The 72,089-nt window shown below is 38.7% G+C and overlaps 1 protein-coding gene and 1 pseudogene across 1 annotated transcript; both read right to left on the reverse strand.

Moving 5' to 3' along the window:
* Positions 1-10,901: 10,901 nt before the first annotated feature.
* LOC147005324 (vomeronasal type-2 receptor 116-like) lies at positions 10,902-31,559 on the reverse strand. The gene is given in 8 exon segments (XM_085836314.1): positions 10,902-11,490; positions 11,607-11,925; positions 13,069-13,192; positions 14,293-14,517; positions 22,211-23,014; positions 23,597-23,839; positions 23,841-23,877; positions 31,357-31,559. Coding segments are annotated over 8 exon segments (2,544 nt in total).
* A 5,319-nt stretch (positions 31,560-36,878) lies between these two features.
* Positions 36,879-54,117, reverse strand: LOC110288256 (vomeronasal type-2 receptor 116-like; annotated as a pseudogene).
* Positions 54,118-72,089: the final 17,972 nt, after the last annotated feature.

Consider the following 72,089-nt stretch of genomic DNA (forward strand, 5'->3'; position numbering starts at 1 on the left):
TTTATTTCTTCCTTGACCAAAGTATCATTGAGTAGAGTGTTGTTCAGCTTCCAGGTGAATGTTGGCTTTCTATTATTTATATTTTTATTGAAGATCAGCCTTAGTCCATGGTGATCTGATAGGATGAATGGGATTTTTTCAATATTTTTGTATCTGTTGAGGCCTGTTTTGTGACCAATTATGTGGTTGATTTTGGAGAAGGTGCCAAGAGGTGCTGAGAAAAAGTTATAACCTTTTGTTTTAGGATAAAATGTTCTGAAGATATCTGTTAAATCCATTTGTTTCATAAATTCTGTTAGTTTCACTGTGTCTCTGTTTAGTTTCTGTTTCCAGGATCTGTCCATTGATGAGAGTAAGGTGTTAAAGTCTCCCACTATTATTGCATGAGATGCAATGTGTGCATTGAGCTTTAGCATAGTTTCTTTAATGAATGTGGCTGCCCTTACATTTGGAGCATAGATATTCAGAATTGATAGTTCTTCTTGGAAGGTTTAACTTTGATGAGTATGAAGTGCTCCACCTTGTCTTTTTTGTTAACTTTGTGTTGGAAGTCGATTGTATTCAATATTAGAATGGCTACTCCAGATTGTTTCTTTGGACCATTTGCTTGGAAAATTCCTTTTCAGCCTTTTACCCTGAGGTAGTGTCTGTCTTTTTCCCTGAGGTGGGTTTCCTGTAGGCAGCAAAACGTTGGGTCATGTTTATGTAACCAGTCTTTTATTCTATGTCTTTTTATTGGGTAATTGAATTCATTGATATTAAGAGATATTAAGGAAAAGTAATTGTTGCTTTCTGTTATTTTTGTTGTTAAAGTTGGGATTCTGTTCTTGAGGCTGTCTTCATTTAGGTTTGCTGAAGGATTACTTTTTTGCTTTTTCTATGGCATAGTTTCTGTCCTTGTGTTGGTATTTTCCCATTATTATCTTCTGAATAATAGAAAGATATTGTGTGAATTTGGTTTTGTCATGGAATACTTTGGTTTCTCCATCCATGGTAATTGAGAGTTTTGCTGAGTATCGTAGTTTGGGCTGGCATTTGTGTTCTCTTAGGGTGTGAATAACATCTGTCCATGATCTTCAGGCTTTCATAGTCTCTGGTGAGAAGTCTGGAGTAATTCTAACATGTCTGCCTTTATATGATACTTGACCTTTTCCTCTTACTGCTTTTAATATTCTATCTTTATTTAGTGCATTTGTTGTTCTGATTATTATGTGTTGGGAGGAATTTCTTTTCTGGTCCAATCTATTTGAGGTTCTGTATGCTTCTTGTACGTTCATGGTCATCTCTTTCTTTAGATTATGAAAGTTTTCTTCTATAATGTTGTTGAAGATATTTACTGGCCCTTTAGGTTAAAAATCTTCATTCTCATCTATATCTATTATCTGTAGGTTTGGTCTTCTCATTGTATCTTGGATTCCTGGATGTTTTGGGTTAAGATCTTGTTGCATTTTCTGTTTTCTTTGATTGTTGTGTCCATGTTCTCTATGCAATCTTCTGCACCTGAGTTTCTCTCTTCCATCTTCTGTATTCTGTTGCTGATGCTTGCATCTAATGTTCCTGATTTCTTTCCTAGTGTTTCTATCTCCAGAGTTGTCTCCCTTTGGGTTTTCACCATTGGTCCTACTTCCAATTTTTGATCTTGGATAGTTTTGTTCAATTCCATGACCGGTTTCATTGTGTTTTCCTATAATTCTTTAAGGGATTTTTTGTGTTTCCTCTTTAAGTTCTTCTACCTGTTTAGCAGTGTTTTCCTGTAATTCCTTAAGGGATTTTTGTGCTTCCTCTTTAAGAGCTTCTACCTCTTTAGCAGTGTTCTTCTGTATTTCTTTAAGTGAGTTATTAATGCCCTTCTTAAATTCCTCTAACAGTATCATGAGATATGATTTGAAATCCACATCTTGCTTTTCAGGTGTGTTGAGGTATCCAGGACTGTCTGAGGTGGGAGTGCTGGGTTCTAATGATGGTGAGCGGTCTTGGTTTCTGTTTGTAAGATTCTTTCATTTGCCTGTCACCATCTGGTAATTGCTGGTGTTATATGCTCTAGCTATCTCTGGCTGGAGTTTGTTCCTCCTTTTATTCTTCAGCCTCTCAGCACTCCTGGGAGACCAACTCTCTCCTGTGTCCCAGTGGTCAGAACACTCTCTGCAGGCAAGCTCTCCTCTTGCAGGAAAGGTGCACAGAAGTCAGGATCTCAGATCCACTCCTGATTCCTGGGGTCAGAGCCCTCCCTGGAGGCTATCTCTCCTCTGGCAGGGAAGGTGGCCAGGGGTCTGGGTCTCAGCTCTGTCTCCTGGCTGAGGATGAAGGCCTGAAGGGACTCTGTCCAATAAACTCTCTTGCTTCTGCTGCCCATATGCTCTCCTGTGTATACTGGTTTCAGTGATCCCAATATTCTGAGTGTGCTAGGGCCTGCCTTTGTTCTTTGATCCTGTTGCTGCTAGAACAAGACCCTCTGGGTTTTTTTGAACCGATGTTGTGTTCCACTCATCAGTGATCTCAAGATCCCGTGTGTCCTAGCGTGCCTGCAGCATGGAGAGCCTCTGGGGACCTTGGGGCCCTCCACTGAGATCATGCAGAAGATGGGGTGAGGCAGTGTGCTTCTTTCTTTCTCTCTTTTTTCTTTTCATTTTCTTTCTTTCTTTCTTTCTTTCTTTCTTTCTTTCTTTCTTTCTTTCTTTCTTTCTTTCTTAAATTGCCAAGAGTCATCATCTTTTTGCCCCAGATTATTCAAGAGAGAATTAAATTGCCATAAGCCTTCAGAACAGTGAGAGTTAAATTGTCAGAAGCCATCAGCTTCTCACCTCCAGAACAGTAAGAGAGAATTAAAGGCCAGAGGCCATCAGTCTTTGGCCTTTATTGGATGCTCTGTCCCACTTCAGTACCTGACATTGTTGGACCAGGATCCATGGCAAAAGAAATATAAACCAGGCATGGTAGTATACACTTTTAATCCTGTGGTCTCTCTATGTATCTTTGGCTTTCTTTGAATACACTATGTAGGCTAGACTGTCCTCCCAGAGTTCTGCCTACTTCTGCCTCCTGAGTGTTGGATCTTGCCTGTACCATCACATCTACAACTCTCACTTTTTAAAGTGATAGTTTAAAGGGGATAACATTTGAAAGCAAATGTAGAAAGTAAAAAGCAAAAAAAAAAGTGTATTTGGAAGTAATAAAGACAATTACAAATTGTAGAGCTAAGGTCTTATGTTCCTCTTAAAATGGTAAAGTAAGTCATACTAGGAGATATTAATAAGTAATAAAACTATATAATGAAAACCATTATAGATAAAGTGGAATAAAATATAAAACATCTAAACAAACCACAGGTAGATATGAAATGGAAACAAAAAGATAAAAAAGAACAGGAAAGTAATGAAGTGTCAGGCATAACTTCTGCTATTAATAAGTATATGGTATGTAATATAGTCTAAACAAGGATTAGACAAAGACTGTAGGAATGGAATTTAAATACCCAATTATAATGCAGTCTAGGAGAAAATAATCTTGAGCCTAATGTTCCTGGTAAGTTAAGAAGTAAAAGATAGGTCATTCTGGCATAAAGGCTTGACTAACACAGATAAAGTGGATAAAATCAACAAGGATATAGAAACACTGCAGCATCAACCGTTTCCTGACATGTGTGAACCACTGTGTGATACAACAGCAGAACACATTATTTTTCAAGTACATTGGGACATTGGTCAATTTAGTTAGTAGGTTCCTAAGGGCAACAAAGCACTTCTGCTGAGATAGTTGAAGGCTCCTGGAAAAAACAAACTCATTTATTGAATGAGGACAATAACTTTTCAAATACATTACCACTAGAAATTTATTGTGTTTTGCCATTCTCAGGAACTACTGGTTCTTGCTGCATCTTTCATGCTGAGGTTCTCCCAGGGCCTTGCTGTGTAAGAAAAAAGGGTTAACATTTTTTCTCCCACCAAATCCTGCCCCCTTGAGGCTTGCTGGGATGTTTAGAGTGCCACTGCTCTGTCAGTGGCCACAACTTATTTTTGTAGAACTTTAAAATTTTCATTTTAACAACAGCTCACATAAAACTGCTCTTGTCAGTATGTTTGCTTTTGTGCATGCATTTTAGTAACAAAATTTGCATTGATCTACGTCTTTGAGGCGCCATAGAGCAAGAGAAATTTTATTCCTCTTTTTGCCTAGAGACAATATAATAAGCCTAAAATACTGCTGAGCTACATGGTTGAGGTTCACTAAAGTGTACGCTAAATTCAGGATTTTGAGTTGACAAATGCCAGTGTGATCCTCATTTTAAAATCCCAGCATTACAATAATGTTGCATTACCAGAAGTGGAGGGCAATTTCTGCTTGCCTTTGTCCAGATTCCTCTATCCCTAACTACATGCCACTCCACTCCATGCCTCAGGCAAGCAGGAAAAAGAAGGGAGCTGTCATGCCCTGTGTGGCCAGCAGATGTCAGAAGGGAAGCATTGGGTATGGGCTGAGTAAATTTGGGAGAGGAGTCAGTCCAGACTGAGCAAACAACTCTTGGGACAGAGGTTTCCACACACTTTCACCTGTGGGACAAGGTGCTTTGCCACTATGCCCACAGCATGGCAAGAGCTTCTGTACACAGGAGTAAAAGAAACACTTTTCCATAGCTCTTACACTGTTTTTCTGATCTCAAATTCTTTTTGTGTTTGAGGGCTATTCTACTTTGGTAATACAGCCTCTCCTACTAATCTCTTCTTGCTTTTTCCATGGAATCCACTCCATATGTTACTAGTTTCAGATATTGTGCTTCCCAGTTTTGTATGCATATTTGTTTTTTAAAGTTTCCAATGGTCAAAAATTTTAATTATGTCCATGCATTTACCTATCTTATATTTTGAATATTGAATGTTCCTATGAACACAGGCATCAAAGGTTCTACATAGGGCCCTCTTTCAGTTCTCTGAGTTATAAAGTTAGAAGTGGAATTTCTGGTCAGTAGTTAACCCAAGTTCCTATGTTCCCCAAGATTTCAGGATGGGTGTCAGTGTTTCTGAATTTGTTTCTCAGTGTCTGCCCTTCTGTCTGGGAGCCTTTCCACAGCAAATCACTGATATTTGAATCCTTGAATCAGGCTCTGCTCCAGAGAGCTCCAAATCCAGGGCACTGCTGTGTGCAAAGAGATCTCCAGTAGAGTCTGGAATGAGGTCTGTCTTACTGGAGTTTTAGCAATATTTATTTAATATGCCATTTTCCTCTTGTTTCATGGTCTGTAATAAGACTTGTATTTAAAAGCCATGCTGTACTTAGGCAGAGGGATCAGATGCTTTCAGAACCCCTTTCAAAGGAAGGCAATACTCATGTGTTCTCCATGCCTTGCAGTATTTTTTCTTTAGTTGTCTGTTTTTATGAATGATCACTAGTCTTCCCAACAAGTCTTCTTGTTTCCCAGGGTTTCCTTGTTAAAGGGACTACCTGCCTCATTTTTAGTAAATGAAAGGAAGGATGAAAAGAAAAGTAGGCGAGAGAGAAGGCTCCGTGGATATGAGCTCTTGCCTTTTTAGAGTAATGGAGATTAGTGCCCAGCACCTACATCAAGAGGCTTACAACTGCCTGTAATTGCTGCTCCTCATGATCTGATACCTTCTTCTGGCCACAACAGGGAGCCACAGCCATGCATATATACTGCTCCCTCCAATATATACAGAGAAATGAAACAAAATCAAACGAACAAACAGACAAACAAACAAACAGAAAACCCTTTTTATTTTAAAGAGGAAAAAGAAATGAGACCTCCAAGAAACTCACCAGGCCAGAGGAATACCCTGGCCTCCCTATGTACCATTAAAGATGTTTTTAGTTTCTTTCTTCATAGAACTATTTTTAGTTCATTGTTAAGGAGCACTGTTAAATAAAACTAAGGGAGACACTTTGAATACACAGAATGTATCATAGGAGTTTCGAGGCAAGGCTTTCTTATGCTGAGCTTTCTGTAGTTCCTTTAGTTGTCAAGTCCTGTATTGTCCCTCTCTCCACTTCCAGCATGGGCCTGTGCTCCTCAAACATCTTTCCATTCCTTAAGGGATTAGAGCTGAAGGCATGCCTACTTGTCCATCCCACTTAGAGCAGGAACTCAGAAGCCATGTTTGTAACATTAGAGACAAAGTTCATGAGGTGGGAGCTAACCTTTACGAAACATCTGCAGCAAGTCAGGGGCATACCAGGTGCTTTCCTACCCAGGGACACTTTGTCCCCTGAAAACTGAAATGGCTCAGAGTCACCAGCTAATAGACAGTCGAAGTGACTTTAAAGTATTTTCTCTGTATGTAAAGTCGTAGATTTTGCAGTTCCTTTGTGGTCTGTGTTTAGCCTTAATGAGAAAAACATCTTTTGATGCCTGGCTCTGGGGTCATCTCCTGAACTTTCTGAATGGGTGCATTTCCATGAGACTATCAGTGTTAAGATATGGAAGGAGGCACAACACACAGCTCATATGTGCTCTTGCTGTATATCTGGGATATTGGGGCATAGTGGAAGGTTTTACAGATTCCAGGTCATCTTAGATGTCCATTTGCATTTTATGATTAACTTCAACATTAAGATTGAAGTATATATTTGATCATCACTTCTTTCCATGGTGTATTTGATATGGCCTTTGTGATCATGTAGACACTATGGAAAGCTGAGGAACTAAAGCAATGGAACTAAAGCCAGACTTGGTTTTGAACAGAATTTAAAGGAGCTCATAGCATTTCATAATGAAAAATTAGCATACAATAAAATCTTATCATTAAGGGGATTTTAAGAATAAGTGTTAAGAATTATAATCTATTACTTTTGTCTTTGCATGTGGGCTTCAGGTATAAGAATGCTCATCTGCCTGGCTCCTCCATGTCTCTCACAGTCTTTTCTCATCTTTCATTACTTTTTCTGTCGAGGTCTCCTCTACTTTGGTAACCCAGTCTCCTTCACTTACTTCTTCAATTCTGTTCAATACATTCTATGAGTTCTTAGTTTCAGATCTTTTAGTTTCTGATTGTTATGTGAACATTTGTGTATGTGTGCTTTTAAAAGATTCCCATAGTTAAACCCCCATTATTTTCATTTGTTTCTCTATTTTCTTTCAAAAATTAACATTTTTTAAGTCCCTTTCTGAATTATCTGTGGATGTCTTTCTATTGCATGTTTGTCTTTGGGGTTTTAATAATTTGATATTTTTTCAAAACATGCCACCTGACATATTTAAAAATTTCCTATATTGAAATTGAGTTTTAGAAACTGATCTTAGGTGCCTGTGGAGATGGCTCAGTGGTTAAGAGTACTGACTGCTCTTCCAGAGGTCCTGAGTTCAATTCCCACAAACCACAAGATGGCTCACAACCTCTGTAATGGGATCTGATGTTCTATTCAGGTGTGTCTGAAGACAGTGACAGTGTACTCACATATATAAAATAAATACATCTTAAAGAAAACACTATTAAGATATAGAAACTGAAGTTAGTCTGGATAGCTCTGTGGAGTGATCCTGCAGGCACCATAGTTGGGAAATGAGAGGTTTGAAGGTAATGGAGGTGAGTTCAGTTAGAGCTTGAGAAGAGCCTTGGGACCTCTCCTCATGCATCTGTAAAAGCACTGTGCAGTCAAACTGGTCCTCCTTCTTAAACAACTCCAGGGACCTAGTTTTTCAGCTCCATGCCACCAATACACAGATCACATGTCTCTCCTATTTCTCTATTGCTCCTTGACTTGTCAGTTTGAAAATTCAAGAGTTACCAGGAAAATCCTCATCTATACTATGATTTACCCAGGTATCCAGGTGCTCACTGAGTACACACTGAGCAGACACTGGTGTCTCATGTGTGCCAGGCACATATCTCATAATCCAAAGGAGTGTGTTTTGTTATATCATCTCCATTGTTTTCACAAGCACAGGTAGAGCTAGAAGGCTTGTGTGAGGTATCAGGGCTCAGGTCTTAATTCAGGATATTTTTCAATACTCCAGACTCCAAAACAACTTCCTCCCTTAGTGACTGACAGCATGGAAGGCTGCAGCACTACTCAGTTTCTTACTATTCTACATATAGATTCTATAATGGACCTTTCCATTTTGCTTGCTGTAAGCTCTGCCTTACATGCCAGTAGAATTTCTTTAAAAATTTGAAAACAGTTTATTTTTCTTGAAATTAGAACACTGAATAATGGTTCAAGATGATCTGAAATGATTCAATATTAATCAATGAAAGACATAATCAGAATTAGTGATGAATCATGTTACATTTAGATTCTAGTTTCTTATCTCATTAAAAATTACAAAATTTAATATTGATTCTTATTTACAAGTTAGAAAAATTGTAGGACTTTGAATATTATGGTGAATCTACTGAGTGCTTACATCTTTCTCAGAAGATGGGTGAAGCTCACATATTTAGCAATGTGTTTCTATCCTGGAGCATAAGGAAATTGATGTGGTGACAGTGTGGTGAGCATAGACAAGTTCTGTAGGTAGGACACCCTTATGGTCCTATCTCCCCACAATTTCATTGAGTTCAGGAATTTTGATGTATTTAGACTCAGGCTGTGTGTCCTGATTTATTAGAGTTGTCATAAATCCTCACACAGGCTCTGCCTAATTAATTTGCTAAGTGACCTCAGAGATTTTCTACTTGAGGAAATATGACAGCCCTAAACAAATCAAGGTTATATTCTGAGGTGTCAAACGTAGGCTCCCTGTTCTATAAATTATAAATTCCAACCTCAGGGAAAATTTCATGTGAGTTTTAATTAACATAAAGCATATCAGAGAAAAAGTTATTTAGCATTATAATCACTGCTGAATAGTGCAGACCTATTGAGATTCGCATTACAACATAAAACGACATTGTTCCTCAAAAATGTCAGTAGAAAAATCTGTCTTACCCACCTGTTATCAATGTGTCACTTGGAATGTCTTCAATTATACATTTCTCCTCTTACTCTCCAGCATGGAAATAAAAAGCAGCTGAAAGTGAATAGCTAAATCATAAAAGAATTGTCTGAATTTGCATCTCTACAGCATTAGTTATTCTGAGGTCCCTTCTTTGAAATGGAACAGTTAAAGGTGACTGTTTACTAGGTGTTTGCACTTCACTGAATTTTTCTAAAATTGATTTTTGTGAGAATTGACATTTGGTGCCTACACCCAGGCAGATAAGTGCAGCAAACTCCAATGAACCATATTAAACAAAACAAAACAAAACAAAACAAAACAAAACAAAACAAAACAAAACAAAACAAAAAGAAACCACTTAGATTTTGGAGTATTTCCTGAGATAATGAAGACTTCTTTTTGGTCTTGTTTTTAAAGATGTTGTGATAGAGTGATAGTTATTGCCCAGGCATTCAGTTGGAGGAAACAATTCAATGTATTCTCTTAGAAAATATTCCCTCATCCAAGGCTCAGGGAATAGAAAAGAAGGTGGTGGGAAAGATCTTGTGAGTCAAAGAATGAGGAAACTGGTTGTGAATATAAATATTCTAGAAAGAGCATAGGTAGACCATGAAGTTTTACCAAATATGACCCACAAAATATGATCTGAAGAAGGATTACTGTACTGTACATGGCAGCGTGGAAGGAAGAAAGCTTGCAAAGCTTCTAGCCTACACAATCATTTACAGGAGACTGTAAATCTCCTTTAAGTACTGGAGGAGGTTGTCATAGCAAGGGAAGGGAACAAATATAGGCCAGTTGGTACCAAATAATGAGCCATCAGAACATAAATACATGCAATTTTACATGGTCTCTACAGTTTACATTTCAAAATGTATATGTATATACAAATACATACATGCACTCAGTAAGCATTAATGAAATAAGATGCCATGCGCATTTTAGGAGTGTATGGAGGGGCTGCAAGTGGTGTTCTGGATATAGGAAATATAAAGAAAAAACAATTAAATTACACCATCAAAATAAACTACAAATTAACAGTTAAAAATAAAAGCAACAAACAATACTTTGAGAGAAAATGACACTGACTTTCAACAACTGATGTTCAGAAATTATAATGTGTATGTGTTTGTATGTGTGTCTCTCTGTGTGTAATATTAAAGCAAATAATCCTTAGTTACTCCTATATTCATAACATTTATGAGGTCGTTCATCTAGAGTGATTTATATATTCACAGACTCCCCTGACCTTACTGTGATAAAGGTCTCCTGTGTGACTTTTTTCCACTACCAATTTTTATTGCTGAATGAAACACAATCATTTCATAATGAAATGGTGTGTTTTCATATAAAGTTCAAGAGCCTTATAAAACAGGCACAGTTTGAATCCCATAATCCTTTTCATATACTGTACTCTTCTTAGTATGTTATCTGCTATTCTGAATATTTTCATAGTACATTATAAAGCTATTATGAAATCTAGGGCTTCTGTGATGGCCATCAACAAAATGCAACACTGTAACTATGCTCCACACTCTACTAACATTCAATCTTCTTTCTCTTTTCAAAACCGTGCCTTCTATTGCAATAGTAATCTGTGATATTCCAAATCCCAACCAAAGCAGTTTAATAGTTTGCTGATGTCTTAGATTCTGTTGCTGTATCAAAACACAATGGTCAAAAGAACCATGTGAGAAAAAAAATCTTATTTCTCTATGTATCATGGTCACAGTTAACTGAATGAAGTCAAGACAGGAACTTGGATGCAGACACTCAATGAGAGCACATGGAATAATGCTGATTATTGACTTCATGTCTGTGCTCTTTATAGTCTTCTTTCTTATAGCCCCCATAACAATTTACCTATATAATTGACATTATATTAGGCAATGCTGTGCTGCCCTACATTATAAGTACTAACATGGTATTTTACTTAAAATTTTTGTATGATTTAGTAGTAGTTTTGTTAAGACAAAGCAAAAGTATCATCTAACACTTTAAAATTACTGAAGATTCAAGAAGGCAATTTATCTTTGTACTTCTGCAGAAAATTAGAATCTAGTCTAACTAAGATAACACAACATTTTGGAAGAAAGATGCATCCTAGCAAGCCTGCACTAGAAGCCAAGATGGAGAAAACCTCCACAACCACCATAACCATTCCCCTGGTGCTGTGGTAGACAGGGAGGAAGGTGATCCAGACACTGCAGAACACCAGCATGCTGAATGTTAGGAATTTGGCTTCATTGAATCTGTCGGGAAGGTTCCTAGCTAAGAAAGCCACCGTGAAGCTCCCCAGAGCCAAGGAACCTAAGTATCCCAGAACAAAGTGAAAGGCAATGACTGAGCCTTTGTTGCAAATAATGATGGTCTTTCCATATTCAGATTGTGTATCTCTGTCAATAAAGGGAGGAGATGTTACCAACCAGATTCCACAGAGAAAAAGTTGGATTAAGGTACAAATGGGAATGACCAAGTTAGGTGCCCCTGATGCCAGCATCCCTCTCATCCTTCTCCCTGGAGTAGTGAGCTTGAAAGCCATGAGCACAGTTATTGTTTTAGCCAACACTGTAGAAATAGCCACTGTGAAAATTACTCCAAATGTGATGCCAGCATCCCTCTCATCCTTCTCCCTGGAGTAGTGAGCTTGAAAGCCATGAGCACAGTTATTGTTTTAGCCAACACTGTAGAAATAGCCACTGTGAAAAATACTCCAAATGTGGTCTGCTGCAGGATGCAGGTGGCCTGGTTGGGATGTCCAATGAAGAGCAATGAGCAGAGAAAACAGAAGACTAGCGAGATGAGCAGGATGTAGCTGAGAATGCGGTTATTGGCCTTCACAATGGGAGTATCCTTGTACTTCACAAAAGTGACTAGTACTAGAACCGTGAGGGCAGAGAGGAACAGGGCCATGCACCCTAGAGTCACCCCCAATGGATCTTCATAAGCCAGGAATGACACAGCTCTTTGAAGGCAGTGGGTTTTCTCTAAGTTGGCATACTTATCATCTGGACACCTCACACACTGTTCCATATCTGCTGGCAAAGAACAATAAACCCTTATAAGATATCCTAATTATGTAGTTAATAATTGTGTGTTTGTGTTATTCAGTGGTTATTTCCACAAATATTTTGGTGTAGACATCTATTCCATTCCTTTTTGCTGTAGGGACAACTAACTTAAGATTTCTCTCTATTAACCTATGCTTTGTGATGGAACAAAACACCATCATAGGGAATGGAACAGCAAAATTTATTTATTAAACAAAAATAATGAAAGATGATGAACATTAGTAAGTATAATCTCAGATTATTCAATTCCTCAAACCATAAATTCACTAATCATTGACAAGTGTAGTGTGGAGACATAATTTTGATGCCAGTTAATGAAATACATTATGTACTTTGTTTTTTTTGAAAGTTGTGTCCTTTGTCTGTATGTACACATATACACCAAAACATACAATCTCATGCAAATATTTACATAAAGGAATATTTTCATTCTTGAAGCTGTATGCCTCATAGGCCTATGCATGTCTCTCCTTTTGTGGGAAGATCTCTTTCTTCCCAAGTGCACATTCCAAACTGCATGGCATGAACGTTATGGATATTCACATTTATCCCCCTTTCCTTAGCTAGGCTTTGATAGATGATAAACACTCTGCCATCCCTTGTTGCAGTCTTGAAATCTTCACTCTTGTTCTAATTATTTGACAGGAAGTGCTTAATCTTTTAAGCCATCTAAGCTCTTAAAATATATTTCACTAAACAACTGTTATGTTGAGCATCGGTTCTTTGTCAGGGACTAATCTGGGTGATGGAAGGAAAGATTGTGGCCTGGTCATGTAGTACAGTTTCTGTGTACAAAGAATCCAAGAAGAATAAATAAATGCATAGATTATGCATAAAATTTTTATTTAAAATTAGTTACACATGTATGTCCTCCTAAACTTTTTCTGTATAATATAAAATCAGTAACTATATTATTGCGAAAGAAATGCAGTTTGTTGAAGATATTGCAAGTTATTTTCTGGTATAAAAGAAGTATTTAACTGATTAAGTTCTGAAACAGAAATTTTAGGAGTCTAGTTTTCATCTAGGTCATATCATATCATATCATATTTCTAGTACAGAAAGAGAAGGCAGTTGAACATCATTTTGCTTCTGCATGCAAGCATGTACCTGTTTCATTGGAAACTTCATTTTCTGGGCACTGATCACAATCAAAGCAACACTCTGCTGTTTCATTCCGATGAATTTTCCTGAATCCAGCAGTACATGTCACACTACACTTGGATGAGGGAACCTGAGCCAATACATAAATATTTTATCATATGTGTGTGTGTATGTGTGTGTGTGTATAGTTCATGTATACATTGTACTTATAATGACCCATAGATTGATATTGAGACCTTAACAGATATGGCTATAAATATTTCTCTGATGACCAGTAATACTTAACAAATTCTGGCACATTATTTCTTGTATTACCCTGCAATGTACTGAATGTCATACAATATTTACTACTTTATGTAATATTTTATATGTAACATTCAGGTTGTATCAATTTAAAATTTTTCCTTTTAAAACTAATCAATCCAAAAGTAATGTTTATGTGGCATCATTTTTTCTCTCATCATTTGTAAAAAAAGAAAAAAAAAAGAACACACAGTTGTATGGAGTGAGAAATTAGGGTAAATCAAGGAAGAGATGTTTAATGAATATGAACAAAATATGTTATATAAGATTCTCATAAAATTAATGAAGTTTTCATAACTTAAAAGAAAATCCGGAACCCCCTATCCCATCCCCATATTCCCCTGACTCGATGAGGGAGCTACCCCAATCACCTGCCCACTCCCCTATAGTACCCTAGCATTCCATTATGCTGGGCCATCAAGTCTCCACAGGAACAGGGTCTTCCCTCCCAGTGATGCCAGATAAGGCAACCCTCCACAGAGGAGTGTAAACTGGGAAGAAGGATAGCATTTGAAATGTAAGTAAGTAAAATAGCTAATAAAATATATAAATTTTAAAAAGATAACTTTGAATCTGGAGAAAAATTTCTGTTAATTAATACATGCTATACTTAATTAGGCTGTAAATATATTCACAACGAATCAGAAAATTTCACACACATACACATATACAGCTATATATTTAATAAATATATTCCTGTATTGTGGATGAATAGGCATGTGGGTGCAATTAAATATGGAATTCAGAGGCCTTTGATCTCTATAACAAAATTTACATGAAGTTGCGAGTCATCATATTTTGGTGCTTGTAACTGAGGATGGTCTTTTGCAAGAGTAGCAATTGGTCTTAACCACAGAGCTATTGCTTCAGTGCCTCATAATTTAAAATTAGATATTCTGAAAAAAATTAAAATTGTGGTATACCCACTGATGTTCCTCCTGTGGCCCAGTCCAAATCTTCAGATATATGAAATTGCTGGCTCCGTGGGAAACAATGTAAATAGCTTCCTATTTTCACTTTTAATCCAAGGCCTTGTGGAAAATTCCAAATGATGAAAATGTCATAATCTGCACACTGATTTTCCCTATGCTTCATGTTCACCAGTTCTCCAACAGGGTTAGTAAATATCCTGGATTTCAGCATGGAAGACACCTAATTGAGATGCTTCATTAGATGTTTACACATGCACATCAGTAAAGGGAATGACAAATTGAGAATTTTCCATACTTTCTTAATGAATTTCAGAAAGACAGCTCTAGTGATGTAATCCTTTGTAGCAAAATACAATATGCCTCATGAATAATTAAAAATTAATATACTTCATATTAACACTTAATGGTAAAATGTGCTAGAAAAATTATTACTAGATCACAAGTAACATATGTGTGTGTGTGTGTGTGTGTGTGTGTGTGTGTCTGTGCATGTTCATTTAAGTAGTCTTTTAAAAAAGAAGCCATGTATGTGCAAAGGAAGGGAAGTCTGAATGTCTGTAAGTTGTGAAAATAAAGGATGACTGTGGGTCTTTCATGTACATAGAGTATTCATATATGAGATATGCATAAACTGAATAAAATGTGCAGTCCTACTCATTTATGATTTCGTAAATATGTGTTAATTTAAATGAATAACTATTAACCACAGTCCATGTACCAATTCTTTTTTTTCCCTGAGGCAGGGTTTCTCTGCATAGCCCTTGTTGTTCTGCAACTCACTCTTTAGGCCATGCTGGCCTCAAACTCAGAAATTTGCCTTCAGCCTCCCAAGTGCTAGGATTAAAGGCATGTGCCACCACTGCCCAGTCCATGTACCAATTCGTGAGAAATTATTCTTAGAAAAATATTCTAGTCTAGTTAGCACTTAGGATTTTATGATAAAACTCTTCGCTCCCATTTTATTTATTTATTTTTTTGATTTTTAATATTTTTATTACATATTTTCCTTAATTACATTTCCAATGCTATCCCAAAAGTCCCCCATAGCGCCCCCCACTTCCCTACCCACCCATTCCCATTCTTTTGGCCCTGGCATTCCCCTATATTGGGGCATATAAAGTTTGCAAGTCCAATGGGCCTCTCTTTCCATTGATGGCCGACTAGACCATCTTTCAATACATATGCAGCTAGAGACAAGAGCTCCGGGGTTCTGGTTAGTACATCATGTTGTTCCAACAATAGGGTTGCAGATCCCTTTAGCTCCTTGGGTACTTTCTCTAGCTTCTCCATTGGGAGCCCTGTGATACATCCAATAGCTGACTGTGAACATCCACTACTGTGTTTGCTAGGCCCTGGCATCGTCTCACAAGAGACAGCTATATTTGGGTCCTTTCAGCAAAATCTTGCTAGTGTATGCAATGGTGTCAGCGTTTAGAAGCTGCTTATGGGATGGATCCCTGGATACGGCAGTCTCTAAATGGTCCATCCTTTCATCACAGCTCCAAACTTTGTCTCTGTAACTCCTTCCCTGGGTGTTCTGTTCCCAATTCTAAGAAGGTGCACAGTGTCCACACTTTGGTCTTCATTCTTCTTGAGTTTCATGCGTTTAGCAAATTGTATCTTATATCTTGGGTATCCTAAGTTTTGGGCTAATATCCACTTATCAGTGAATACATATTGTGTGAGTTCTTTTGTGATTGTGTTACTTCACTCAAGATGATGCCCTCCAGGTCCATCCATTTGGCTAGGAATTTCATAAATTCATTCTTTTTAATAGCTGAGTAGTACTCCATTGTGTAAATGTACCATAATTTCTGTATCCATTCCTCTGTTGAGGGACATCTGGGTTCTTTCCAACTTCTGGCTATTATAAATAGGGCTGCTATGAACATAGTGGAGCATGTGTCCTTTTTACCGGTTGGGACATCTTCTGGATATATGCCCAGGAGAGGTATTGCTGGATCCTCCGGTAGTACTATGTCCAATTTTCTGAGGAACCGCCAGACTGATTTCCAGAGTGGTTGTACAAGCTTGCAATCCCACCAACAATGGAGGAGTGTTCCTCTTTCTCCACATCCTCGCCAGCATCTGCTGTCACCTGAATTTTTGATCTTAGCCATTCTGACTGGTGTGAGGTGGAATCTCAGGGTTGTTTTGATTTGCATTTCCCTGATGATTAAGGATGTTGAACATTTTTTCAGGTGTTTCTCTGCCATTCGGTATTCCTCAGGTGAGAATTCTTTGTTCAGTTCTGAGCCCCATTTTTTAATGGGGTTATTCGACTTTCTGGAGTCCACCTTCTTGAGTTCTTTATATATATTGGATATTAGTCCCTTATCTGATTTAGGATAGGTGAAGATCCTTTCCCAATCTGTTGGTGCTTTTTTTGTCTTATTGATGGTGTCTTTAGCCTTGCAGAAGCTTTGTAGTTTCATGAGGTCCCACTTGTCAATTCTCGATCTTACAGCACAAGCCATTACTGTTCTATTCAGGAATTTTTCCCCTGTGCCCATATCTTCAAGGCTTTTCCCCACTTTCTCCTCTATAAGTTTCAGTGTCTCTGGTTTTATGTGAAGTTCCTTGATCCACTTAGACTTGACCTTAGTACAAGGAGATAGGAATGGATCGATTCGCAATCTTCTACATGTTAACAACCAGTAGTGCCAGCACCATTTGTTGAAAATGCTGTCTTTCTTCCACTGGATGTTTTTAGCTCCCTTGTCGAAGATCAAGTGACCGTAGGTATGTGGGTTCATTTCTGGGTCTTCAATTCTATTCCATTGGTCTATTTGTCTGTCACTATACCAGTACCATGCAGTTTTTATCACAATTGCTCTGTAGTAGAGCTTTAGGTCCGGCATGGTGATTCCACCAGAGGTTCTTTTATCCTTGAGAAGAGTTTTTGCTATCCTAGTTTTTTTGTTATTCCAGATGAATTTGCAGATTGCACTTTCTAATTCGTTGAAGAATTGATTTGGAATTTTGATGGGGATTGCATTGAATCTGTAGATTGCTTTTGGCAAGATAGCCATTTTTACAATGTTGATCCTGCCAATGCATGAGCATGGGAGATCTTTCCATCTTCTGAGATCTTCTATAATTTCTTTCTTCAGAGACTTGAAGTTTTTATTATACAGATCTTTCACTTCCTTAGTTAGAGTCACGCCAAGATATTTAATATTATTTGTGACTATTGAGAAGGGTGTTGTTTCCCTAATTTCTTTCTCAGCCTGTTTATTCTTTGTGTAGAGAAAGGCCATTGATTTGTTTGAGTTAATTTTATATCCAGCTACTTCACTGAAGCTGTTTATCAGGCTTAGGAGTTCTCTGGTGGAATTTTTAGGGTCACTTATATATACTATCATATCATCTGCAAAAAGTGATATTTTTACTTCATCTTTTCCAATTTGTATCCCTTTGATCTCCTTTTGTTGTCGAATTGCTCTGGCTAGGACTTCAAGTACAATGTTGAATAGGTATGGAGAAAGTGGACAGCCTTGTCTAGTCCCTGATTTTAGAGGGATTGCTTCAAGCTTCTCACCATTTACTTTGATGTTGGCTACTGGTTTGCTGTAGATTGCTTTTATCATGTTTAGGTATGGGCCTTGAATTCCTGATCTTTCCAAGACTTTTATCATGAATGGTTGTTGGGTCTTGTCAAATGCTTTTTCCGAATCTAACGAGATGACCATGTGGTTTTTGTCTTTGAGTTTGTTTATATACTGGATTACGTTGATGGATTTCCATATATTGAACCATCCCTGCATCCCTGGGATGAAACCTACTTGCTCAGGATGGATGATTGTTTTGATGTGTTCTTGGATTCGGTTAGCAAGAACTTTATTGAGGATTTTTGCATCAATATTCATAAGGGATATTGGTCTGAAGTTTTCTATCTTTGTTGGGTCTTTTTGTGGTTTAGGTATCAGAGTAATTGTGGCTTCATAGAATGAGTTGGGTAGAGTACCTTCTGTTTCTATTTTGTGGAATAGTTTGTGAAGAACTGGGATTATTAGATCTTCTTTGAAGGTCTGATAGAACTCTGCACTAAACCCATCTGGTCCTGGGCTTTTTGTAGTTGGGAGACTATTAATGACTGCTCCTATTTCTTTGGGGTATATAGGGCTGTTTAGATCATTAACCTGATCTTGATTCAACTTTGGTACCTGGTATCTGTCTAGGAACTTCTTCATTTCATCCAGGTTCTCCAGTTTTGTTGAGTATAGCCTTTGGTAGAAGGATCTGATGGTGTTTTGGATGTCTTCAGGATCTGTTGTTATGTCTCCTTTTTCATTTCTGATTTTGTTAATTAGGATGCTTTCCCTGTGCCCTCTAGTGAGTCTGGCTAAGGGTTTATCTATCTTGTTGATTTTCTCAAAGAACCAGCTCCTTGATTGGTTGATTCTTTGAATAGTTTTTCTTGTTTCCACTTGGTTGATTTCACCCCTGAGTTTGATTATTTCCTGCCGTCTACTCCTCTTGGGTGAATTTGCTTCCTTTTGTTCTAGTGCTTTTAGGTGTGTTGTCAAGCTGCTAATGTGTGCTCTCTCTAATTTCCTTTTGGAGGCACTCAGAGCTATGAGTTTTCCTCTTAGAAATGCTTTCATTGCGTCCCATAAGTTTGGGTATGTTGTGGCTTCATTTTCATTGAACTCTAAAAAGTCCTTAATTTCTTTCTTTATTCCTTCCTTGACCAAGGTATCATTGAGAAGAGTGTTGTTCAGTTTCCACGTGAAGGTTGGCTTTCTATTATTTATTTTGTTATTGAAGATCAGCTTTAGTCCATGGTGATCTGATAGGATGCATGGGACAATTTCAATATTTTTGTATCTGTTGAGGCCTGTTTTGTGACCAATTATGTGGTCAATTTTGGAGAAGGTGCCATGAGGTGCTGAGAAGAAGGTATATCCTTTTGTTTTAGGATAGAATGTTCTGTAGATATCTGCCAGTTCCATTTGATTCATAATTTCTCTTAGTTTCACTGTGTCCCTGTTTAGTTTCTGTTTCCATGATCTGTCCATTGGTGAAAGTGGTGTGTTGAAGTCTCCCACTATTATTGTATGAGGTGCAATGTGTGCTTTGAGATTTACTAAAGTTTCTTTAATGAATGTGGCTGCCTTTGTATTTGGAGCATAGATATTCATGATTGATAGTTCCTCTTGGAGGATTTTACCTTTGATGAGTATGAAGTGTCCCTCCCTGTCTCTTTTAATGACTTTGGGTTGGAAGTCAATCTTATCAGATATTAGAATGGCTACTCCAGCTTGTTTCTTCATACCATTTGCTTGGAAAATTGTTTTCCAGCCTTTCATTCTGAGGTAGTGTCTATCTTTTTCTCTGAGATGAGTTTCCTGTAAGCAGCAAAATGTTGGGTCTTGTTTGTGTAGCCAGTTTGTTAGTCTATGTCTTTTTATCGGGGAGTTGAGTCCATTGATATTAAGAGATATTAAGGAAAAGTAATTGTTGTTTCCTGTTATTTTTGTTGTTAAAGTTGGCATTCTGTTCTTGTGGCTGTCTTCTTTTAGGTTTGTTGAGGGATTACCTTCTTGTTGTTTCTAGGGCGTGGTTCCTGTCCTTGTATTGGTTTTTTTCTGTTATTATCCTTTGAAGGGCTGGATTCGTGGAGAGATAATGTGTGAATTTGGTTTTGTCGTGGAATACTTTGGTTTCTCCATCTATGTTAATTGAGAGTTTGGCTGGGTATAGTAGCCTGGGCTGGAATTTGTGTTCTTTTAGTGTCTGTATAACATCCGTCCAGGATCTTCTGGCTTTCCTAGTCTCTGGTGAAAAATCTGGTGTAATTCTGATAGGCTTGCCTTTATATGTTACTTGGCCTTTTTCTCTTACTGCTTTTAGTATTCTATCTTTATTTAGAGCATTTGTTGTTCTGATTATTATGTGTCGGGAGGTATTTCTTTTCTGGTCCAGTCTATTTGGAGTTCTGTAGGCTTCTTGTATGTTCATGGGCATCTCTTTCTTTAGATTTGGGAAGTTTTCTTCTATAATTTTGTTGAAGATGTTTGCTGGTCCTTTGAGTTGAAAATCTTCATTCTCATCCACTCCTATTATCCCTAGGTTTGGTCTTCTCATTGTGTCCTGTATTTCTTGGATGTTTTGAGTTAGGATCTTTTTGATTTTACATTTTCCTTGATTGTTGTGCCGATGTTATCTATGGAATCTTCTGCACCTGAGATTCTCTCTTCCATCTCTTGTATTCTGTTGCTGATGCTCATATCTATGGTTCCAGATTTCTTTCCTAGGTTTTCTATCTCCAGTGTTGCCTCATTTTGGGTTTTCTTTATTGTGTCTACTTCCCTTTTTAGGTCTAGTATGGTTTTGTTCATTTCCATCATCTGTTTGGATGTGTTTTCCTGTTTTTCTTTAAGGACTTCTACCTGTTTGATTGTGTTATCCTGTTTTTCTTTAAGGACTTCTACCTGTTTGATTGTGTTATCCTGTTTTTCTTTAAGGACATGTAACTCTTTAGCCATGTTCTCCTGTAATTCTTTAAGTGAGTTATTAAAGTCCTTCTTGATGTCCTCTACCATCATCATGAGATATGCTTTTAGATCCGTGTCTAGCTTTTCCGGTGTGTTGGGGTGCCCTGGACTGGGCGAAGTGGGGGTGCTGGGTTCTGATGATGGTGAGTGGTCTTGGTTTCTGTTAGTAAGATTATTACATTTACCTTTCGCCATCTGGTAATCTCTGGGGTTAGTTGTTATCGTTGTCACTGTTTAAAGATTGGAGCAGAAGCTGTGTTCCACTCCCCAGCAGTCTCAAAATCCTGTGGCGGGGGTCGTGGGTAGCTGGCGGTACCCCGGTGCTGGTCCAGCCAGAAGAGGCCTGTGGTCCTACTCAGGCCGGTTTTCTGCTTCCCTAACTAATGCAGTCTCTGGTCCCGCGTGCAATTGGATTGGAGCAGAAGCTGTGTTCCACTCACCAGAAGTCTTAAGATCCTGTGGCGGGTGTTGTGGGTAGCTGGCGAGTGTCAGCCGACCCTGCGCCCTAGCTACCCCGGTGCTTTTCTGACCGGAAGAGGCTTGTGGCCCTACATAGGCCGGATTTCTGCCTCCCCAACCAAAGCAGTCTCAGGTCCCGCGTGATTGGACTGGAGCAGAAGCTGTGTTCCACTCACCAGCAGTCTCAAAATCCTGTGGCGGGGGTCGTGGGTAGCTGGCGGGTGTCAGGCGACCCTGCGCTCAAGCTACCTCTGTGCTGATCCGGCCGGATGAGGCCTGTGGCCCTACTCAGGCCGGTTTCTGCTTCCCTAACTAATGCAGTCTCAGGTCCCGCACGCAATTGGATTGGAGCAGAAGCTGTGTTCCACTCACCAGAAGTCTTAAGATCCTGTGGCGGGTGTTGTGGGTAGCTGGCGAGTGTCAGCCGAACCTGCGCCCTAGCTGCCCCAGTGCTTTTCTGACAGGAAGAGGCTTGTGGCCCTATGTAGGCCGGATTTCTCTCTCCCCCACCAGAGCAGTCTCAGGTCCCGCGTGATTGGACTGGAGCAGAAGCTGTGTTCCACTCACCAGCAGTCCCAAAATCCTGTGGCGGGGGTCGTGGGTACCTGGCGGGTGTCAGGCAACCCTGCGCTCTAGCTACCCCGGCGCTGATCCGGCTGGATGAGGCCTGTGGCCCTACTCAGGCCGGTTTCTCAGCTCCCATTTTAAAATTTGATGAAATGTTGAGACACGTTTTCACAAAACTCTGACATTATATAAAAATGTATTGTCTCCTATCAAATGTGATCCTTGTGCATGATATTTATCCATGTTAAAGATTCATTAGCGAGATTTGCAGTGTAGAAAATTTTACATTTAGAGAATTATCTCTAACAAATATACAGTTGTTTCTCTGGGTCCATTTAAAAGATCCCATTGATATATCTAAATATAAGGAAATGTAAGAAACTTTACCTGCTGACAGTCAGTGAACATTCCTTTGGGTACTTCTGTTTGCTGAGATTCTACTTGTTGAAGAATGAGTTCATGGTAGGTATGGGCCACAGCATACACAGCATTATACAGATTGTAACCTTCCTCACTCAGGACCATATCAAAATTGTGCCATGCTGTCCATTCCAATGTGTTGTTGAATGTAAAATAATCCTTTTTACTGCTGTTCTTAGAGATGGAACAATTAAAAGAATTCCACCCCAGTCTAGACTCAGAAATGTTTACTGGGTATTTCTCACTGTTCATTGTTTGCAAGAAATTCCTAAATTTAACAATTTCACCTACGTGGTGTGCAAAAGTAATAGTCCCATGAAAGAAATCAAAGCTGAAATCTTTTTTATTTGTGATGACATCCCATTGAGAGGTTGTGATCCAGATTCTCCTTACACCTAAATCTTCCCACCTTCTAAAGCTGACTTCTAGGGTAGAGTTCATTTCACCATAAATGATAACAACCTTTGCTGTTGATTCCATAATTTGTTTGTCATATATCGTAGCCCTTGTCATGTATATCTGCATGTTTTTTGGGATCATATTAACAAAAGCTAAACAGATTCCATGTCTTTGCATTTCTTCTCTCAAGTCTGAGAGAAACTGAATACCTTGGTCATCATCTGAGATGACCAGTCCTATCCATGTCCATCTAAAATGAATCATCAAGGAGACCATGGCATGAGACAAGTGTGTGTCCTTGGTGGCTACCTGATGGACATAGGGAAACTGATCATGGTCCCTGAGGTCAGGATTAAATGGTCCAAAGAAAAGCTAAAGGATGCAGAAGAGAGAATGAGACACCCACATGAGAGATATGATTGTTAGAATGTTTTGACTCATACACATGTAATGTTATTCACTTTTCAGAACTCCCTTTAAAGATCCTAAGATTACACTATAAATATCATGTAGTATTCCTATAGGGTCTGGAGTTTTCCTGAGAAGTCTGAATGTCCTGGAGTAGAAAACAGTTTTGTCTGTTTTCCCAGTACATCTATGATCTGATTATGTAACTCTTTATTATGTATGTGTGTTTGTGTGTGTGTGTGTGTGTGTGTATAAAAGAACATTCATAAATGCATGCTGTGTAAGTTTTCTTGCAGGCACATGTAAATGGAATTTAAAAGTGTTCACTTGGGCTGAGAGATGGCTCAGTGGTTAAGAGCACTGACTGCTATTGCAGAGGTCCTAAGTTCAATTCCCAGGGCCCACAAGGTTGCTCACAACCATCTGTAATGGGATCTGATGCCCTCTTCTAGTCATTTTGAAGGTAGAGACAATGTACTCACACACATTAAATAAATAAATCTTTAAAAAAAGTTTTTTAACTCATCCAGTGTCACAAATTCTTACCTTTGGTGTCCTAGACTGAATTGACAGTTTTAATGATGTTTTCCATGATGGTCCTGTAAGGTCTATGTAACAGTCTGGTGATATACAGTAATAACTAATAAATTTCACATTAATAGTTTTTTGTGAATAATTTTTATGCAGAACTCCCCATTCATCTTCACACTGACCACCAAAAAGCCAGACTATCAAAGACATGTTGGGTAAAAGATAAGGATTCTTGTTGATTTCATCAGTAGCAAAAAAACAATACCAGAAAAAACTCATATCTTCTTGCAGGTATTCTAAAACAAGGCATAATGATGATTAAGGAAGATGTTTGAAATATAAAATTTCAATTGCAGTGAAGTTTGTAATATAAGAGATGTTACATTTCTGTCTAAATGTATTGAAATAAGCCTCATAAATTATAGAACTTTAGAGTTGTATACAATTTAATAATTCATATACATAGGCACTATGATATGATAAGTTTGGTATTTGTGAAAATTGATAAACATTGTTTTACCTCTGAATGGTAACCTTGAACTAGATTTCAGTCCTATTGATGAGACTATTATAAAATAATCTTGGATTTGTAATTCCACAGGCACATATAAAAAAACATTACTTAAACCACATATGATGCACATAATACATTATCCTTAAATTTTTTTATTTAAATGCCTTTAATACTATGGAAAGCCAGAGTACTGCCATGTGAGCAATGAGTATTGCCAAGGTCAGAGATTAGTGTGTATAGCCAAGACCATGAGAGCAGTGTGTGTAGCCAAGACCATGAGAGCAGTGTGAGTAGCCAAGGCCTTGAGGGCAGTGTGTTCAGCCAAGAGGAACTCTTATCTATGTTTCATCTGTAGAGGAACTTTCTGAAGAAGAGGTTTGTTTGTTGAAGTGCTTATAAGTTGGAGCTGCAGAAATAAACTTTGAGCCTTGATCAGAACACTGTCTTTGCTCCATGCTTCTCTTTCCCCTAACTCTTTTCATTTCCAGCCCTCCTTTTCTGGTGAGCCCTGCTCTACTGTAAGCCGCTGGGTACAGGTGGCACCCGAACAGGGACCTAAAAATGGAGGACTTGCTGAGAAAAGCTGCTTCTTTTGGAGCATCCACAGAACAAATTGAAAGTAAAGGGTAATTCCAAGTACAGGTAAGTAATTATATGTGCTGATCGATGGGCTATTAAGAACTGTACTCCAAGGAAACAATTGGGCTGTGATGGTGCTTATCCAAAGCTGACTCACCTAGGATAGTAGCCATGAAATGAGACAGGGCAGTACAAAGAAAGGGTTCATTTGCAGCCTGAAAGAGCTGCTTCAAGCAAGAGGAGCAGGGTTTAAAAAACAGATATTGGAAAAATGATTAATCCAGGTGGACTCATGCTGTCCATAGTTCCCAGAGGAGAGTTTAGATAAGGATACCTGGGAGAAAGTTGGAGAAGTCCTAAGGATCACCCAGGCAAATCCCATTACCCTTTGCCTCTGTATGATTTAAAAGATGCCATTGATTACAATAGGGACAGGGAAAGTTCACAAGCATTGGTCTTTACCCAAGAACAGCTGGTGGAATTTAATGAAAGAATTAATTAGACAAGCTGAGGAAGAATTGGGAAGTTAAAAAAGCAGGGTGCGCCACTGTGTCTTCTGTCCCTTTTCTAGCAGAATTCCTAGAAGAAGGAGAGGAAGACTTAGACCATAAACAGGAGAGAGAGAGAATGGGTTTCAGAAAAGCTGTTGTCCCTCCTGTACTGGACACTTTAGTAAAAGAGAAGGAAAATGAACATAAGCTCTTTCAGAGCTCTGATGGGGACAGGAGGAAGTCAGGATACATCCCACTTCCTCTATGGCTCTTACTGGAGAAATCCTTAGTTCTGGTTCTGGTTCTCTTAGGTAGCATATGCTTTGGTGGCACATTTAGTTCTCTTCCCTCTCTATTTTGTCCTTGATATGCGAATATGTCCATGTCTGTCAGTTTATGTCTGAGTTTTCATTTTTTTTTGCTTGCTTATTTCTCTGTTTCATGTTGAAAGGAAAAATGGTTAAAACTTTATCTGCTGGCTGTTTATGCCTTGATTTAATTTTAATTTGTTAAAAGAAAAAAGCAATCTCAATTTGCACAACAAAAACTGATAGGTTACCGTGCACCTGTAGCTGGGATTCAGGCACATCTAAAGAAGACCTGCTATGGGCTGATTGCCTGCACTAGCTGCTCTGAAAGGGACTAGAAGCTCTTCAGCCTTTATGGTAAGGGAGCTGTTGGCTGTTTTTCCTAGATAAATCTCTGTGATTGTGTTTATTGGGTTTAGCAGGTGACAAGGTGATCCTCTGTTGAAATTACAGCTAGAAAAAATAAGAAATTTTTGTCTAGCCTAAATATAGAAGATGTGTGTAGACACTTTATTTTTTTCCTGACTGGTTTAAAAATGTAAATATGTTCTGCATGTTTTGGTTATAGAGTATTGGCTTATAAGGTATTGGGTATGATTAAAAGTTTGTAAACTGGTAATAGAAAGTTAGTTTAAAATGGGTAAATCAAGGTTGTAGTCATTCTAAACAACAACACGTGGTATGAGCCAACCCATGGAGACAGGTCTCCAAGTTGGGATAATATTTTATGTAATTCTTATCCTAGATACTAGGCTTATAAAAGATAGGATTTAAAACAATGTCTCTTTAATGATGTATTAAAAGCTGCACCAACTAGAGGGCACAGGGAAAGCATTCTAATTAACAAAATCAGAAATGAAAAAGGAGACATAACAACAGATCCTGAAGACATCCAAAACACCATCAGATCCTTCTACAAAAGGCTATACTCAACAAAACTGGAGAACCTGGATGAAATGGAGAAGTTCCTAGACAGATACCAGGCACCAAAGTTGAATTAAGATCAGGTTAATGATCTAAACAGCCCTATATCCCCCAAAGAAATAGAAGCAGTCATTAATAGTTTCCCAACCAAAAAAAGCCCAGGACCAGATGGGTTTAGTGCAGAGTTCTATCAGACCTTCAAAGAAGATCTAATAATCCCAGTTCTTCACAAACTATTCCACAAAATAGAAACAGAAGGTACTCTACCCAACTCATTCTATGAAGCCACAATTACTCTGATACCTAAACCACAAAAAGACCCAACAAAGATAGAAAACTTCACACCAATATCCCTTATGAATATTGATGCAAAAATACTCAATAAAGTTCTTGCTAACCGAATCAGAGAACACATCAAAACAATCATCCATCCTGACCAAATAGGTTTCATCCCAGGGATGCAGGGATGGTTCAATATACTGAAATCCATCAACGTAATCCAGTATATAAACAAACTCAAAGACAAAAACCACATGATCATCTCATTAGATGCGGAAAAAGCATTTGACAAGATCCAACACCCATTCATGATAAAAGTCTTGAAAAGATCAGGAATTCAAGGCCCATACCTAAACATGATAAAAGCAATCTACAGCAAACCAGTAGCCAACATCAAAGTAAATGGTGAGAAGCTTGAAGCAATCCCACTAAAATCAGGGACTAGACAAGGCTGTCCACTTTCTCCATACCTATTCAACATTGTACTTGATGTGCTAGCCAGAGCAATTCGACAACAAAAGGAGATCAAAGGGATACAAATTGGAAAAGATGAAGTAAAAATATCACTTTTTGCAGATGATATGATAGTATATATAAGTGACCCTAAAAGTTCCACCAGAGAACTCCTAAACCTGATAAACAGCTTCGGTGAAGTAGCTGGATATAAAATTAACTCAAACAAATCAATGGCCTTTCTCTACACAAAGAATAAACAGGCTGAGAAAGAAATTAGGGAAACAACACCCTTCTCAATAGTCACAAATAATATAAAATATCTTGGCGTGACTCTAAGTAAGGAAGTGAAAGATCTGTATAATAAAAACTTCAAGTCTCTGAAGAAAGAAATTATAGAAGATCTCAGAAGATGGAAAGATCTCCCATGCTCATGCATTGGCAGGATCAACATTGTAAAAATGGCTATCTTTCCAAAAGCAATCTACAGATTCAATGCAATCCCCATCAAAATTCCAAATCAATTCTTCAACGAATTAGAAAGTGCAATCTGCAAATTCATCTGGAATAACAAAAAAACCTAGGATAGCAAAAACTCTTCTCAAGGATAAAAGAACCTCTGGTGGAATCACCATGCCGGACCTAAAGCTTTACTACAGAGCAACTGTGATCAAAACTGCGTGGTACTGGTATAGTGACAGACAAGTAGAACAATGGAATAGAATTGAAGACCCAGAAATGAACCCACACACCTATAGTCACTTGATATTTGACAAGGGAGCTAAAACCATCCAGTGGAAGAAACACAACACTTTCAACAAATGGTGCTGGCACAACTGTTTGTTATCATGTAGAAGAATGCGAATCGATCCATTCCTATCTCCTTGTACTAAGGTCAAGTCTACGTGGATCAAGGAATTTCACATAAAACCAGAGACACTGAAACTTATAGAGGAGAAAGTGGGGAAAAGCCTTGAAAATATGGGCACAGGGGAAAATTCTTGAATAGAACAGCAATGGCTTGTGCTGTAAGATCGAGAATTGACAAGTGGGACCTCATGAAACTGCAAAGCTTCTGCAAAGCAAAAGACGCCATCAATAAGACAAAAAAACCACCAAGAGATTGGGAAAGGATCTTTACCTATCCTAAATCAGATAAGGGACTAATATCCAATATATATAAAGAACTCAAGTAGGTGGACTCCAGAAAATCAAATAACCCCATTAAAAAATGTGGCTCAGAACTGAACAAAGAATTCTCACCTGAGGAATACCGAAAGGCAGAGAAGCACCTGAAAAAATGTTCAACATCCTTAACCATCAGGGAAATGCAAATCAAAACAATCCTGAGATTCCACCTTACACCAGGCAGAATGGCTAAGATCAAAAATTCAGTTGACAGCAGATGCTGGCGAGGATGTGGAGAAAGAGGAACACTCCTCCATTGTTGGTGGGATTGCAAGCTTGTACAACCACTCTGGAAATCAGTCTGGTGGTTCCTCAGAAAATTGGACATAGTACTACCAGAGGATCCAGCAATACCCCTCCTGGGCATATATCCAGAAGATGTTCCAACCAGTAAGAAGGACACATGCTCCACTATGTTCATAGCAGCCTTATTCATAATAGCCAGAAGCTGGAAAGAACCCAGATGCCCCTCAACAGAGGAATGGATACAGAAAATATGGTACATTTAAACAATGGAGTACTACTCAGCTATTAAAAAGAATGAATTTATGAAATTCCTAGCCAAATGGATGGACCTGGAGGGCATCATCTTGAGTGAGGTAACACAATCACAAAGGAACTCACGCAATATTTATTCACTGATAAGTGGATATTAGCCCAAAACTTAGGATACCCAAGATATAAGATACAATTTGCTAAACGCATGAAACTCAAGAAGAATGAAGACCAAAGTGTGGACACTGTGCCCCTTCTTAGAATTGGGAACAAAACACCCATGGAAGGAGTTACAGAGACAAAGTTTGGAGCTGTGATGAAAGGATGGACCATCTAGAGACTGCCATATACAGGGATCCATCCCATTATCAGCTTCCAAACGCTGACACCATTGCATACACTAGCAAGATTTTGCTGAAAGGACCCAGATATAGCTGTCTCTTGTGAGACTATGCCGGGCCTAGCAAACACGGAAGTGGATGCTCACAGTCAGCTATTGGATGGATCACAGGGCTCCAAATGGAGAAGTTAGAGAAAGTATCCAAGGAGCTAAAGGGATCTGCAACCCTATAGTTGGAACAACATGATGAACTAACCAGTACCCTGTGACTCTTGTCTCTAGCTGCATATGTATCGAAAGATGGCCTAGTCGGCCATCACTGGAAAGAGAGGCCCATTGGACTTGCAAACTTTATATGCCCCAATACAGGGGAATGCCAGGGCCAAAAGAATGGGAATGGGTGGGTAGGGAATTTGGGGGGGGGAGTATGGGGGACTTTTGGGATAGCATTGGAAATGTAATTGAGGAAAATATGTAATAAAAAAAAGAAAAAAAAGCTGCACCATTATGTATTCATACATAAGATGTATTTTGTTTAAATTTATTTATCCATTTCAAAGTATACAAAATGATACAATATACCATATAACCAGAATATTATCCTTTCGGCTTTTTATACATCAATTTAATATTACCTTTTAGTGTGTTGTTACTATGTCAATTTCATAAAAAAATGGTATCAAATTTCTCTTAACATTTCAGTCTTCCTAATTCTATGAGATCCTTTTAGTGATGTCTGAGTACAATATCTTCTCTTCATATGATATGTCCTCATCTGCCCCAGCACAGTTGGCACTTTATCTGTTAGTATTAGCAGCTACCCCTCATTAGGAGTAAAAATACCAAACATGCTCATTTGTATTTTTCAATTGAGAGTTTGGAGGTAAGTTTTTCTTTCTAAATCTGAAACATGTATTGAAAGAGTTCACATATTTGTAATTATAAACTTTATTATGGCTTATAAAAGGGTCACCAATGAGAATCTTCACTATTTTTCAATGAGGTGTGGGATAATACAGGATACATCAGAAATGAATTTCCTACTGATCTACACAGAAGTATAATAATGTGAAGCCACCATCACTATCCAAGTATACACAGTTTACTGTGCCTAACAATTGGAAAATGTATTCTTTAAATCCCAAAGACATGAAAACTGAATAAGAGATGGGATGAGAGTGAGAGACAGAAAAGCACAGGAAACTTTGGTTCATGAAAAAAGGAGGTCACAGGCACATTGGCTAATTCAAAGGTGAGTGGTTTCAACACTCCTTCCCTCATGATCTGCAGCCACCAATGAAAACATCTCTCACTTGGGATCTCAGAACTAAGTAGCCACCTTGAGAACAGCTTCTCATCCACAGGAAGTCCATTTGTTCTCCTAGATTTTCTCCCATGTTATTTCAATACTTATTCAATAATTAATAGAAATATTGGCCATCTCTCTGAAACCGATAATAAGTCTAACATGTGACTGGACATTTGTACAATTGGACAAAAAGGTTATTCTGGTAACAGAATATGAAGCCTGGCAGTCTTTTTCTACATTCAATGACAACTCCAAAATGACAGGAGGTTCGGGGCTCATTTAAACACCATTTTAAAAAGCAAAGTATATGTATATTCAAAAAATATATGTATATATGTATGCACACTTATATATATACATATATATATACACATACATGTGTACACATATAATGTTATACATGTAATCAGGTATAGTAGACCCACACATACAGAAATATTGCATTGTATGAATTTATGCCCAACTGGTTTGGAGGCCAAAATTAGATACCCTTTTCATGACAGCATTTAGATGCATGTTCATACTGGAATCACTGGCAGACAATAGGATACAGGCAATGATGCAGTCTCTTTATGTATAGCTTTTGCCAAAGGTGTGAATTGTGAATTCAAGGCAGATGAAGAGACATCTTTCACCATATGATTTCTAAAAATACTCAACAGATAGTCTCCAGTCTCTCTCATTGTCTGGCACTGTGAACTGGAATCCATTGTAGTAAAGCTAAACTAAACTGTGACACATTTGAAAGTATTAAAATAGTGATTGATGTTATAATTAATTTTCAGTGTTTCATAAAGTACACGAGAAAGAAGAGGACAGAACCTCACAGTTGGTGTACACAGCTAAATATTTCTAATACATAACATTGAAATAGGAACTAAAGTTAATGACTTACCTGAAATCAACAATATTATAAAAATTGATTTCAGTACTTTCATCGTATGTCCAAAGGAAAACATTACAGTCACTTCTCAAATCTCCATCATTTTCTTCATTATTCTTTATCCTCCAAAAGCAAATGGGTTCAGTTACATGGCAGAAGATGAGAGAAAACTTCAGGAGGCAAAAGGAAATAGTGAAAGTACGCAGCTTCTTCATGTCTGCTAGGATCTAAGATGGAGCAATTGAGAAATCCGTTTCTTCTGCAGACAAACATCACACACATACACATACACCTGTGTGTCTCTTTTAAGGATACTGCACTCAGAAGATCCACTTAATTATATTCAACAGTTCCTTTCCATTCATTCTATGTCATGCTCCCTGGATACATTGGGAAAATTTTGGCCTCAAGCTCTACATCTGAGATCTGAAAACTTTTGATCAAATCTTTTTTGAAAACATGTTATGATGATCATGTGTTCCATCCTCGGGTGCCATGATTTCATTCATATCCATGACATAATTTTTCCCAGGGATAATCTTCCCCTGGAAAGCTTGGACCAAATCATGTCAACAGCCATATGTATAAACACTAAGGATTTTATCAGAACTTCCACAGTAAGACAAGAGTTGAGAAGATCATAAATGTTCCATATTATTCAGACTTTGAGTTGAATCATGGGACATCATGTCTTCCATTGTCTAGTGCTGGGAAGGGCAGTCTGACATGCAGCATTGAGCCAGGAGTGAGCATTCTTTCTGTTGTTCATATAGTATTGTATGCTAGTCATATTTACAAAATCTCCTTAAGCTTCCGGTGATTCTAGTCATCCAGAGAACATTTCATTATGCTAAATCCAAAAATGCCTGGAATTGTAGAGATTCAACACTTATCCTGTCTAATATCAGAACTTGTGCAGACATTCACTCAGTTACTATGCTGATCTCTTACCTGTAATCAGTCCCTGGCACTCAGTGCCATTTGATGAAACATTTCCTTAGTTTATGTTTGTTCTTACTTCATTAATATGATTGAGAACAATTTTGTGCATTTACTCAAAGGAATGAAAGAATTTAGATGTCATTTAGGAGAGAGAATTTTAATGCTAGTGTTAGTATATACTTTATAATTTTCATTCATGTCTAGTTGGTATTTGTTTTGAAATAGTTCTGTCTTGGATTACATTGTAAGAACACAGATGTATGTCTGTTATGCTAATTTTTGTAACTTGGTTAGATTACAGTGAGTGACACAGATGGAGTATTGGATTTGGTTTGTATTTTTTGAACTATCTTATATTTTTGCCCATACTATCCACACTGAATTAACTGGAGTCTTTAACTCCATTGTTTGAATGGTTGTTATGTCACTAGCTTATAATAAAATCTTGGTATGGAGTTTATTGTACTCTCTTAGTTACTATGAATAAGAATTTGTTTCATACTTTGGTTGAATTATGACTTTGTCAGTTTAAGTAATTTTCAGAAGTTTTGCAGACCTAATGATTGGATAAGTTGAGTGTCTTCTTGAGATAGGCTCTACTTTTTGTATACTTGGTGGTAATATGCACCTCCATCTGATTTATGGCTCCTGAAACATACAGAACTGGAGGTCTGGAAACAGACATCGTAAGGATACCCATCATTTTTCCTGGACTTCTGAGTCATGGAACAATAAGAGGATGTACACCTGGGAGTAAGGCTAGGGGAGTGAAGATTCTCTTGACCTTAGTGGAAAGAGTAGAGACTTTTGGGTTGAGATGAAATGTCTTATGTATTTTCTAGCAAATTGTTTCTGTTAGCTGTGTCTTTGTTTACCAAGAAGTATGTAAAGACTAAGAGAATTAAACACAAGCAAGCCACTGTATTGACTGGAAAACCCTCTCTGATTTCTCACAGAGTTTCTGAGTTTTCTTTTCTATCTTTCCTATAGTCATTCTCATTGCCCCTCGGAGAACTCCTTGAGTTAGTACCAACATATCCTATATTTTCAGCACAGTACAGATTGAAACTTAAGTTTCCAGTACAGATTGAAACTTAAGTTTTGACTGCACAAAATGAGGTGATCATTGATGACATTAAAGTTTTTACAAAGCATGAAATAAAGGCCCATCACATAGAGACAGTGCTGTCAATACCCCTTCTCAAATACCTCTGATACATTCACAGTATAAACAAGACAGTTACCAATAATTAGGGGATGAAAGGAATAACATTGGTGAACAAGGCTGCTGAGGATAAATACAGAATATTGTCCTTTTTGCCTATGTTCTAGACACTGAGTTGGGATTTCTGTAGCAGGTATGTGACATTGCTAAGGGTCTGCACTTGAAAGTGCCTTAGATGGCTTCCCTCTTATTGTATATACTGTGGGTTTTGTATTTCCATAAAAGTCAGAGATCTCAGCTAATTATCATTGTCTAGCCTTCTTCAAGTAGAACATAGGCATTAGGACAGGCTGTGTTTGCTCTATTTTATTTGTATGTTTTATAACTTCAGTTCCACTTGTTCTGTGTGGCAGTTCTCAAGAATTCTCTCCAATACATGTAAAAGTGAATAACAAAGTTAACATGTCCACAAAATGAGCATTCACCAAGTCTGTCAGATTTAAAAAATGGGAATGGATGACATAGGCTGACTTTCATTTGAGAAAACAAAGAGGACTTGTGCATAGATAGGAATTAATATATCATGTTTCTTATAGGAAATGAATCAAAATATTGGTTTATTTGATATTCAGTATCTCTTAACTTCTGTGATTCTATTTAGAAAGGGGCACAATGAAAATATGAACTAAGCTTGAAAAAGTCACCAACAATATAGTCAAGATGAGTCATAATGGAGCATGTAGAAAATGCATGTGATCCTGAACAAAGGAAGATGCTGAGACAGGATGATTGTGGGTTCAATTCCTTCCAGGGCTCTCTATGATATCCTGCCTTACTATGAATTACTCTTTTCTTTAATGATAAATGCAACCTAGCATGTTGACACATTCCTTTAACTTTAGCAATCAGAAGGCAAGACAGGGGTTATTTTTGAGTTTGAGGCCAATCCTGTCTACCTATCAAGTTCTACACTATTGAAAGTTCAAAAACAGACTCTTTCTCAATGGCTTTTCCCATGAAAATTGAGTATTTAAATGTTAACACACCTAAGTTGTCAACTTGAGTCTTTGCTTCAGATATTAAGTTACTCACGTGATATAGCAATGTATTACCACAAAATTATACAAAGTTATTAATAATGGTTTGTAATCTGACATCGACTCTATATATTTGAAAATTACCATAAGGAAAGACTCAGAGCCAGCAGCAAAGTAAGTCAGAAAGAGATGAGGGACCAGCTTGCTAGTTCAGAAAAATATTTTCTTTGGAAAATGGATTCTAAAGCTTATATGAAGATATAGTTCTGTCATTTTTATAGAAAAAGAACATTGGGATCTTGTATCCCAGGTCTCTTAGAGACCAGTCCGTGCAGGAGAGGTTATGGGCTACAGAAGCAACAGAGCTTCTTGGACAGGGTCACTTTGGGTCTACATCCTCAGCCAGGCAGCAGAGATGAGACCCAGACGTCTGGGCACTTTTCCTGCCAGAGGAGATTCGGCCTCCAGGGAGGGCTCTGACCCTAGGATGCAGGTGAGAGCTCCATCTTGTATCCTGGGTCTCTCAGAAACAAGTCTGGGCAGGAGAGCATGCAAGGGCAGCAGAAGCAACAGAGCTTCTTGGACAGGGTCACTATCGCCTTCATCTTCAGCCAGGAGGCCGAGCTGAGACCCAGACCTCTGTGCACCTTCCCTGCAAGAGGAGTGCTTGCCTGCAGAGAGTTCTCTGACCACTGGGACTCAAGAGAGAGTTGGACTCCCAGTAGTGTTGACAGAGGCTAATAGAATCACAGGTGGAATAAGCTGCAGCCAGAGACAGCTAGAACATATAGCACCAGAGATTACCAGATGGCAAAAGGCAAATGAAATAATCTTGCTAACAGAAACCAAGACCGCTCACCATCATCAGAATCAAGCACTCCCACCTCAGCCAGTCCTGGATACCCCAACACATCACAAAAGCAAGATTCAGATTAAAATCATATCTCATGATACTGGTAGAGGAATTTAAGAAGGGCATTAGTAACTCACTTAAAGGAATACAGAAGAACACTGCTAAACAGGTAGAAGTCCTTAAAGAGGAAGCACAAAAATCCCATAAAGAATTATAGGAAAACACAATGAAACCATGGAATTGAACAAAATCATCCATGATCTAAAAATGGAAGTAGAAACAATAAAGAACACAGAAAGGGAGACAACTCTGGAGGTAGAAATCCTAGGAAAGAAATCAGGAACCATAGATGTGAGCATCAGTAACAGAATACAAGAGATGGAAGAGAGAATCTCAGGTGCAGAAGATTCCATAGAAAACATAGACACAACAATCAAAGGAAATGCAAAATGCAAAAAGATCCTAACTCAAAGCATTCAGGAAATACATTACACAATGAGAAGAGCAAACCAATGAATAATAGGTGTAGATGAGAATGAAGATTTTGAACTGAAATGGCCAGCAAATATCTTCAACAAAATTATAAAAAAAACCTTCATTACCTTAAAGAGAGAGATGCCCACGAACATACAAGAAGCCTATAGAACTCCAAATAGACTGGACCAGAAAATAAATTCCCTCTGACACATTATAATCAGAATAACAAATGCATTAAATAAATAAAGACTATTAAAATGAGTAAGAGAAAAATGTCAAGTAACACATAAAGTCAGGCTGTTGGGTTGTTGAAGGATTACTTTCTTGCTTTTTCTAGGGCATCATTTCCCTCCTTGTGTTGCATCTTTTCCTTTATTATCCTTTGAAGGGCTGGATTCTTGAAAAGAAATTGTATAAATTTGGTTTTGTCATGGAATAGCTTGGTTTATCCATTTAAGGTTATGGAGAGTTTTGCTCAGTAGAGTAACCTGGACAGGCATTTGTGTTCTCATAGGGTCTGTATAACCTCTGTCCAGGGTCTTCTGGCTTTCATAGTCTCTGGTGAAAAGTCTGGTGTGATTCTATTAGGCCTGACTTTATGTGTTGAAGATATTTGCGTGCTATGGCAGCCTTGGAAGGAGGAGCATCCCCCCAATGTTGGCTCAACATGCTGGATTAGTAATCAATGACGGGTAAGATCCTCACATGTGCATACTAACCTAAGACAGCATGACAAAAGTGAGTTTGTCACTCCCATGACAGGTAAGGATATGGTACGGATCGGGGCAACCTAAGACAGATACTGATCCCAGAGCTACTAATAAAACAAAAAGGGGGAGATGAGGGAAGCGGGTGTGGCCTCAGGCCCCGTGAAACCCACTTGTTTACTGCCTTGCTCGAGCATGTGCAGTGAGGCTGCATGTGTGGGCTGCCTGCCAGGCTGGACTGTTCCTTGTGATTGGGACCTGTCAGCCTATCTGTGAACGACCTGAGCTTGTGCCTGGAGTGTGTGTGAATTCTGATTGGATTAGGTGGGGTGGAGGAAGAAGGAGGTGAGTCGTCACAAATATAGTTTTGGCCCTTGCCGTGAGTAGAAGTAATAGTAAGAGAAGCTGTTGTAATAGTAGTACTTTAGCCCTTGCTGCAAGAGGTAGTAGAAAAAGTTGCTGGGGAAGAGAGCTTTAAAGGAAAAAGCCAGAAGTAAAAGAAGTTGCTGCGTGAACCCGCCTTGGTGTCAGAGTCGTTCTTGTACCCACCGGATGGGAGACTGGGACACAAGCCGAGAATGGAATTAGGGAAACAACACCTTTCAAAGTGGTCAGAAATAAAATAAAATACCTTGGCGTGATTCTAACTAAGGAAGTAAAAGAACTGTATGATAAGAACTTCAAGTCTCTGAAGAAAAAAAATCAAAGAAGATCTCAGTAGATGGAAAGACCTCCCATGCTCATGGATCAGCAGGATCAATATAGTAAAAATGGCTATCTTGCCAAAAGCAATCTACAGATTCAGTGCAATCCCCATCAGAATTGAAACTCAATTCTTCACAGAGTTAGCAAGGACAATTGGCAAATTCTTCTGGAATAACAAAAAACCTAGGATAGCAAAAACTATTCTCAACAATAAAAGAACCTCTGGTGGAATCCCCATGCCTGACCTAAATCTGTACTTCAGAGCAATTATGATTAAAAAGTGCATGGTAGAGGTACAGTGACAGACATGTAGATTAATGGAACAGAACTGAAGACCAAAAAATGAACCCACACCCCTATGGTCACTTGATCTTTGACAAAGCAGCTAAAACCATCCAGTGGAAAAAAGACAGCATTTTCAACAAATGATGCTGGCTCAACTGGTGGTTATCATGTATAAGAATGGGAATTGATCCATTCTTATCTCCTTGTAAAAAGCTCAGGTCTAAAGCCAGGTGTGGTGGTGCATGCCTTTAGTCCCAGCACTCGGGAGGCAGAGGCAAGCATACTTCTGAGTTCAAGGCCAGACTGGTCTACAAAGTGAGTTCCAGGACAGCCAGAGCTATACACAGAAACCCTGTCTCAAAAAAAACAAAAAACAAAAAAACAAAAACAAACAAACAAACAAAAAAAAAAAAAAAAAAAAAGAAAAAAAAAGCCAAGTCTAAGTAGATCAAGGAACTCCACATAAAACCAGAGACACTGAAACTTATAGAAAAGAAATTTGGGAAGAGCCTCTAAGATATGGGCACAGGCTAGATTACTGAACAGAACAGCAATGGCTTGTGCTATAAGATTGAGAATAGACAATTGGGACCTCATAAATTGCAAAGCTTCTGTAGGGCAAAAGATACTGTCAATAAGACAAAAAGGCCACCAACAGATTGGGAAAGGATCTTTATCTATCCTAAATCTGAAAGGTGACTAACATTTAACATATATAAAGAATTCAAGAAGCTGGATTCCCGGAAATCAAATAATCCTATTAAAAATCGTGTACAGAGCTAAGCAAAGAATTCTCAAGTGAGGAATACCAAATGGCTAAGAAGCACCTGAAAAAATATTCAACATCCTTAGTCATCAGGGAAATACAAATAAAAACAACCCTGAAATTCAATCTCACACCAGTCAGAATGGGTAAGATAAAAAATTCAGATGACAGCAGATTTTGGCAAGGATGTGGAGAAGGAGGAACACTTCTCCATTGCTGGTGGGATTGCAAGCTGGTACAACCACTCTGGAAATCAGTGTGGAGGTTCCTCAGAAAATTGGACATAGTACTACCAAAAGATCCAGCAATACCTCTCCTTGGCATATACCCAGAGGAAGTTTCAACTTGTAATAAGGACATTTGCCCCACTATGTTCATAGCAGCCTTATTTATAATAGCCAGAAGCTGGAAAGAACCCAGATACCCCTCAACAGAGGAATGGATACAGAAAATGTGGTACATTTACACAATGGAGTACTACTCAGCTATTAAAAACAATGAATTTATTAAATTCTTGGGCAAAGGATGGATCTGGAGGTCATCATCCTGAGTGAGGTAACCCAATCACAAAAGAACTCACATGATATGCACTCACTGATAGGAGGATATTAGCCCAAAAACTTAGAATACTCAAGATACAATTTGCAAAACACATTAAACTCAAGAACAAGGTAGAGTAAAATGTGGACCAACCAACCAACCAACCAAACAAACAAACAAACAAGCCCTGAGGCAGAAGTATTCAGTATATAGTTCTAACAGATCTTCAAAGTAGAACTAACACTAGTATTGTTTAAATTTTTTCTGTTAAAAGGAAAATAAAGGCCATTTATTATTTTAGTTCAACTATTTGTGCTTGCTAGTTTTATTTATTTGATGTTTGTTTCATTTCAATAAGATACAGGTGCCTGAAAGTATTTAGTTGTGAAAATGCCTCCATAAGCCTTAGAATGAACCTCTAAAATGTCCATCTCCGTGTACATCGCAATTTCAAAAATTAAAGGCCAGAAAAACTAAGAAATATTAGGGGAGAAGTAGGTCATGACTTACAGTCAGTGAGGATAAATGACATTAGGAGCAGAAACACCAGCAAGTGGTGCCAAATGCTTCAAAACAGAAAGAATGGTAAACATAATCCTTTGTACAACAAAACATCCTTGGGGGTACTCTTAGATCAATGGAAATTTAAGATTTAGAAAATCAAGAATAGGGGCTGGAGAGATGGCTCAGAGGTTAAGAGCACTGACTGCTCTTTCAGAGGTCCTGAGTTCAATTCTCAGCAACCACATGGTGGCTCACAACCATCTAGAATGGGATCTGATACCCTTTTATGGTATGTCTGAAGGCAGCTACAGTGTGCTCATCAAATTTATCAAATAAATATGTATAAATAAATATAAATTAAAAAAAAGAAACTCAAGGATAGAGGTAAAAGAATAATAGAAGCCATTATGAAAAACAATGCAAGCAAGTGGGTTTCCTGGAGAGGGCTCAGTGTTTTGCATGGTTGCAGTGGGTGGACTCTGGAGAGGCACAGCCCCAGAGACTTTGTATCAGGATTGGTTTTCACTGTTGATAAGCCCTTCTTTCCAGTAGTACATAGAATAATGATTCCTGGTCATCAACCCATGCTATTGGGCAAATTTCCTACAGATCAACATCATCTCCCTCTCTTCCCTCCCTCTTTCCCTGTAAAATTGCCAAGAGTCATCCATCACCTTTTTTGCCCCAGAATAGCCAAGAGAGAATTAAATTGCCAGAGCCCTCAGAAGAGTGAGAGTTAAATTTCCAGAAGCCATCAGCTTCTCAACTTCAGAACAGTAAGAGGGTGTTAAAGGTCAGAGGCCATCAGTCTTTGGCCTTGATTGGATGCTGTGAACCACCTTAGTACCTGATCTTGTTGGTACAAGATCCCTGGCAAAAGAAATCTTACCCAGGAATGGTAGTCTACTCCTTTAATCCCGTAGTCTCACTATGTATCTTTGACTGTCTTTGAATACACTATGTAGACTAGACTGTCCTCACAGAATTCTGCCTGCTTCTGCCTCCCGAGTGCTGGCCCCACACCATCATACTTGCAATTCTCCACTTTTTAAAGTGACAGTTTAAAGGTGCTAAAATTTGAGAGCATAAATTTTAACAATGCTGTGCTTCTCAGAGTATGTGGAGATAATATTTAAGCCAATTACAAATGGTAGAGCTAAGGCTTTATGTTCCTCTTAAAATGGCAAAGTAAGTCACACTAGGAGGTATTAATAAGTAATAAAACCAAATAATGAAAACCATTATAGATAAAGTGGAATAAAATATATAACATCCAAACAAACCACAGGTAGATAGGAAATGGAAACCAAAAGACAAAAAAGAACAGGAAACTAATGAAGTGTCAAGCACAATTTCTGCTATTAATAAGTATATGGCATGTAATATAGTCTAAACAAGGATTAGACAAAGATTGTAGGAATGGACTTTTTTTTTTTGAGACAGGGTTTCTCTGTATAGCCTCTGTATAGGTTTCTCACTTTGTAGACCAGGTTGGCCTTGAACTCAGAAATCCACCTGCCTCTGCCTCCAAAGTGCTGGGATTAAAGCTGTGCGCCACCACCACCCGGCAGGAATGGACTTAAAAAACCCAATTATAATGCAGTCTATGAGAAAATAATTTTGAGCATAATGTTCCTGGTAAGTTAAGAAGTAAACGATATGCCATTCTGGATTGTTAGCTCAGATAGAGTGGATAAAATCAACAAGGAAACAGAAGCACTGCAGGACCAACAGAGTCTACTGACAGCAGAACACATTATTTTTCAAGTATATTGGAACATTAGACAATTTAGGTAGTAGGGCCAACAAGGTGACAAAGTACTTCTGCTGAGGTAATTGAAGGGTCGTGGAAAAAACCAACACATTTTTTGAATGAGGACAATAACTTTCCAAATACATGACCACTAGAAATTTGTTGTGTGTTTGCCATTCTCAGAAACAACTGGTTCTTGCTGCATCTTCCCTGTTGAGAGTGCCTTGCTTTGTAAGGAATCAGGGTCAATATTTTTTCTATCTCCAAATCCTGCCCCTCCCCTGAGGCTTGCTGGGATGGTTAGAGTGCCACTCCTCTGTCAGTGGCCACAACTGATTTTTGTAGACCTTTTAAATTTTCATTCCAACAGCAGCTCCCATGGAACTGCCCTTGTCAGTATGTTTGCTTTTGTGCATGCATATTGGTAACAAAATTTGCATTCAGCTAAAACATTTGAGGCAATAGAGAGCAGGAGCCATTTTATTCCTCTTTTAAAAATTAATTTCTAGGCCTATGGATAATATGATAAGTCAAGAATAGTGTTTAGATACGTGGTTTTGCTTCACTAAAGTTATTGCTGAATGCAGAATTTTGAATTGATGAATGCCAGTGTGATCTTCATTTTAAAATACCAGCATTACAGTAATGTTGCATTACCAGAAGTGGAGGGTAATTTCTGCTTGCCTTTGTCCAGATTCCTCTATCCCTAACTACATGCCACTCCACTCCATGCCTCAGGCAAGCTGGAAAAAAGAAGTGAGCTGTCATGCCCTGTGTGGCCAGCAGATGTCAGAAGGGAGGCATTAGTTATGGGAGGAGAAAATTTGGGAGAGGGTCAGTCTAGACTGAGCAATCAAATTCTGGGACAGAGGTTTCCACACACTTTCACCTGTGGAACAAGGTGCTTTGCTCCTATGCTCACAGCGTGGCAAGAGCTTCCAAACACGTGTAGTAAAGCAAACACTTTTCCATAGCTCTTACACTTTTTGTCTGATCTCACATTCCTTTTGTATTTGAGGGCTATTCTACTTTGGTAATACAGCCTCCTTTACTAATCTCTTCTTGCTGTTTTCTATGGAATCCACTCCATGTGTTACTAGTTTCAGATATTGTGCTTCCCAGTTTTATATGCATATTTGTTTCTTAAAGATTCCAATGGTCAAAATTCTTAATTTTTTAACATCTTTTTTTTAAATTTTATTTATTTAATATATGAGTACACAGTCTCTATCTTCATGCACACCAGAAGAGGGCGTCAGATCTCATTACAGATTGTTGTGAGCCACCATGTGGTTGCTGGGAATTGAACTCAGGACCTTTGGAAGAGCAGTTGCTCTTTTAACCGCTGAGCCATCTCTCCAGTCCCCCAAAATTCTTAATTTTGTCCATGCATTTACCTATCTTCTTCTATGACTATTGACTGTTGCTGTGTACATTGGCACCTAAGGTTCTGTGTAGGGCCCTCTTTCAGTTCTCTGGGTTATAAATTAGGAGTGGAATTTCTGGGTCATAGGTCAGTTGTTATGCCATGTTCCTATGCTCCCGCAAGAATTCAGGATGGGTGTCAGTGGATCTGAGTTTGCTTCTCAGTATCTACCCTTCCTTCTGGGAGCCTTTCCTCAGCAAATCACTAATATTTGAATCCTTGAATTAGGTTTCTGCTCCTGAGAGCTCCAAATCCAGGGCACTGCTGGGTGCAGAGAGATCTCTAATAGAGTAAGGAATGAGGTCTGTCTTACTGGAGATTGAGCAATATTTATTTAATATGCCACTTTTCTTTTGTACTTAAAAGTCATGCTGTACTTATGCAGGGGGATCAGATACTATCAGAACCCCTTTCAAAGGAAGGGAATACTCATGTGTTCTCCATGCCCTGCAGTGTTTTTTCTTTAGTAGTCTGTTTTTATGAACAATCTTTAGTCTTCCTAACAAGCCTTGTGTCCCAGTGTTTGCATTTTAGAAGTAACTAACTGCTTCGTTTTTAGAAAATGAAAGGAAGGATGAAAAGAAAAGTGAGGCGAGAGAGAAGGCTCCATGGTTGAGCTCTTGCTTGCTTTTCCAGAGTAATGGAGTTTACTGCCCAGCACCTGAAATTGCTGCTCCTCATGATCTGATACTTTCTGGCCACAGCAGGGAACCACAGCTATGCACTTATACTGCTCCCTCCAAAATACACAGAGAATCAAAAACAACAAAAAAAAAATAAGCCTTTTTATTTCAAAGACGAAAAAGAAATGAGAAAAGATCTCCAAGGACCTCACTAGACCAGAGGAATACCCTGGCCTCCTATGTACCATTAATGTTGTCTTCAGTTTCTTTCCACACAGAACAATCTGTAATTTATTGGTAAGGAGCACTGTTAAGTAAATCTAAGGGAAACAACTTGGAATACACAGAATGTACCATAGGAGTTTCCAGACAAGGCTTTCTTATGCTGGGCTTGCTGTAGTTCCTTTAGTTGTCAAGTCCTGTATTGTCCCTCTCTTCACTTCCAGCATAGGCCTGTGCTCCTCAAATATCTTTCCATTCCTTAAGGGATTAGAGGTGAAGGCATGCCTACTTGTCCATCACACTTAGAGCAGGAACTCAGACACCATGTTTGTTACATTAGAGACAAAGTCAGGAAGTGGGAACCAACCTTGAAAAAACACCTGCAGGAAGTCAGGGACATACCAGGTGCTTTTCTGTCCAGGGACACTTTGTCCCCTGATAACTGAAATGGCTCAGAGTCACCAGCTATTAAACAGTCAAAGTGACTTTAAAGTATTTTCTCTGTCTGTAAAGTAGTAGATTTTGCAGTATATTTGTGGTATGTGTTTAGCCTTAATGAGAAAAACATCCTTTGATGACTGGCTCATCTCCTCAACTTTCTGAATGTGTACATTTACGTGAGAGACCCAGTGTTAAGGTATGGAAGGAGACAAAGCACACAGCTCATATGTGCTCTTACTGTATCTATGGGGCTTTGGGACACAGTCAAGTTTTCACAGATTCCAGGTCATTTTAGATGTCCATTTGCATTTTACAATTAACTTCAACATTAAGATGGGAGTATATTCCTTTCTTTTTTAAAAGATTTATTTAGGGAGGATATTTCTGATTATCACTCTTTTATTGATATGTTTGATACTGCTTTTGCCATCATTTATATAGTCTGGATAGCTTAGGATTTTCACTGGCTTGGTAGGATTTTTATTTCAGTGGAGCAAGGATGTGAGAACATAAGAGTCTGTTAACAACAGCCAAACAACATAGGCATATCTGAACTTTCCTTGGTGTGTTCACACAGCAAATGGAACTAAAGCTAGATTTGGCTTTGAATAGAATTTAAAGGGGCTCATAACATTCCATAACAAAAAATAAGCATATAACAAAATCATATCACTAAAGAGAATTTAAAAAATAAATATCAAGGATTATATTAATACATTATCTGCAATATCCAGAAGTGAATTGGTGATTTTAGAGAAGGCTCTGGGGATGGGTCTTTAGCACTTGGACTGTGGTGCCCTTGGTGTGGCCTCCCACAGCACCCTCCTCTGACCACACTGAGATCTTTCAGTTTCATAAGTTCCCACACCTATTTTCATAGTGCATCTATTACTTTTGCCTTTTCATGTGGGTTTCAAGTATAAGGATGTTCACCTGCCTGTCTCCTCCATCTCTCACAGTCTTTGCTGGCCTTTCATTTCATTCTGGCCTTTTCTCTTGAGGCCTCTTCTAATTTGGTACACAGAGTCCTTCACTTTTTTCTTCTCCTCCTGTTCTGTTGAACCCATTTCATGAGTTCCTACTTTCAGATCTTGTGGTTTCTGATTCGTGTGTGTACACTAGTGTATGTGTGCTTTTTAAAGATTGCAATAGTTAAAAATCTCCGTTATATTCACCTGTTTCGCTATTTTCTCTCAAAAATTAAAATTATTTAAGTTCCTTTCTGAATTCTCTGTGGATGTCTTCTATTGTCTGTTTGTCTTTGGGGCTTTAGTAATTTGATATTTTTCAAATCATGCCACCTGACACATTTAAAAATTTCCTATATTAAAGTTGAGTTTAGAAACTGAACTTAGGTGCCTGTGGTGATGGCTCAGTGGTTAAGAGCACTGACTGCTCTTCCAAAGGTCCTGAGTTCAATTCCTAGCACCCACACAATAGCTCACCACCATCTTTATTGGGATCTGATGCTCTCTCTTCTGGTGTGTCTGAAGACAGCGACAGTGTACTCACAGAGATAAAATAAATAAAACTGAAAGAAAATACTGTTAGAATATAGGAAGTGAAGTTAGTCTGGATAGCTCTGTGGAGTGATCCTGCAGGCACCATAGTTGGGAAATGAGAGGTTTGAAGGTAATGGAAGTGAGTTCCGTTAGAGCTTGAGAGAAACCAGCTAATATGAGCAGAGGGTCTGTGGAACATCTAATCATGCCTCTGTATGAGGACTGTGCTGTCACACTGGTCTTCCTTCGTTAACAACTCTAGTGTCCCAGTGGCTTTTCAGCTCCATGCCACCAATATACAGATCACATGTCTCTCCTATTTCTCTATTGCTCCTTGACTTGTCAGTTTGAAAATTCAAGAGTTACCAGGAAAATCCTCATCTGTACTAGGATTTACCCAGGTATCCAGGTACTCACTGAGGACACACTGAGCAGACACTGGTGTCTCATGTGTGCCAGGCACATATCTCATAATCCAAAGGAGTGTGTTGTTGTATCATCTCCATTGTTTTCAGAAGCACAGCAACAGAGGTAGAGCTAGAGGGCTTGTGGGAGGTATCAGGGCTCAGGTCTGGATTCAGCATGTTTTTTAAACACCTCAGCCTCAAAACAACTTCCTCCCTCAGTGACTGACAGCATGGAGGGCTGCAGTAGTACTCAGTTTCTTACTATTCTACATATAGATTCTATAATCTACCACTCCATTTTGCTTGCTGCAAGTTCTGCCTTACATGCCTGTTGAATTTCTTTAAAATTTTCAAAATAGATTATTAGTCTTGAAATTAGAACACTGAATAATGGTCAAGATGAACTGAAATGATTTAATATTAATCAGTGAAAGACATAGTCAGTATTAGTGATGAATCATGTTACATTAGGTTCTACCTTTTCATTGCACTAAGAATTTTGAAAATTTAATATTGATTCTGACTTACATGCTAGGAAAATTGAAAATAAGCAGCTAAAGCATGAAAGAATTTGTCTGAATTTGCATCTCTATACCTTTAGGTACTCCAAGGTCCTTTATTTGAAATGGAGCAATTAATAGTTATTGATTATCAGGTATTTGCACTTCACTGTAATTTTCTTAAATTTATTTTTGTAAGAAGTGACATTTGATGCCTACACCCAGGCAGATAAGTGCATCAAATTCCAATGAACCAGATTAAAAGCACAGTTAGATTTTAGGGGTTTTCCTGAGAAAATGATGTCAGAGTTCCTTTCAATCTTCTTACTTTTAAAGATGTTGTGATAGAGTGATAATTATTGCCAGAGTAGTTAGTTGAAAGAAACAATGAAGAGTATACTCTTACAAAAATTTCCCTCATTCATGGCTTAGGGAAAAGTAAAGAAGATGGTTGGATAGATCTTGCAAGTCAAAGGATGAGGAAACTGCCTGTGAACATAAATCTTCTAGAAGTAGCATAGGTAGGCCATGAAGTCTTACCAATAGACCCACAAAATATGACATGAAGAAGGAACACTGCACTCTGCATGGCAGCATGGAAGTAAGTAAGCTTGCAAAGCTTCCTGCCTACACAACCATTTACTGGAAAGTGTTAATCTGGGAATGGAGGATGTCGTCATAGTCAGGGAACAGAAGAAATATTAGCCAGGTGATACCAAATAATGAGCCATAAGAACTCAAAAACATGTAATTTTACAAGGTCTCTAAAATTTATATTTCAAAATGTATATGTATATATAAATACATATATGCATTCATTAAGCATTAGTGAAATAAGAGGCCATGTGCACTTTTGGAGAGTTAGGAGGGGCTATAAGTGGTGTTCTGGGGACAGGAAATATAAAGAAAAACCAATTAAATCATACCATCAAAAATAAACTAAAAAATAACAGTTAAATATAAAAGCAACAAACAATATTTTGAGAGAAAATAACACTAACAACTAATGTTCAGAAATGATTATGTGTTTGCGTTTGTATGTGCATATGTGTGTGTAATATCAAATCAAATAATCCTTAATTGTTCCTATTTTGATAACATTTATGAAGTCATTCATCTAGAGTTGTTTATATATTCATAGACTTCACTGATCTTATTGGGATATAGGTCTTGTGTGTGAATTTTTTCCAATACAATTCACCCCTGTGATTGAAACACATTAATTTTATAATGAAATGGTGTGTTTTCACATAAAGTTCAAGAGCATTATACAGCAGGCACAATCTGAATCCCACAGATTATACTCTTCTTAGTATGTTACCTGATATTCTGAATATTTTCATAGTACATTATGAAGCTATTACAAAATCTCAGGCTTCTGTGATGGCCATCAACAATATGCCACACTGTAACTATGCTCCACACTCTACTAATATTCATTCTTGTTTCTCTTTCAAATCAGTGTCTTCTATTGCATCAGTAATCTGTTATATTCCAAATCCCAACCAAGGCAGTTTAACATTTTGCTGATGTCTTATATTCTGTAGCTGTATTAAAACACGATGGTCAAAAGACCCATGTGAGAAAAGTCTTATTTCCCTATGTACCTTGGTCACAGTTAATAGAATGAAGTCAAGATAAGAACTTGGATGCAGACATTCAATGAGAGCACATGTAATAATGCTGATTACTGGCTTTATGTCTGTGCCAAGTCTTCTTTCTTATAACTCCCAGAACAATTTTCCCAGAGGTGGCACTGTCACAGCAGTAGGGCCACCATATTAAACATTAATTAGGAACATGGCTTACACACAAACCTACAGGTCAAAATGATGGTAGCCATTCATTAACTAAGATTCCTTATTCTCAATGTTTAGGTTTATGTACACATGAATGAGACCATTTTCCACTAAAGCTTAGTCATTGGCATTATATTAGGCAGTGCTGTGCTACCCTACATTATAAGTACTAATTTTGTATATTACTTAAAATTTTTGTATGATTTAGTGGTACTTTTGTTAAGACAAAGCAAAAACATATAATGAGTACAATCTAACATTTTAAAATTACTAAAGATTCAAGAAAACATTTTATTTTTGTACTTCTGCAGAAAATTTGAATCTAGTCTAAGATAACACAACCTTTTGGGAGAAAGATGCATCCTAGCAAGCCTGCACTAGAAGCCAAGATGGAGAAAACCTCCACAACAACCATGACCATTCCCCTGGTGCTGTGATAGACAGGGAGGAAGGTGATCCACAACTGTGACCCTGAGCATCTGGTCTTTGACAGGGACTAAGATGGATGATCGAGGAACAGATTGTGGATTGGTCATGTAGTCAAGTTTCTTTGTACAAAGAATCAAAGAAGAACAAATATATGCATAGACTATGCCTAATATTTTGTTTAAAAAATAGTTACACAGGTATGTCTTCCTAAATATTTTCCATATAATAAAATTAGTAACTTTCATATTGTGAATGAAATGCATTGTTTGTCGAAAATATTGCAAGTTATTTGCTGGGTCGAAAAGAAGTAGACATTACTTATCAAGTTCTGAAACATGGAAATTTTAGGTCTTCATTTTCCATCTAGGCCTTATCATATTTCTTGTTTGGAAAAGGAAGGCATTCGAATTCAGCAATTTTGCTTCTGCATGCAAGCATGTACCTGTTTCATTGGAAAACTCATTTTTTGGGCACTGAACACAGTCAAAGCAGCAGTATACAGTTTGTTTCTGATGAATTTTCCTGAATCCAACAGTACATGTCACACTACACATGGAGGAGGGAACCTGAGGCAATACATAAATATTATATAATATGTGTGTATGTTTGTGTAGTTTATATATATATCATATGTATAATGACCTGCAGATTGATATGTGGGACATTAAAAGATATGGTTACAAATATTCCTCTGTTAAATAGCATTACTTAACAGTTTCAAGAACATTATTACTTTGTGTTACCCTGCAACGCACTGAATGGCATACAACATTTACTATATCATGTAATATTTTATATGTAACATTGAGGTTGTAACAATTTGAATTTTTTCTTCCTAAGCTTATTAATCAAAATGTAATATTTATGTGGCATCAATTTCTCTCCCATGAAATATATATATATATATGTGTGTGTGTGTGTGTGTGTGTATGTGTATGTATATATATATATTTATATTTATATATATATACCTGAGATTCTATCTCAAACCAGTCAGAAAGGCTAAGATCAAATATTCATGTGACAGCAGATGCTGGCAAGGATTTGGAGAAAGAGGAACACTCCTCCATTGCTGGTGGGATTGCAAGCTGGTACAAACACTCTGGAAATCAGTTTGGCGGTTCCTCAGAAAATTGGACATAGTACTATGGAAAATCCAGCAATACCTCTCCTGGGAGTATACCCAGAAGATGTTCCAACTTGTAATTAGGACACATGCTCCACTATGTTCACAGCAGCTTTATTTATAATAGCAAGAAGCTGAAAAGAACCGTGATGTCCCTCAACAGAAGAATGTATACAGAAAATGTGGTACATTTAAACAATGGAGTACTACTCAGCAATAAAAACAAGGAATTTATGAAATTCTTAGGCAAATGGCTGTATCTGGAGGGTATCATCCTGAGTGAGGTAACGCAGTCACAAAAGAACACATATGATATGCACTCACTGATAAGTGGATATTAGCCCAGAAACTTAGAATACCCAAAATACAATTTGCAAAACACATGAAGCTCAAGAAGAAGGAAGACCAAAGTGTGGATACGTTGTTCCTCCTTAGAATGGGGAACAAAATACCCATGGAAGAAGTTATACAGACAAAATTTGGAGCAGAGCCTGAAGGGAGGACCATCCAGAGACTGCCCCAATTGCGGATCCACCCCATAAACAACCACCAAACCCAGACACTAGGCAGATGCCAACAAGAGCCTGCTGACAGAAGCCTGGTATAGTTGTCTCCTGCGAGGTTCTGCCAGTGCCTGGCAAATACAGCAGTGGATGATCACAGTCATCCATTGTGTGGAGTACAAGGTCTCCAATGAAGGAGCCAGTGAAACACCCAGGGACCTGAAGGATGCTGAAGCCCCATAGAAGGAACAACAATATGAACTAACCAGTATCCCCAGAGCTCCTTGGAATTATACCATCAATCAAAGAAAACACGTGGTGGAACTTGTGGATCTAGCTATACAGAGGATGGCCTAGTGGGTCATCAATGGGAGGAGAGGCCCTTGGTCCTGTGAAGGCTCTATGCCCCAGTATGGGGGAATGCCAGGATCAGGAATGGGAGTGGGTCGGTGGGGAGCAGGTGGAGTGGGGAGGGGATAGGGGATTTTCAGAGGGGAAACTAGGAAAGGTGATAACATTTGAAATGTAAATAAAAAAATATCTAATAAAAAATCTGGACCAAAAAAAGAGAAAAAAAAAAAACAAAAACACTGAGTTGTGTGGAGAGAGAAGGTAGGGTAAATCAAGAAAGAGTTGTTTAATGAATATGAACAAAATAAGTTACATGAGACTCTCATGAAATCAATGAATTTTTTCTAAGTTTAAAATTAAACCTGGGACCCCCATCCCATCCCCATGTACTCCTGTTTCTATAAGGGACCTACCAAACCACCCACCCACTCCCACTTAAGCACCCTAGCATTCCTCCATGCTGAGGCATCAATTCTCCAAAAGACCAGGGGCCTTCCCTCCCACTGATGCCAGATAAGGCAACCCTCCACAGAGGAGAGTAAACCAGGAAGGGGGATAGCATTTGAAATGTAAATAACTAAAGTAGCCAATAGAAATATATAAAATTTTAAAAAATCCTTATTTCTTGAGAGAGATTTCTGTTAATAAATACATGCTATACTTAATTAAGCTGTAAATATAGTCACAAGGAATCAGAAAATTCCATGCTTTATATATATATATATATATATATATATATATATTAAATTTATACATACATATAAATTTAATAAATATATTCCTGTACTGTGGATGAATAGGCATGTGTGCACTATTGAGATTGGAATCCAGGGGTCTTTGCTCCCTATAACCAGAAGTTATATGAAGTTGAGAGTTATCAATTTTGGTGCTTGTAACTGAGGATGGTCTTTTGCAAGAGTAGCAATTGGTCTTAACCACAGAACTATTACTTCTGTCCCTCATATTTTAAAATTACATTTCCTGAAAAACATTAAAATTGTGGTATACCCACTACTGTTCCTCCTGTGGCCCACTCAAAATCTTCAGATATATGAAGTTGTTGGCTCTGTTGGAAACAAGGCAAATAGCTTCTTATTTTCACTTTTAATCCAAGGCCTTGTGGAAAATTCCAAATGTTGAAAATGTCATACTCTGCACACTGATTTTCCCTATGCTTCATGTTCACCAGTTCTCCAACAGGGTTAGTAAATACTCTGGTCTTCAGCATGGAAGACACCTAAATGAGATGCATCATTAGATGTTTACACATGCACATCAGTAAAGGGAATGGGAAATTGAGAATTTTACATAATTTCTTAATGAATTTCAGAAAGACAACTGTAGTAATGTAATTCCTTATAGTAAAACACAATATACCTCATGAATAATTAAAAATTAATATACTTCATATTAATGTCCATGGTAAAATGTGCTAGAAAATATAATTACCAGGTAGCAAGTAACACTGTGTGTGTGTGTGTGAGTATGAGCATGTTCCCTAGAAATGGTAGTTTTAAAAACATGAAGGCATGTATGTGCAAATGAAATGAAAGTCTGAATGTCTGTAAGTTGTGGGTCTTTCATGTACATACAGATACATTAGGAGATACACATAAACCTAATAAAATGTGCAGTTGCAATCATTTATGGTTTTGTAAATAACTAATTTAAATGAGTAACTATTAATCATAGCTCATGTACCAATTCTTGAGAAATTATTCTTTAGAAAAACATTCTAGTCTAGTCATCACTTAAAGGTTTTATGATAAAACTCTTTGACTCCTATTTTAAATTTTGAAAATATTTGGTGAAATGTTGAGACACATTTTCACAAAGCTTACTAATAGCATAAAAATGTATTGTCTCCTATCAAATGTGATTCTTGTGCATAATATTTATCCATGTTAAAGATTCATTAGGAAGATTTGCAGTGTGGAAATCTTTCCACTGAGAGAATAATCTCTAACAAATGTGCAGTTGTTTCTCTGGGTCCATTTAAAAGATCCCATTGATATATCTAAGCATAATGAAATGTAAGAAACTTTACCTGCTGACAGTCAGGGAATATTCCTTTGGGTACTGCCGTTTGCTGAGATTCCACTTGTTGAAGAATGAGTTCATGGTAGGTGTGGGCCACAGCATACACAGCATTATACAAATTGTAACCTTCCTCACTCAGGACTATGTCAAAATTGTGCAGTGCTGTCCATTCCAATGCGTTGTTGAATGTAAGATGATCCTTTTTATTGCTATTCTTAGAGATGGAACAATTAAGAGAATCCCATTCCAGTATAGACTCAGAAATGTTTACTGGGTATTTGTCACTGTTCATTGTTTGCATAAAATTCCTAAATTTAACAATTTCACCTGTGTTGTGTGCAAAAGTGACCATCCCATGAAAGAAATAAAGGTTGAAATCTTTTATTTGTGATGACATCCCATTGTGAGGTTGTGATCCAAATTTTCCTTACACCTAAATATTCCCACCTTCTAAAGCTGACTTCTAGGGTAGAGTTCATTTCACCATAAATGATAACAACCTTTGCTGTTGATTCCATAATTTGTTTATCATATATCTTAGTCCTTGTCATGTATAACTGCACGTTTTCTGGGATCATATTAACAAAAGCTAAACAGATTCCATGTCTTTGCATTTCTTCTCTCAAGTCTGATAGAAACTGAATACCTTGGTCATCATCTGAGATGACCAGTCCTATCCAAGTCCATCTAAAATGAAGCATCAAGGAGACAATGCCATGGGACAAATGTGTTTCCTTGGTGGCTACTTGATGGACATTGGGAAACTGGTCATGGTCACTCAGGTTAGGATTAAATGGTCCAAAGAAAACCTAAAGGATGTAGAAGAGAGGATGAAGCATCCACATGAAGAATAAAATTGTTAGGATATTTGGACTGATACACAGGTAATGTTATTCACTTTCCACAACTCATATTAAACATATTAAGATTATTATATAAATATCATGCATTATTCCTATTAGATTCTAGAGTATTCTTGACAAGTTTGAATGCCTTAGAAAACAGTTTTGCCTGTTTTCCCAGTACATCTATGATCCTATTATGAACTCTTTTTTATGTGTGTGTGTGTGTGTGTTCAACAGTGCACTCATAAATGCATACTTTCCAAGTTTCTTGTAGGCACATGTAAATGGAATTTAAAAGTTGTTAACTTGGGCTATCGAGCTGCCTCATTGGTTAAGAGCACTGACTGCTCTTCCAGAGGTCCTGAATTCAATTCCCAATAACAACATGTTGGCTCATCACCACCGGTAATGGGATCTGATGCCCTTTTCTGTTCTGTCCAAAGGCAATGACAATGTACTCACCTACATTAAATAAATGAATCTTTAAACACAAAAACTTGTTAACTTATCCAGTGTCACATATTCTTACCCTTGGTGTCCCAGGATGAATTGACAGTTTTACAGATGTTTTCCATGATGGTCCTATAAGGCTTATGTAACAGGTTTCATAAAATACACAGATATTATCAGTAAATTATATAGTATGGTTTTTTTCTGAATATATTTTATCCAGGTTTCCCAATGTTTTTTCACACTGACCAGAAGCAATGGGGATATCAAAGACATGTTGGGTAAAAGATAAGGATTCTTGTTGATTTCATCAGTAGCAAAAAACAGTACTAGGAAAAACTCTTATCTTCTTGCTGGTATTCTAAAACAAGGCATAATTATGATTAAGGGAGATGTTTGAAACATAAAATCCGGTACAGGTCAGAGTGGGGACCACAGAGGCAGACAGCTTCTGGGACAGGCGGGAGCCACAGAGCCGCTGAGGCAGCACCCTTTTGGGGCCGCAGACTTCCGGCACCCTCCCAGCCGGAGGACAGAGACCTGCCCTGCAGAGAGCACCATCTTGGCTCCGGGACTCCGCCGAACTTAGTCTACAGGTTAGAGTGAGGACCACAGAGGCAGACAGCTTCTGGGACAGGCGGGAGCCACAGAGCCGCTGAGGCAGCACCCTTTTGGGGCCGCAGACATCCGGCACCCTCCCAGTCGGAGGACAGTGACCTGCCCTGCAGGGGGCGCCATCTTGGCTCCGGGACTCCGCCGAGCTTAGTCTGTACAGGTCAGAGTGGGGACCACAGAGGCAGACGGCTTCTGGGACAGGCGGGAGCCACAGAGCCGCTGAGGCAGCACCCTTTTGGGGCCGCAGACATCCGACACCCTCCCAGCCGGAGGACAGTGACCTGCCCTGCAGGGAGCGCCATCTTGGCTCCGGGACTCCGCCGAACTTAGTCTGTACAGGTAAGACTGAGGACCACAGAGGCAGACAGCTTCTGGGACAGGCGGGAGCCACAGAGCCGCTGAGGCAGCACCCTTTTGGGGCCACAGACATCCGGCACCCTCCTAGCTGGAAGACAGTGGTCTGCCCTGCACAGGAGCCCTCTGCCTCAGGAGCAGGGAGCACATCTTGGATCCAGGACTCCACTGAACTTAGGAACTTAGTCTGCACAGCTGAGAGTGTGTACCACAGAAGCCTACAGCTTCTGTGACCTGCCAAAGCAACACAGCATCTGGGAAAGGTCCTGTTTTCCTCCTTCTTCTTCGGCCAGGAGGAGGTCCAAACCCCAGATATCTGTACACCTTCCCTTTAAGAGGAAAGCTTGTCAGCAGGGAGTGCTCTAACCACTGAAACTCAGAGGAGAGAGCCTGTCTCCCAGGTCTGCTGACAGAGGATACTCAGAATCCCCAGAAGAACAACCTCTGAACAGAGACAACTATAACAACTCCAGAGATTACCAGATGGCGAGAGGTAAACGTAAGAATCTTATTAACAGAAACCAAGACCACTCACCATCATCAGGACCCAGCACTCCCACTTCGGCCAGTCCAGGGCACCCCAACACACCTGAAAAACTAGACCTGGATTTAAAAGCATATCTCATGATGATGGTAGAGGACATCAAGAGGGACTTTAAAGAACTACAGGAAAACATGGCTAAAGAGTTACAAGTCCTTAAAGAAAAACAGGAAATCACAACCAAACTGGTAGAAGTCCTTAAAGAGAAACAGGAAAACACATCCAATCAGATGATGGAAATGAACAAAACCATACTAGACCTAAAAAGGGAAGTAGACACAATAAAGAAAACCCAAAATGAGGCAACACTGGAGATAGAAACCCTAGGAAAGAAATCTGGAACCATAGATGCAAGCATCAGCAACAGAATACAAGAGATGGAAGAGAGAATCTCAGGTGCAGAAGATTCCATAGAGAACATGGGCACAGCAATCAAGGAAAATGGAAAATGCAAAAAGATCCTAACTCAAAACATCCAGGAAATACAGGACACAATGAGAAAACCAAACCTACGGATAATAGGAGTAGATGAGAATGAAGATTTTCAACTCAAAGGACCAGCAAACATCTTCAACAAAATTATAGAAGAAAACTTCCCAAATCTAAAGAAAGAGATGCCCATGAACATACAAGAAGCCTACAGAACTCCAAATAGGCTGGACCAGAAAAGAAATACCTCCCGACACATAATAATCAGAACAACAAATGCACTAAATAAAGATAGAATACTAAAAGCAGTAAGAGAAAAAGGCCAAGTAACATATAAAGGCAAGCCTATCAGAATTACACCAGATTTTTCACCAGAGACTATGAAAGCCAGAAGATCCTGGACAGAGGTTATACAGACACTAAAAGAACACAAATTTCAGCCCAGGCTACTATACCCAGCCAAACTCTCAATTAACATAGATGGAGAAACCAAAGTATTCCACGACAAAACCAAATTCACACATTATCTCTCCACGAATCCAGCCCTTCAAAGGATAATAACAGAAAAAAACCAATACAAGGACAGGAACCACGCCCTAGAAACAACAAGAAGGTAATCCCTCAACAAACCTAAAAGAAGACAGCCACAAGAACAGAATGCCAACTTTAACAACAAAAATAACAGGAAACAACAATTACTTTTCCTTAATATCTCTTAATATCAATGGACTCAACTCCCCGATAAAAAGACATAGACTAACAAACTGGCTACACAAACAAGACCCAACATTTTGCTGCTTACAAGAAACTCATCTCAGAGAAAAAGATAGACACTACCTCAGAATGAAAGGCTGGAAAACAATTTTCCAAGCAAATGGTATGAAGAAACAAGCTGGAGTAGCCATTCTAATATCAGATAAGATTGACTTCCAACCCAAAGTCATCAAAAAAGACAGGGAGGGGCACTTCATACTCATCAAAGGTAAAATCCTCCAAGAGGAACTATCAATCCTGAATATCTATGCTCCAAATACAAAGGCAGCCACATTCATTAAAGAAACTTTAGTAAAGCTCAAAGCACACATTGCACCTCATACAATAATAGTGGGAGACTTCAACACACCACTTTCACCAATGGACAGATCATGGAAACAGAAACTAAACAGGGACACAGTGAAACTAACAGAAGTTATGGATCAAATGGATCTGGCAGATATCTACAGAACATTTTACCCTAAAACAAAAGGATACACCTTCTTCTCAGCACCTCATGGTACCTTCTCCAAAATTGACCATGTAATTGGGCACAAAACAGGACTCAACAGATACAAAAACATTGAAATTGTCCCATGCATCCTATCAGATCACCATGGACTAAAGCTGATCTTCAATAACAAAATAAATAATAGAAAGCCAACCTTCACGTGGAAACTGAACAACACTCTTCTCAATGATACCTTGGTCAAGGAAGGAATAAAGAAAGAAATTAAGGACTTTTTAGAGTTCAATGAAAATGAAGCCACAACATACCCAAACTTATGGGACGCAATGAAAGCATTTCTAAGAGGAAAACTCATAGCTCTGAGTGCCTCCAAAAGGAAACTAGAAAGAGCACACATTAGCAGCTTGACAACACACCTAAAAGCACTAGAACAAAAGGAAGCAAATTCACCCAAGAGGAGTAGATGGCAGGAAATAATCAAACTCAGGGGTGAAATCAACCAAGTGGAAACAAGAAAAACTATTCAAAGAATCAACCAATCAAGGAGCTGGTTCTTTGAGAAAATCAACAAGATAGATAAACCCTTAGCCAGACTCACTAGAGGGCACAGGGAAAGCATCCTAATTAACAAAATCAGAAATGAAAAAGGAGACATAACAACAGATCCTGAAGACATCCAAAACACCATCAGATCCTTCTACCAAAGACTATACTCAACAAAACTGGAGAACCTGGATGAAATGGAGAAGTTCCTAGACAGATACCAGGTACCAAAGTTGAATCAAGATCAGGTTAATGATCTAAACAGCCCTATATCCCCCAAAGAAATAGAAGCAGTCATTAATAGTCTCCCAACCAAAAAAAGCCCAGGACCAGATGGGTTTAGTGCAGAGTTCTATCAGACCTTCAAGGAAGATCTAATCCCAGTTCTTCACAAACTATTCCACAAAATAGAAACAGAAGGTACTCTACCCAACTCATTCTATGAAGCCACAATTACTCTGATACCTAAACCACAAAAAGACCCAACAAAGATAGAAAACTTCAGACCAATATCCCTTATGAATATTGATGCAAAAATCCTCAATAAAATTCTTGCTAACCGAATCCAAGAACACATCAAAACAATCATCCATCCTGACCAAGTAGGTTTCATCCCAGGGATGCAGGGATGGTTCAATATACGGAAATCCATCAACGTAATCCAGTATATAAACAAACTCAAAGACAAAAACCACATGGTCATCTCGTTAGATGCGGAAAAAGCATTTGACAAGATCCAACACCCATTCATGATAAAAGTCTTGGAAAGATCAGGAATTCAAGGCCCATACCTAAACATGATAAAAGCAATCTATGGCAAACCAGTAGCCAACATCAAAGTAAATGGTCAGAAGCTTGAAGCAATCCCTCTAAAATCAGGGACTAGACAAGGCTGTCCACTTTCTCCATACCTATTCAACATTGTACTTGAAGTCCTAGCCAGAGCAATTCGACAACAAAAGGAGATAAAAGGGATACAAATTGGAAAAGATGAAGTCAAAATATCACTTTTTGCAGATGATATGATAGTATATATAAGTGACCCTAAAAATTCCACCAGAGAACTCCTAAGCCTGATAAACAGCTTCGGTGAAGTAGCTGGATATAAAATTAACTCAAACAAATCAATGGCCTTTCTCTACACAAAGAATAAACAGGCTGAGAAAGAAATTAGGGAAACAACACCCTTCTCAATAGTCACAAATAATATAAAATATCTTGGCGTGACTCTAACTAAGGAAGTGAAAGATCTGTATGATAAAAACTTCAAGTCTCTGAAGAAAGAAATTATAGAAGATCTCAGAAGATGGAAAGATCTCCCATGCTCATGGATTGGCAGGATCAACATTGTAAAAATGGCTATCTTGCCAAAAGCAATCTACAGATTCAATGCAATCCCCATCAAAATTCCAAATGAATTCTTCAACGAATTAGAAAGTGCAATCTGCAAATTCATCTGGAATAACAAAAAACCTAGGATAGCAAAAACTCTTCTCAAGGATAAAAGAACCTCTGGTGGAATCACCATGCCGGACCTAAAGCTCTACTACAGAGCAATTGTGATAAAAACTGCATGGTACTGGTATAGTGACAGACAAATAGACCAATGGAATAGAATTGAAGACCCAGAAATGAACCCACACACCTACGGTCACTTGATCTTCTACAAGGGAGCTAAAAACATCATTTGGAAGAAAGACAGCATTTTCAACAAATGGTGCTGGCACAACTGGTTGTTAACATGTAGAAGAATGTGAATCGATCCATTCCTATCTCCTTGTACTAAGGTCAAGTCTAAGTGGATCAAGGAACTTCACATAAAACCAGAGACACTGAAACTTATAGAGGAGAAAGTGGGGAAAAGCCTTGAAGATATGGGCACAGGGGAAAAATTCCTGAATAGAACAGTAATGGCTTGTGCTGTAAGATCGAGAATTGACAAGTGGGACCTCATGAAACTACAAAGCTTCTGCAAGGCTAAAGACACCATCAATAAGACAAAAAAACCACCAACAGATTGGGAAAGGATCTTCACCTATCCTAAATCAGATAAGGGACTAATATCCAATATATATAAAGAACTCAAGAAGGTGGACTCCAGAAAGTCAAATAACCCCATTAAAAAATGGGGCTCAGAACTGAACAAAGAATTCTCACCGGAGGAATACCGAATGGTAGAGAAACACCTGAAAAAATGTTCAACATCCTTAATCATCAGGGAAATGCAAATCAAAACAACCCTGAGATTCCACCTCACACCAGTCAGAATGGCTAAGATCAAAAATTCAGGTGACAGCAGTTGCTGGCGAGGATGTGGAGAAAGAGGAACACTCCTCCATTGTTGGTGGGATTGCAAGCTTGTACAACCACTCTGGAAATCAGTCTGGCGGTTCCTCAGAAAATTGGACATAGTACTACCGGAGGATCCAGCAATACCTCTCCTGGGCATATATCCAGAAGATGTCCCAACCAGTAAAAAGGACACATGTTCCACTATGTTCATAGCAGCCCTATTTATAATAGCCAGAAGCTGGAAAGAACCCAGATGTCCCTCAACAGAGGAATGGATACAGAAATTATGGTACATTTACACAATGGAGTACTACTCAGCTATTAAAAAGAATGAATTTATGAAATTCCTAGCCAAATGGATGGACCTGGAGGGCATCATCTTGAGTGAAGTAACACAATCACAAAAGAACTCACACAATATGTATTCACTGATAAGTGGATATTAGCCCAAAACTTAGGATACCCAAGATTATGATACAATTTGCTAAACGCATGAAACTCAAGAAGAATGAAGACCAAAGTGTGGACACTGTGCACCTTCTTAGAATTGGGAACAAAACACCCAGGGAAGGAGTTACAGAGACAAAGTTCGTAGCGGTGATGAAAGGATGGACCATTTAGAGACTGCCGTATCCAGGGATCCATCCCATAATCAACTTCTAAACGCTGACACCATTGCATACACTAGCAAGATTTTGCTGAAAGGACCCAAATATAGCTGTCTCTTGTGAGACGATGCTGGGACCTAGCAAACACAGGAGTGGATCTTCACAGTCAGCTATTGGATGTATCACAGGGCTCCCAATGGAGAAGCTAGAGAAAGTACCCAAGGAGCTAAAGGGATCTGCAACCCTATTGTTGGAACAACATGATGTACTAACCAGAACCCCGGAGCTCTTGTCTCTAGCTGCATATGTATCGAAAGATGGCCTAGTCGGCCATCAATGGAAAGAGAGGCCCATTGGACTTGCAAACTTCATATGCCCCAATATAGGGGAATGCCAGGGCCAAAAGAATGGGAATGGGTGGGTAGGGAAGTGGGGGGCGCTATGGGGGACTTTTGGGATAGCATTGGAAACGTAATTGAGGAAAATATGTAATAAAAATATTAAAAAAAAAAGAAACATAAAATCCCAATTCCTGTAAAGTTTGTAATATGAGACATACTAAATTTCAGTCTAAAAGTCTTGAAATAAACCTCCTAAATTAGAGATCTTTAGAATTAAATACAATTTAAAAATTCATAGACATAGGGCACTATGATATGATAAGTTTGGTATTTTTGAAAATAAAGACTGTTTTATCTTAGAATGCTAACCTTGAACTAGATTACAATCCTATTGAAGGAGACTAGTATAAAATAATCTTAAAGTTGTAATTCCACATATACATAATAAAACCATGACTTAAACCTCATATTAAATGTATAACACATTCTCCTTAAAATTTTTAATATTTAAATGCATTTTATACTGTGGAGAGTCAGAGTGCTGCCATGAGAACAGTGTATATATCCAAGGCCATAAGAGAAGTCTCCATAGCCAAGGTCAGAGAGTAGATAGTGCAGCCAAGAGGAACTTTTATCTATGTTTCGTCTATGGAGGAACTTTCTCAAGAAGAATGTTGTGTGTTGAAGTGCTTATAAGCTGGAGGTGCAGAAATAAACTTTGAGTCTTGATCAGAATACTGTCTTAGCTCTATGTTTCTCTTGTTCCCCCTTTTCATTTCCAGCCCTCCTTCCAGGTTAGCCCTACTTGAGTGTAAGCTGCTGAAGGCTACATTATATATCACATATCATAATAATAATGAATATTTTGAGAATCAAATAATACATATTTTGTTCAACTTTTATGTTCATTTCCTTTCATACCCTAAAAATACCATTAATGCATATTTAATATTATCCAAAACTGAGGATCCTATATTTAATATTGAATACTGTCTTAGTCAGGGTTTCTATTCCTGCACAAACATCATGACCAAGAAGCAAGTTGGGGAGGAAAGGGTTTATTCAGCTTACAATTCTATACTGCTGTTTATCACCAAGGAAGTCAGGACTGGAACTCAAACAGGCCAGGAAGCAGGAGCTGATGCAGAGGCCATGGAGGGATGTTCTTTACTGCTTCCCATGGCTTGCTCAGCCTGGTCTCTTATAGAACCAAGACTACCAGCCCAGAGATGGTCCCACCCACAAGGGGCCTTTCCCCCTTGATCACTAATTGAGCAAATGCCTTACAGTTGTATCTCATGGAGGCATTTCCTCAACTGAAGCTCCTTTCTCTGTGATAACTCCAGCTGTGTCATGTTGACACAAAACTAGCCAGTACAAGTACCAAATGGTTACAAAACATAGAAAATATTTTTTTTGTAATTAAGCATAGTAGAAGAGCATAAAATATTAAAAGATTAACACTAAAAATATATTCAAAAGCCCTTATATGATACCACCTGATGTAGTGTTAGAGTGTTCAGCAACACATTATATATCTGTGTATATTGTATAATAATCAGTTTACTTAAAAAAGATTATCAGTGTTTCTAGGTGAGAAAATATTTTATCAATAAGTATTTTACAAATTTCAAAATAGTAACACCTAGTCTCTAAAAACCAAAAAAAAAAAAACCCAAAAAACAAAAAGAGCCAACCAACCAAACAAAAACAAACAAACAAACAAAAAACAAACAAAAAAGCTAATTAGAAGCACAGTTAGAAAAATTATCAATAATATTTCCATGATGTTTGTAGAACATGATTTTAATATTTTCAAGTATTAATATTCAATAAACAGATTATTTTTTATCTTTCTTTTAAAAAATATTTTTATTACATATTTTCCTCAATTACATTCCCAATTGTATCCCAAAAGTCCCCCCATACCCTCCCCTCCACTTCCCTACCCACCCATTCCCATTTTTTTGGCCCTGGCGCTCCCCTGTACTGGAGCATATAAAGTTTGCGTGTCCAATGGGCCTCTCTTTGCAGTGATGGCCAACTAGGCCATCGTTCGATACATATGCAGCTAGAGTCAAGAGCTCCGGGGACTGGTTAGTTCATAATGGTGTTCCACCTATAGGGTTGCAGATCCCTTTAGCTCCTTGGGTACTTTCTCTAGCTCCTCCATTGGGAGCCCTGTGATCCATCCACTAGCTGACTATGAGCATCCACTTATGTGATTGCTAGGCCCCAGCATAGTCTCACAAGAGACAGCTATATCTGGGTCCTAACAGCAAAATCTAGCTAGTGTATGCAATGGTGTCAGTGCTTGGAGGCTGATTATGGGATGGATCCACGGGTATGGCAGTCTCTAGATGGTGCATCCTTTTGTTTCAGCTCCAAACTTTGTCTCTGTAACTCCTTCCATGAGTGTTTTGTTCCCAATTCTAAGAAGGGGCAAAGTGTCCACACTTTGGTCTTCATTCTTCTTGAGATTCATGGGTTTTGCAAATTGTACCTTATATCTTGGGTATTCTAAGTTTCTGGGCTAATATCCAAATATCAGTGAGTACATATCATTTGTGTTCTTTTGTGATTGGGTTACCTCACTCAGGATAATGCCCTCCAGGTCCATCCACTTCCCTAGGAATTTCGTAAATTTATTCTTTTTAATAGCTGAGTAGTACTCCATTGTGTAAATGTACCACATTTTTTAATACTTTCTTCTGTTGAGGGGCATATTGGTTCTTTCCAGCTTTTTGCTATTATAAGTAAAGCTGCTATGAACACAGTGGAGCATGTTTCTTTCTTACTAGTTGGAACATCTTCTGGATATATGCCCAGGAGAGGTATTGCGGGATCCTCCAGTAGTACCATGTCCAATTTTCTGAGAAACCGCCAGACTGATTTCCAGAGTGGTTGTACAAGCTTGCAATCCCACCAACAGTGGAGGAGTGTTCCTCTTTCTCCACATCCTCGCTAGCATCTGCTGTCACCTGAATTTTTGAGCGTAGCCATTCTGACTGGTGTGAGGTGAAATCTCAGGGTTATTTTGATTTGCATTTCCCTGATGATTAAGGATGTTGAACATTTTTTCAGGTGCTTCTCAGCCATTTGGTATTCCTCAGTTGACAATTCTTTGTTTCGCTCTGAGCCCCATTTTTTAATGTGGCTATTATGATTTTCTGGAGTCCACCTTCTTCAGTTCTTTATATATATTGGATTTTAGTCCCCTATCTGATTTAGGATAGGTAAAGATCCTTTCTCAATCTGTTGGTGGCCTTTTTGTCTTATTGACAGTGTCTTTTGCCTTACAGAAACTTTGCAGTTTTATGAGGTCCCATTTGTCAATACCTGATCTTACAGCACAAGCCATTGCTGTTCTATCCAGGAAATTTTCCCCTGTGCCCATATCTTCCAGGATTTTCCCCACTTTCTCCTCTATAAGTTTCAGTGTCTCTGGTTTTAAGTGGAGTTCCTTGATCCACTTAGATTTGACCTTAGTACAAGGAGATAGGAATGGATCAATTTGCATTCTTCTACATGATAATGACCAGTTATGCTAGCACCATTTGTTGAAAATGCTGTCTTTTTTCTGCTGCATGATTTTAGCTCCCTTGTCAAAGATCAAGTGAACATAGGTGTGTGGGCTTATTTCTGGGTCTTCAAGCCTATTCCATTGGTCTACTTGTCTGTCCCTATACCAGTACCATGCAATTTTTTATCACAATTGCTCTGTAGTACAGCTTTAGGACAGGCATGGTGATTCCATCAGAGGTTCTTTTTTTAAAATTTTTAATATTTTTTATTACGTATTTTCCTCAATTACATTTCCAATGCTATCCCAAAAGTCCACCATAACGCCCCACTTCCCTACCCACCCATTCCCATTCTTTTGGCCCTGGCATTCCCCTGTATTGGGGCATATAAAGTTTGCAAGTCCAATTGGCCTCTCTTTCCAGTGATGGCCGACTAGGCCATCGTTCGATACATATGCAGCTAGAGACAAGAGCTCCGGGGTACTGGTTATTTCATCATATTGTTCCCCCTATAGGGTTGCAGATCCCTTTAAGTCCTTGGGCACTTTCTCTAGCTTCTCCATTGGGAGCCCTGTGATCCATCCAATAGCTGACTGTGAGCATCCACTTCTGTGTTTGCTAGGACCCGGCATAGTCTCACAAGAGACCGCTATATCGGGTCCTTTCAGCAAAATATTGCTAGTGTATGCAATGGTGTCAGCGTTTGGAAGCTGATTATGGGATGGATCCCTGGATATGGCAGTCTCTAGATGGTCCATCCTTTCATCACAGCTCCAAACTTTGTCTCTGTAACTCCTTCCATGGGTGTTTTGTTCCCAATTCTAAGAAGGGGCATAGTGTCCACACTTTGGTCTTCATTCTTCTTGAGTTTCATGCGTTTAGCAAATTGTATCTTATATCTTGGGTATCTTAAGTTTTGGGCTAATATCCACTTATCAGTGAATACATATTGTGTGAGTTCTTTTGTGATTGTGTTACTTCACTCAAGATGATGCCCTCCAGGTCCATCCATTTGGCTAGGAATTTCATAAATTCATTTTTTTAATAGCTGAGTAGTACTCCATTGTGTAAATGTACCATAATTTCTGTGTCCATTTCTCTGTTGAGGAGCATCTGGGTTCTTTCCAGCTTCTGGCTATTATAAATAAGGCTGCTATGAACATAGTAGAGCATGTGTCCTTCTTACCGGTTGGGACATCTTCTGAATATATGCCCAGGAGAGGTATTGCTGGATCCTCCGGTAGTACTATGTCCAATTTTCTGAGGAACCGCCAGACTGATTTCCAGAGTGGTTGTACAAGCTTGCAATCCCACCAACAATGGAGGAGTGTTCCTCTTTCTCCACATCCTCGCCAGCATCTGCTGTCACCTGAATTTTTGATCTTAGCCATTCTGACTGGTGTGAGGTGGAATCTCAGGGTTGTTTTGATTTGCATTTCCCTGATGATTAAGGATGTTGAACATTTTTTCAGGTGCTTCTCTGCCATTCAGTATTCCTCAGGTGAGAATTCTTTGTTCAGTTCTGAGCCCCATTTTTTAATGGGGTTATTTGACTTTCTGGAGTCCACCTTCTTGAGTTCTTTATATATATTGGATATTAGTCCCTTATCTGATTTAGGATAGGTAAATAGCCTTTCCCAATCTCTTGGTGTTTTTTTTGTCTTATTGATGGTGTCTTTTGCCTTGCAGAAGCTTTGCAGTTTCATGAGGTCCCACTTGTCAATTCTCGATCTTACAGCACAAGCCATTGCTGTTCTATTCAAGAATTTTTCCCCTGTGCCCATATCTTCAAGACTTTCCCCAGTTTCTCCTCTATAAGTTTCAGTGTCTCTGGTTTTATGTGAAGTTCCTTGATCCACTTATGTTGCGGCCTGCCCGCAGTCCACAACACGAACGGTTCAACTGAGAATGGCAGTTCGCTGAAAAGAGAGGAATCTAGACTGGGCGGAAGAAACAATGGAGCTAAGACAACATCCTGATCAAAGCTCAATTTTACTATTTCCAGACACTCAGTTATAAAGGAAGGGGGAGGGAACCCAATATCCCGCCAAGTAAGTCAGGGTCCAGTAGCAGGACGAACACGTGTGTGCCTCTAGGCAGCAAAGGCAGGTTCCAACGGTAGGCATGGCAGGACGAATGAGCCGGTAGCTCCACCTTTGAGCAAGCAGGTTCCAGGCTGGGGGAAGGGAGGCCACACACTTAGACTTGACCTTAGTACAAGGAGATAGGAATGGATCGATTCGCATTCTTCTACATGTTAACAACCAGTTGTGCCAGCACCATTTGTTGAAAATGCTGTGTTTCTTCCACTGGATGGTTTTAGCTCCCTTGTCGAAGATCAAGTGACCATAGGCGTGTGGCTTCATTTCTGGGTCTTCAATTCTATTTCTTTGGTCTACTTGTCTGTCACTATACCAGTACCACGCAGTTTTTATCACAATTGTTCTGTAGTAAAGCTTTAGGTCTGGCATGGTGATTCCACCAGAGGTTCTTTTATCCTTGAGAAGAGTTTTTGCTATCCTAGGTTTTTTGTTATTCCAGATGAATTTGCTGAGTGCAATTTCTAATTCGTTGAAGAATTGAGTTGGAATTTTGATGGGGATTGCATTGAATCTGTAGATTGCTTTTGGCAAGATAGCCATTTTTACAATGTTGATCCTGCCAATCCACGAGCATGGGAGATCTTTCCATCTTCTTAGATCTTCTATAATTTCTTTCTACAGAGACTTGAAGTTTTTATTATACAGATCTTTCACTTCCTTAGTTAGAGTCACGCCAAGATATTTTATATTGTGACTATTGAGAAGGGTGTTGTTTCCCTAATTTCTTTCTCAGCCTGTTTATTCTTTGTGTAGAGAAAGGCCATTGATTTGTTTGAGTTAATTTTATATCCAGATACTACACCGAAGCTGTTTATCAGGTTTAGGAGTTCTCTGGTGGAATTTTTAGGGTCACTTATATATACTATCATATCATCTGCAAAAAGTGATATTTTGACTTCATCTTTTCCAATTTGTATCCCTTTGATCTCCTTTTGTTGTCGAATTGCTCTGGCTAGGACTTCAAGTACAATGTTGAATAGGTATGGAGAAAGTGGACAGCCTTGTCTAGTCCCTGATTTTAGAGGGATTGCTTCAACCTTCTCACCATTTACTTTGATGTTGTCTACTGGTTTGCCATAGATTGCTTTTATCATGTTTAGGTATGGGCCTTGAATTCCTGATCTTTCCAAGACTTTTATCACGAATGGGTGTTGGATCTTGTCAAATGCTTTTTCTGCATCTATCGAGATGATCATGTGGTTTTTGTCTTTGAGTTTGTTTATATACTGGATTACGTTGATGGATTTCCATATATTGAACCATCCCTGCATCCCTGGGATGAAACCTACTTGGTCAGGATGGATGATTGTTTTGGTGTGTTTTTGGATTCGATTTGCAAGAACTTTATTGAGGATTTTTGCATCAATATTCATAAGGGATATTGGTCTGAAGTTTTCTATCTTTGTTGGGTCTTTTTGTGGTTTAGGTATCAGAGTAATTGTGGCTTCATAGAATGAGTTGGGTAGAGTACTTTCTATTTCTATTTTGTGGAATAGTTTGTGAAGAACTGGGATTAGATCTTCTTTGAAAGTCTGATAGAACTCTGCATTAACCCATCTGGTCCTGGGCTTTTTTTGGTTGGGAAACTATTAATGACTGCTTCTATTTCTTTGCGGGATATAGGGCTGTTTAGATTATTAACCTGATCTTGATTCAACTTTGGTACCTGGTATCTGTCTAGAAACTTCTCCATTTCATCCAGGTTCTCCAGTTTTGTTGAGTATAGTCTTTTGTAAAAGAATCTGACGGTGTTTTGGATGTCTTCAGGATCTGTTGTTATGTCTCCTTTTTCATTTCTGTATTGTTAATTAGAATGCTTTCCCTGTGCCCTCTAGTGAGTCTGGCTAAGGGTTTACCTATCTTGTTGATTCTCTCAAAGAACCAGCTCCTTGTTTGGTTGATTCTTTGAATAGTTCTTCTTGTTTCCACTTGGTTGATTTCGCCCCTGAGTTTGATTATTTTCTGCCTTCTACTCCTCTTGGGTGAATTTGCATCCTTTTGTTCTAGTGCTTTTACGTGTGTTGTCAAGGTGCTAATGAGTGCTCTCTCTAGTTTCTTTCTGGAGACACTCAGAGCTATGAGTTTTCCTCTTAGAAATGCTTTCATTGCGTCCCATAAGTTTGGGTATGTTGTGGCTTCATTTTCATTGAACTCTAAAAAGTCCTTAATTTCTTTCTTTATTCCTTCCTTGACCAAGGTATCATTGAGAAGATTGTTGTTCAGTTTCCACGTGAATGTTGGCCTTCTATTATTTATTTTGTTATTGAAGATCAGCCTTAGTCCATGGTGATCTGATAGGATGCATGGGACAATTTCAATATTTTTGTATCTGTTGAGGCCTGTTTTGTGACCAATTATGTGGTCAATTTTGGAGAAGGTACCATGAGGTGCTGAGAAAAAGGTATATACTTTTGTTTTAGGATAGAATGTTCTGTAGATATCTGCAAGATCCATTTGATTAATAACTTCTGTTAGTTTCACTGTGTCCCTGTTTAGTTTCTGTTTCCATGATCTGTCCATTGGTAAAAGTGGTGTGTTGAAGTCTCCCACTATTATTGTGTGAGGTGCAATGTGTGCTTTGAGCTTTACTAAGGTTTCTTTAATGAATGTGGCTGCCTTTGTATTTGGAGCATAGATATTCAGAATTGATAGTTCCTCTTGTAGGATTTTACCTTTGATGAGTATGAAGTGCCCCTCCCTGTCTTTTTTGATGACTTTGGGTTGTAAGTCAATCTTATCAGATATTAGAATGGCTACTCCAGCTTGTTTCTTCATACCATTTGTTTGGAAAATTGTTTTCCAGCCTTTCATTCTGAGGTGGTGTCTATCTTTTTCTCTGAGATGAGTTTCCTGTAAGCAACAAAATGTTGGGTCTCGTTTGTGTAGCCAGTTTGTTAGTCTATGTCTTTTTATTGGGGAGTTGAGTCCATTGATATTAAGAGATATTAAGGAAAAGTAATTGTTGCTTCCTGTTATTTTTGTTGTTAAAGTTGGCATTCTGTTATTGTGGCTGTCTTCTTTTAGGTTTGTTGAGGGATTGCCTCCTTGTTTTTTCTAGGGCGTGGTCCCCGTCCTTGTATTGGTTTTTTTCTGTTATTATCCTTTGAAGGGCTGGATTCCTGGAGAGATAATGTGTGAATTTGGTTTTGTCGTGGAATACTTTGGTTTCTCAATCTATGTTAATTGAGAGTTTGGCTGGGTATAGTAGCCTGGGCTGGAATTTGTGTTCTTTTAGTGTCTGTATAACATATGTCCAGGATCTTCTGGCTTTCATAGTCTCTGGTGAAAAATCTGGTGTAATTCTGATAGGCTTGTCTTTATATGTTACTTGGCCTTTTTCTCTTACTGCTTTTAGTATTCTATCTTTATTTAGTGCATTTGTTGTTCTGATTATTATGTGTCGGGAGGTATTTCTTTTCTGGTCCAGCCTATTTGGAGTTCTGTAGGCTTCTTGTATGTTCATGGGCATCTCTTTCTTTAGATTTGGGAAGTTTTCTTCTATAATTTTGTTGAAGATGTTTGCTGGTCCTTTGAGTTGAAAATCTTCATTCTCATCCACTCCTATTATCCGTAGGTTTGGTCTTCTCATTGTGTCCTGTATTTCTTGGATGTTTTGAGTTAGGATCTTTTTGCATTTTCCATTTTCCTTGATTGTTGTGCCGATGTTCTCTATGGAATCTTCTGCACCTGAGATTCTCTCTTCCATCTCTTGTATTCTGTTGCTGATATTCGCATCTATGTTTCCAGATTTCTTTCCTAGGGTTTCTATCTCCAGTGTTGCCTCATTTTGGGTTTTCTTTATTGTGTCTACTTCCCTTTTTAGGTCTAGTATGGTTTTGTTCATTTCCATCATCTGATTGGATGTGTTTTCATGTTTCTCTTTAAGGACTTCTACCAGTTTGGTTGTGTTTTCCTGTTTTTCTTTAAGGACTTGTAACTCTTTAGCCATGTTTTCCTGTAGTTCTTTAAAGTCCCTCTTGATGTCCTCTACCATCATCATGAGATATGCTTTTAAATCCAGGTCTAGCTTTTCAGGTGTGTTGGGGTGCCCTGGACTGGGCGAAGTGGGAGTGCTGGGTCCTGATGATGGTGAGTGGTCTTGGTTTCTGTTAGTAAGATTCTTACGTTTACCTCTTGCCATCTGGTAATCTCTGGAGTTGTTATAGTTTTCTCTGTTCAGAGGTTGTTCTTCTGGTGATTCTGAGTATCGTCTGTCAGCAGACCTGGGAGACCGGCTCTCTCCTCTGAGTTTCAGTGGTTAGAGCACTCCCTGCTGACAAGCTTTCCTCTTAAAGGGAAGGTGTACAGATATCTGGCGTTTGGACCTCCTCCTGGCCGAAGAAGAAGGCCGAAAACAGGACCTTTCCCAGATGCTGTGTTGCTTTGGCAGGTCACAGAAGCTGTCAGCTTCTGTGGTGCACACTCTCAGCTGTGCAGACTAAGTTCCTAAGTTCAGTGGAGTCCTGGATCCAAGATGTGCTCCCTGCTCCTGAGGCAGAGGGCTCCTGTGCAGGGCAGACCACTGTCTTCCAGCTGGGAGGGTGCCGGATGTCTGCGGCCCCAAAAGGGTGCTGCCTCAGCGGCTCTGTGGCTCCCGCCTGTCCCAGAAGCTGTCTGCCTCTATGGTCCTCACTCTCACCTGTGCAGACTAAGTTCGGCGGAGCCCCGGAGCCAAGATGGCGCTCCCCGCAGGGCGGATCACTGTCCTCCGGCTGGGAGGGTGCCGGATGTCTGCGTCCCCAAAAGGGTGCTGCCTCAGCAGCTCTGTGGCTCCCGCCTGTCCCCTGGTTGATTCTTTGAATAGTTCTTCTTGTTTCCACTTGACTGATTTCGCCCCTGAGTTTGATTATTTCCTGCAGTCTACTCCTCTTGGGTGAATTTGCTTCCTTTTTTTTTTTTTTTTGAGCTTTTGGGTATGTTGTCAAGCTGCTAGTGTGTGTTCTCTCTATTTTCTTTATTGAGGAACTCAGAGTTATGAGTTTCCCTCTTAGAAATGCTTTCATTGTGTCCCATAACTTTGGGTATGTTGTGACTTCATTTTCATTAAACTCTAAAAAGTCTTTAATTTCTTTCTTTATTCTTTCCTTGACCAAGGTATCATTGAGAAGAGTGTTGTTCAGTTTCCACATGAATGTTGGATTTCCATTATTTATGTTGTTATTGAAGATCAGCCTTTGTCCATGGCGGTCTGATAGGATGCATGGGGCAATTTCAATATTTTTGTATCTGTTGAGGCCTGTTTTGTGACAAATTATATTTCTGTTTTGGAGAAGGTACCATGAGGTGCTAAGAAGGCATATCCTTTTGTTTTAGGATAAAATGTTCTGTAGATATCTGTTAAGTCCATTTGTTTCATAACTTCTGTTAGTTTCACTGTGTCCCTGTTTATTTTCTGTTTCCAGGATCTGTCCATTGATGAAAGTGGTGTGTTGAAGTCTCCCACTATTATTGTGTGAGGTGCAATGTGTGCTTTGAGCTTTACTAAAGTGTCTTTAATGAATGTGGCTGACCTTGCATTTGGAGCATAGATATTCAGAATTGAGAGTTCCTCTTGGAGGATTTTACCTTTGATGAGTATGAAGTTTGCCTCCTTGTCTTTTTTGATAACTTTGGGTTGGATGTCGATTTTATCTGACATTAGAATGGCTACTCCAGCTTGTTTCTTAGGACCATTTGCTTCGAAACTCTTTTCCAGCCTTTCACTCTGAGGTAGTGTGTGTCTTTTTCCCTGAGTTGGGTTTCCTGTATGCAGCAAAATGTTGGGTCCTGATTGTGT

The sequence above is a fragment of the Mus caroli genome, unplaced genomic scaffold, assembly GCF_978045245.1.
Source record: "Mus caroli unplaced genomic scaffold, Mus_caroli_1 scaffold_4, whole genome shotgun sequence".
NCBI lineage: Eukaryota > Metazoa > Chordata > Mammalia > Rodentia > Muridae > Mus > Mus caroli.